Raw genomic sequence first — 72,089 nt, 5'->3', positions numbered from 1 at the left:
AACCCCGTTTCCATATGAGTTGGGAAATTGTGTTAGATGTAAATATAAACAGAATAAAATGATTTGCAAATCATTTTCAACCCATATTCAGTTGAATGCACTACAAAGACAAGATATTTGATGTTCAAACTCTTTTTTGCAAATAATAATTAACTTAGAAATTTCATGGCTGCAACACGTGCCAAAGTAGTTGGGAAAGGGCATGTTCACCACTGTGTTACATCACCTTTTCTTTTAACAACACTCAATAAACGTTTGGGAACTGAGGAAACTAATTGTTGAAGCTTTGAAAGTGGAATTCTTTCCCATTCTTGTTTTATGTAGAGCTTCAGTCGTTCAACAGTCCGGGGTCTCTGCTGTCGTATTTTACGCTTCATAATGCGCCACACATTTTCTAAGGTTAGACAGCTCTGGACTGCAGGCGGGTCAGGAAAGTACCCGCACTCTTTTTTTTACGAAGCCATGCTTTTTTAACACGTGCTGAATGTGGCTTGGCATATTCTTGCTGATATAAGCAGGGGCGTCCAAGAAAAAGACACCTTTGGATGGCAGCATATGTTGTTCCAAAACCTGTATGTACCTTTCAGCATTAATGGTGCTTTCACAGATGTGTAAGTTACCCATGCCTTGGGCAGTAATGCACCCCCATACCATCACAGATGCTGGCTTTTGAATGTTGCGTCGGTAACAGTCTGGATGGTTCACTTCCACTTTGGTCCGCATGACACCATGTCGAAGATTTCCAAAAACAATTTGAAATGTGGACTCGTCAGACCACAGAACACTTATCCACTTTGCATCAGTCCATCTTAGATGATCTCGGGCCCTGAGAAGCCGGCGGAGTTTCTGGATGTTGTTGATAAATGGCTTTCGCTTTGCATAGTAGAGTTTTAACTTGCACTTACAGATGTAGCGACCAACTGTATTTAGTGACAGTGGTTTTCTGAAGTGTTCCTGAGCCCATGTGGTGATATCCTTTAGACAATGATGTCAGTTTTTGATACGGTGCCGTCTAAGGGATGGAAGGTCACGGTCATTCAGTGTTGGTTTCCGGCCATGCCGCTTACGTGGAGTGATTTCTCCAGATTCTCTGAAGCTTTTGATGATATTATGGACCGTAGATGTTGAAATCACTCCACGTAAATCAACATTTCTCCTTCTGATGTATAAAAGGGGAGAAGGAGGAGAGATCGGGGCAGAAGGAGTCGGAGAACCTGCAGCAGTGGATGAGGAGCGAACGCGAGAGAGAGCAAGACGCAGACGACGGGGGCGGCTGAAGAGCGAGACGGAGGAGCGAGCAGTAGGAGCGACGACGGCGAAAAAGACTTCTTTTATTTGAAAAAATAAACGAGTGTCAAACCTGCTAAAGCAATGACCTTCCTTGATGGTCCATGGAACCCCGCATGACGGCAAGAGACCGACACAGACATATTTAATTTTTGACCCTACGTCATCTCCACAACTGAAAGGTGACGCTAATTCTTCTACCGTATTACTTCTGCACAAAAGCAATTTTCTCTGCCGCAGGGAATCGTTTCTTTAATGGTAAACTTGAAGACACTGCAACTTTTAACGTGGTCCAACACGCCACACAAGCAGAAAAGAAAAAAAGAGGGAATGTTTCCTATTTAAGTATTTATCAGAGGCGGACATTTATTAACCGATGAAAGGCTCCAAAGACCCTGAGAGGGACAAGCGGTGGGAAAATGGATGGATGCAATTTTCTGCATGTGTGTATTCCCACACTGATAAACACATTATGACAGAGGCATGCGTCGTAAGTCTGGTCAAAGGACACACACACACACACACTTGATCAGTACTTGTGGGGACCACCCTTTCTACAGGTTGTGGAAGCATGAAAAAACATGAGGTAAAATGTCCACTGCCCAGTTAGCTCATACACGTCTTTAAATCTCTGGATTAATGAAGTAATGTGCTGTTCAGACATACTGGGGACCCTGGGGAAAAAGAGTTAATATGGTCATGGGGACCAAATTTAAATAATTTTGCATTATTCACACAAATTTGTACGTGACTACTGAGGACCATTAAAAAAAAAAAAAGTTCAAATTAATTAAAGTAAAGGTTTCCCTTTAGGGGACCTGTTTTTTGGTCCCCATACCGTCAGAGGTCCCCTAAAGGTGACTGTGTAAACAGAACGATGTCCCCATTAAGTAAGCATTGCCAGAACACACACACACACACACACACACACACACACACACACACACACACACATACTGGTTATCATTTGGAATGGAGACCATGTTTTTCATCAACACTTGTGGGGACCACCCTTTCTACAGGTTGTGGCGGCACAAAAAACATGAGGTAAAATGTCCACTGCCCAGTTAGCTCATACACGTCTTTAAATCTCTGGATTAATGAAGTAATGTGCTGTTCAGACATACTGGGGACCCTGGGGAAAAAGAGTTAATATGGTCATGGGGACCGAATTTAAATAATTTTGCATTATTCACACAAATTTGTACGTGACTACTGAGGACCATTAAAAAAAAAAAAAGTTAAAATTCATTAAAGTAAAGGTTTCCCTTTAGGGGACCTGTTTTTTGGTCCCCATACCGTCAGAGGTCCCCTAAAGGTGACTATGTAAACAGAGCGATGTCCCCATTAAGTAGGCATTGCCAGAACACACACACACACATACTGGTTATCATTTGGAATGGGGACCACGTTTTTGATCAGTACTTGTGGGGACCAACCTTTCTGCAGGTTGTGGAAGCATAAAAAACATGAGGTAAAATGGCCACTGCCCAGTTAGCTCATACACATCTTTAAATCTCTGGATTGATGAAGTAATGTGCTGATCAGACATACTGGGGACCCTGGGGAAAAAGAGTTAATATGGTCATGGGGACCAAATTTAAATAATTTTGCATTATTCACACAAATTTGTATGTGACTACTGAGGACCATTAAAAAAAAAAGTTCAAATTAAATTAAAGTAAAGGTTTCCCTTTAGGGGACCTGTTTTTTGGTCCCCATATCGCCAGAGGTCCCCTAAAGGTGACTGTGTGAACAGAGCGATGTCCCCATTAAGTAAGCATTGCCAGCACACACACACACACACACACACACACACACACACACACACATACTGGTTATCATTTGGAATGGGGACCAAGTTTTTGATCAGGACTTGTGGGGACCACCCTTTCTACAGGTTGTGGAGGCATAAAAAAAAAATAGGTAAAATGTCCACTGCCCAGTTAGCTCATACACGTCTTTAAATCTCTGGATTAATGAAGTAATGTGCTGTTCAGACATACTGGGGACCCTGGGGAAAAAGAGTTAATATGGTTCATGGGGACCAAATTTAAATAATTTTGCATAATTCACACAAATTTGTATGTGACTACTGAGGACCATTAAAAAAAAAAAAGTTCAAATTCATTAAAGTAAAGGTTTCCCTTTAGGGGACCTGTTTTTTGGTCCCCATATCGCCAGAGGTCCCCTAAAGGTGACTGTGTGAACAGAGCGATGTCCCCATTAAGTAAGCATTGCCAGCACACACACACACACACACACACACACACACACACACACACACACACACACACACACACACACACACACATACTGGTTATCATTTGGAATGGGGACCAAGTTTTTGATCAGGACTTGTGGGGACCACCCTTTCTACAGGTTGTGGAGGCATAAAAAAAAAAATAGGTAAAATGTCCACTGCCCAGTTAGCTCATACAAGTCTTTAAATCTCTGGATTAATGAAGTAATGTGCTGTTCAGACATACTGGGGACCCTGGGGAAAAAGAGTTAATATGGTTCATGGGGACCAAATTTAAATAATTTTGCATAATTCACACAAATTTGTACGTGACTACTGAGGACCATTAAAAAAAAAAAAGTTCAAATTCATTAAAGTAAAGGTTTCCCTTTAGGGGACCTGTTTTTTGGTCCCCATATCGCCAGAGGTCCCCTAAAGGTGACTGTGTGAACCGAGCGATGTCCCCATTAAGTAAGCATTGCCAGCACACACACACACACACACACATACTGGTTATCATTTGGAATGGGGACCAAGTTTTTGATCAGGACTTGTGGGGACCACCCTTTCTACAGGTTGTGGAGGCATAAAAAAAAAAAAATAGGTAAAATGTCCACTGCCCAGTTAGCTCATACACGTCTTTAAATCTCTGGATTAATGAAGTAATGTGCTGTTCAGACATACTGGGGACCCTGGGGAAAAAGAGTTAATATGGTTCATGGGGACCAAATTTAAATAATTTTGCATAATTCACACAAATTTGTACGTGACTACTGAGGACCATTAAAAAAAAAAGTTCAAATTAAATTAAAGTAAAGGTTTCCCTTTAGGGGACCTGTTTTTTGGTCCCCATACCGTCAGAGGTCCCCTAAAGGTGACTGTGTAGACAGAGCGATGTCCCCATTAAGTAAGCATTGTCAGAAAACACACACACATACTGGTTATCATTTGGAATGGGGACCAAGTTTTTGATCAGTACTTGTGGGGACCAACCTTTCTACAGGTTGTGGAGGCATAAAAAAACATGAGGTAAAATGTCCACTGCCCAGTTAGCTCATACACGTCTTTAAATCTCTGGATTGATGAAGTAATGTGCTGTTCAGACATACTGGGGACCCTGGGGAAAAAGAGTTAATATGGTTCATGGGGACCAAATTTAAATAATTTTGCATAATTCACACAAATTTGTACGTGACTACTGAGGACCATTAAAAAAAAAAGTTCAAATTAAATTAAAGTAAAGGTTTCCCTTTAGGGGACCTGTTTTTTGGTCCCCATACCGTCAGAGGTCCCCTAAAGGTGACTGTGTAGACAGAGCGATGTCCCCATTAAGTAAGCATTGTCAGAAAACACACACACATACTGGTTATCATTTGGAATGGGGACCAAGTTTTTGATCAGTACTTGTGGGGACCAACCTTTCTACAGGTTGTGGAGGCATAAAAAAACATGAGGTAAAATGTCCACTGCCCAGTTAGCTCATACACGTCTTTAAATCTCTGGATTGATGAAGTAATGTGCTGTTCAGACTTACTGGGGACCCTGGGGAAGAAGAGTTAATATGGTTCATGGGGACCAATTGGTATCTTGTCTTTGCAGTCTATTAAATATTAAATATCTTGTCTTTGCGGTCTTTTCAATTGAATATAAGTTGAAAAGGAATTTCAAATCATTGTATTCTGTTTTTATTAACCATTGACACAATGTGCCAACTTCACTGGTTTTGGGTTTTGTACAACAATGAGGACATCTGTGAAAAGATTTGAACCTATGGTTCTACAGCCGTCTAGTAAAAGTTGTTTATGGCATGGTTTTTTTTCTTCTTTTGAATGGAAGTGTTTTCATTGCTAGAAGAAGAAGAAAAAAAAGCTGGAATGTGACATAGATGTTTACCGTCAGGTATGGACGTCAATACGAGCCGAGAGAAAGCAGCGGCGTGAGAATCAGATCACGAAGTAAATAGTGGGATTCTTAATAATGCAATGTTTTCAAAGAGAACGCCTATTAAAGCCTCACGTGTGATGTGTGGGCGGGAAGAGTTGCCATCCTTCTCTCTGTCAGCTCACGTTCGTTTCATCGCACAGGTGCGTTGGAAATGAAGACGTGTTCGCGCTCGGTTCATCTTTGTTTGTAGCGCTCGTTCTGACACAACGCGCTCCACGCCTGACGAGCTCTTCTCACAAGTTCCGAGGCACACTTCTGGAATAATGCGAGCTCTCAGAGGCAGCCTCCAAGTTGCTGAATGCGACAGAAAGGTGGCGTGTCCTCAACGTCTAATTGTATGCAGAGGATTGTTTACCCGGTGCCATGAAGTCAACCAGATGCAGCCGTGATCTGCTTAAATACCGAGCGTCCTAAAGGGTCACACACAGATCACCATGACTGGTGGCTGGCTTCAAAGAATACCACAGTGCCCTCTACTGGAGACCAACGGCACACTTAGAAAAGTGAATTTAGAAAAAAGTAGATGACATCAGTAAAAATCTGATTATCTGTGCTGACTCTTGATTGAATTATTGGTGATTAAGATGCACGTATGGCCCCTGAGTTTGAATTAGACCAATTCTCGTAGGAAAAAAAGCTCTAATTGGGACTTCAAAATTCAAAAGTGATAGCCCTATCCTTGAGAAGAGACTACTTGTCTAGCGCAAAGCCATTTGAGTTCTGATTTAAATCGGCTGTTTTTCCAGACACTTTCACATGAACATCTCCTTACATGGTCAGGTTGTGTTGTTCTGAATTAACACACAGATCACCAGGACTGGTGACTGGCTTCAAAGAATAACACAGTGCCCTCTACTAAAGACCAATGGCACACTTAGAAAAGTGAATTTAGAAAAAAGTAGATGACATCAGTAAAAATCTGATTACCTTAGCTTGCACATCCCTGTGCCGACTCTTGATTGAATTATTGGTGATTAAGATGCACATATGGCCCCTTAGTTTGATATTCGCAGGTGGATTGGATCACTTCTCGTAGGAAAAAAAGCTCTAATTGGGACTTCAAAATGCAAAAGTGATAGCCCTGTCCTTGAGAAGAGACTACTTCTCTAGCGCAAAGCCATTTGAGTGATGACTTAAATCGGTTGTTTTTCCAGACACTTTCACATGAACATCTCCTTACATGGTCAGGTTGTGTTGTTCTGAATTAACACACAGATCACCAGGACTGGTTACTGGCTTCAAAGAATACCACAGTGCCCTCTACTGGAGATAAACGGCACACTTAGAAAAGTGAATTTAGAAAAAAGTAGATGACATCAGTAAAAATCTGATTATTTTAGCTTTCACATCACTGTGCCGACTCTTGAAAATATGATTGAATTATTGGTGACTAAGATGCATTTCCTTTCCTTACATGAATAAATTCACTTCCCATTCTCCTGTGTGGACATTGGATAAGTCAGTTTTTAAGGCCCTACTGCAAAAAAAGCAAGTCAAAGATCATCTCTACGACAACACGAATAGAACAGACAAGTCATTGTAATGTCTGCTCACGGAAAAACAAAAATCCTAATCTACGATTTGACTCCCTCGAATGGCCTTGACGCTGCAACAACACGAGCAGGCTGTTCTGATAAGATCCACTGACACTCCTCACTGATGGACACTTTTGACCTCCCTCCCAACTAAACGACACCTGGAGTCGAACTTTTGCTTGCATGCAGAACGGCCCCAGGCCTATGGACACTACACCGACACCCAAAACAATGGCATACAGACACACTTGCTCATCACCCTTCGGGATGATGGGCGGCTGGCAGCGCTTCATAGCAGCAGTCGACCTCCAGGGCCCCAACTCCCGCCCCCTCTGTTGCGAGTTGTCATGATTAATTGTGACATGTTTATGTTTGCTTGGCATGGAGTTTTTTTTTTTTCCCACTCCAGACTAGGCCCCCTTAGGAGCCCAGTCTAGATCATCCCATCAGCATTCCTGTTCTGTAACCCTGTACACTGTCTGTCTAATCTTGAACGGGTTTGTGCTGAAAACATCATTTCGTTGTCCTTGTGCAATGACAATAAAGTCCTATCCTAGGAGCGTTCTGGTGTTTCTAGGAATTTGCTGCTGCTGTTGTTTGTCCCCCAAGTTTTGAACTGAACCCAGGGTTGTCATTCCCAAGCTGGATTCGTCCCCCGGACCGCCAATGATCGAGAAACCAGGAAAACATGCGGCGTTTGTAGCAATCCAAGTGCATGCCGTGCAATGCTTCATACTTAAATATACGTTGACAAAATGTCAATATACCGACGTCTATTCCAATGCTGGAGATGTTTCCAGCACGGCAGGAGCAAACAGTCTGAAACATGCACATAATCATAAACATCTTCATTATCACATGACAGGCCGGCAGGACTATCAGCGTGTGTTGACTGACCACTATTGATTGGAGAAGGCAGAGCGATGGTGTGCACATCAGTTTCTTTTGGACCAGCAAACGCCTCCAGAGGGAATCAAGGAGCTTTCCTGATGCACATTTTGTTGGCTTGGCTGCGTTCAAACTCTCTGCAGGAAACGTCAACAAACTGTTTGGAAACCTTCTCTCTTTATTTTTGGTAACAAAATGTTTTCACGTGAATGTAATAGAATGCACTTAAACGGCCCTCATAGCCTCATTTTGGACACCCCGATATATTACTAGGAATAGTATGAATGAGTCCAATTGGGGTGAACAAAGATAAGTATTTACATCCAGATTGTGATTGTTATTCATTCTGATTCAACCAACAATACCATAAACTAAACAATACTAACCAAATAAACTATAGAATGGTGTGTGTGTGTTTGTGAGACTATGTGTAAGGTTAACTGAAGTGTGTGTTACCAAGTGTTGTCGAGAGCGAATGAACAAGGCAGTCCGTGGGGCAGGCAGATGATCCAGGGCAGGAGAGAAGAGATAAGGTCCGTGTCCAGAGCGAGGGTCGAGGATTGAGGAAGGCAAAACACGGAGGAACTCTAAGGACTAAGACTCAGAAGTAAATGAGGGAGTACGAACAAGAGAGAGAGAGATTAAGGCTTCAGCTTACGGTACACAAAGGGTAAACTAAGTTCCCGTCAGGATCCTTGGGTCCATTGGTCCTTTATACAGCTCCCTCTCATCAGGTTCAGGTGTGCTGATTGCTGATCGCCCACAGCCTTGCGGGTGTGACGCGGCCATGGGCGCGTCTCGAGGCGCGGCAAGCAGAGCGCAAAGATGAGGGAATGCGCCCTCATCTAACATTAAAGTGAGAGTCCGGTCCATAGTGGATCTAACATGATAGTGAGAGTTCAGTCCATAGTGGATCTAACATAATAGTGAGAGTCCAGTCCATAGTGGATCTAACATAATAGTGAGAGTCCAGTCCATAGTGGATCTAACATAATAACGTGAGAGTCCAGTCCATAGTGGATCTGACATAATAGTGAGTTTCCAGTCCATAGTGGATTTAACATAATAGTCAGTTTCCAGTCCATAGTGGATCTAACATAATAGTGAGAGTCCAGTCCATAGTGGATCTAACATAATACTGAGAGTCCAGTCCATAGTGGATCTAACATAATAGTGAGAGTTCAGTCCATAGTGGATCTAACATAATAGTGAGAGTTCAGCCCATAGTGGATCTAACATGATAGTGAGAGTTCAGTCCATAGTGGATCTAACATAATAGTGAGAGTCCAGTCCATAGTGGATCTAACATAATAGTGAGAGTCCAGTCCATAGTGGATCTAACATAATAACGTGAGAGTCCAGTCCATAGTGGATCTGACATAATAGTGAGTTTCCAGTCCATAGTGGATTTAACATAATAGTCAGTTTCCAGTCCATAGTGGATCTAACATAATAGTGAGAGTCCAGTCCATAGTGGATCTAACATAATAGTGAGAGTCCAGTCCATAGTGGATCCAACATAATAGTGAGAGTTCAGCCCATAGTGGATCTAACATAATAGTGAGAGTCCAGTCCATAGTGGATCTAACAATAGTGAGAGTCCAGTCCATAGTGGATCTAACATAATAGTGAGAGTCCAGTCCATAGTGGATCTAACAATAGTGAAAGTCCAGTCCATAGTGGATCTAACATAATAGTGAGAGTCCAGTCTGTAGTGGATCTAACATAATAGTGAGAGTCCAGTCCATAGTGGATCTAACATAATAGTGAGAGTCCAGTCCATAGGGGATCTAACGTAATATTGAGAGTCCAGTCCATAGTGGATCTAACATAATAGTGAGAGTCCAGTCCATAGTGGATCTAACATAATAGTGAGAGTCCAGTCCATAGTGGATCAAACATAATATTGAGAGTACAGTCCATAGTGGATCTAACATAATAGTGAGAGTCCAGTCCATAGTGGATCCAACATAATAGTGAGAGAGTCCAGTCCATAGTGGATCTAACATAATAGTGAGAGAGTCCAGTCCATAGTGGATCTAACATAATAGTGAGAGTCCAGTCCATAGTGGATCTAACATAATAGTGAGAGTCCAGTCTGTAGTGGATCTAACATAATAGTGAGAGTCCAGTCCATAGTGGATCTAACATAATAGTGAGAGTCCAGTCCATAGTGGATCTAACATAATAGTGAGAGTCCAGTCCATAGTGGATCTAACATAATAGTGAGAGTCCCGTCCATAGTGGATTTAACATAATAGTGAGAGTCCAGTCCATAGTGGATCCAACATAATAGTGAGAGTCCAGTCCATAGTGGATCTAACATAATAGTGAGAGTCCAGTCCATAGTGGATCTAACATAATAGTGAGATGTCCCCAACAGATAAACAGGCGAGCAAACAAAAACAAAAGCTTTGGCCAACAAAAATGTTAACCTCAACCCCAATGTGTTCTTTTGAGCCCTATTATGTCTTAATAGGGTTTTAAATAAAATAGTACATTTCCTAACAGAGTCGTTTACTGGGATGTTGCTCAAACAACAAAATCATTCACGGGGTTGCATTGGTCCTCTTGGAATGAGTTCTCTTGTTCCTAACCAATGCCGGTGTTAAATCCCGTGTTCAAAAAGCGGACTGAAGAAAGACGGCGGGGGAAAGTCTGATGGAAATTCAGTCTGCTGAGAAGTGGAACTAAGATGGTTTTCACTGGGAGGATTCAGACTTGGCTTATTCTTTCCTTTAGTCCCCACCAGTGTGAGAGAGGCGGTGCCGGGCATGATAATACATGTTTCATCCAACTGCAGAGTGATAATCCTGCAATCAAATTCCCAATCACTGCTGCATATTTACATTGTGGTGTTGTGTACAAACCCCATTTCCATACGAGTTGGGAAGTTGTGTTAGATGTAAATATAAACAGAATATAATGATTTGCAAATCTTTTTCCACCCATATTCAGTTGAATGCACGACAAAGACAAGATATTTGATGTTCAAACTCATAAACTTTAGCAAATTTCATGGCTGCAACACGTGCCAAAGTAGTTGGGAAAGGGCATGTTCACCACTGTGTTACATCACCTTTTCTTTTAACAACACTCAATAAACGTTTGGGAACAGAGGAAACTAATTGTTGAAACTTTGAAAGTGGAATTCTTTCCCATTCTTGTTTTATGTAGAGCAGGGGTAGGGAACCTATGGCTCGCGAGCCAGATGTGGCTCTTTTGATGACTGCATCTGGCTCTCGGATAAATCTGAGCTGACGTTGCTTAACACGATAAATAATGAATAATTCCACTTGTAATCACAGCGTTAAATAGGTCTCTTATTCAAAATATAAAACATTCTCATGCATTTTTAATCCATCTATCCGTTTTCTACCGCACCTGTTCAATAAGTTGCATTAAAGGTAAGAAGTTTTTTTTAATTATTGGTTAGTGTGGGGCTTGCCCTCCTGGAGGTTCTTCAGACCACCAAGCACCGACACGAGAGCCTGTTTTCGGGTTACAATATTGTTTTATTTTTCAATTAGTCTCTCAGTTGCTTTCTAGCAATTGTCTTTTTCTCTTTCGTTCTCGCTTGCGCTCTGGCTCCAGCCCCAACCCCAGCCCCAACCCCATCTCTCCTCCTGGCTGCTGCTTATAACAGAGACACAGATGATTAGATAACAAGGCCCAGGTGGGCCTTCTACACACCTGTCGCTGATTTCAAGGCCGATCCTGGCAACGCCCCGCTTCGCTGCAGGCCACGCCCCGTCCACATTTAGCTTCAGAATAACAACGTTATTACAAAGAATAAGAGACCTATTATACTCTAGAAATGTTGGTCTTACTTAAAAATGCACGCGTTTAGTTGTGTTCAGTGTTAAAAAAATATTATATGGCTCTTAAGTAAATACATTCTAAAATATTTGGCTTCTTGGCTCTTTCAGTCAAGAAGGTTCCCGACCTTCAGTCGTTCAACAGTCCGGGGTCTCCGCTGTCGTATTTTACGCTTCATGATGCGTCACACATTTGGAAAGTGAGAAACAGGCGGCTAACAATGTAGTTAATAACATTATTCTGTTCTGCTTATAAAGCCCTCTCAAAAAAACATCCAAAAACCGCCAATAAAACTCTATTTATATGTCGTGACCTGAATTTTAACCATGTTTGAGCAATATTGTTATTAAAATCGGTAATTTTGCGATTCTCGATTCAAAATCAATACTTTTTTTAAATAACATTGGGTGCCAGTTGTATAATTAAGTACATTCCTAAATAAAGTAGATATACTGCTTTGTTGCATTTCTTACTTAAAATAAAACTGGCATTGTTTAATAAAACTCAGATATTTACTAAAGTAACTGGACAGGACAGACTTTTATGAAAAAAATAAATTAAATTAAATACACATTTTGAAAAAGTCTGGGTTTCTCTGCTTAGGCTGCTGCCCCCAGGACTCAACTTGAGATAAGCAGAAAAACATGAATGGCAAAATAAAAAAATTAAATACATTTTAGAATCTGTGAAGTGAAGTGAATTATATTTATATAGCACTTTTCTCTAGTGACTCAAAGCGCTTTACATAGTGAAATCCAATATCTAAGTTACATTTAAACCAGTGTGGGTGGCACTGGGAGCAGGTGGGTAAAGTGTCTTGCCCAAGGACACAACGGCAGTGACTAGGATGGCGGAAGCGGGAATCGAACCTGCAACCCTCAAGTTGCTGGCACGGCCGCTCCACCAACCGAGCTATACCGCCCCACTCTGTAAATCTGTAAAGAATTGTTACAAATAAGAATTGCTATTCATTCGGAAATCGATATATATATTTTTTTACATCCCAGGTGTTCATTTATTCATTGTATTTCACATTGCTTAAACCTGTAAAGGATTAGTGTCCACATGCGTGGACACCACCTTTTAGCTCTTAGTTCCAAAATTGTGTACACTACTGAATTGGGGTCTTATGGCCTCCTATGTGGACACTTATACTACCATCTGGTGGTGTCAAAAGAGTACAACATACAATGGAATTTGGAGGAAAAAAAAGGGTAAAAAAAAAAGAATTAGCATGCCACTAAACATGAAGTACACGTTTGTGTACTTATGGACTAAGTACCGTATTTTTGCAACTTAATGCCAAAAAAACGGAAATGCTGATTATCGGTCCTGCTAGACACCGAACTCTATTTAATAATACAACTTTAACATTTGACAACCAAATAATAAAACAAGGTGACTCTGTAAAAAATCTGGGTATTATCTTCGACCCAACTCTCTCCTTTGAGTCACACATTAAAAGCGTTACTAAAACGGCCTTCTTTCATCTCCGCAATATCGCTAAAATTCGCTCCATTTTGTCCAGTAAAGACGCCGAGATCATTATCCATGCGTTTGTTACGTCTCGTCTCGATTACTGTAACGTATTATTTTCGGGTCTCCCAATGTCTGGCGTTAAAAGATTACAGTTGGTACAAAATGCGGCTGCTAGACTTTTGACAAGAACAAGAAAGTTTGATCACATTACGCCTGTACTGGCTCACCTGCACTGGCTTCCTGTGCACTTAAGATGTGACTTTAAGGTTTCACTACTTACGTATAAAATACTACACGGTCTAGCTCCATCCTATCTTGCCGATTGTATTGTACCATATGTCCCGGCAAGAAATCTGCCTTCAAAAGACTCCGGCTTATTAGTGATTCCTAGAGCCCAAAAAAAGTCTGCGGGCTATAGAGCGTTTTCCGTTCGGGCTCCAGTACTCTGGAATGCCCTCCCGTTAACAGTTCGAGATGCTACCTCAGTAGAAGCATTTAAGTCTCACCTTAAAACTCATCTGTATACTCTAGCCTTTAAATAGACCTCCTTTTTAGACCAGTTGATCTGCCGCTTCTTTTCTTTCTCCTATGTCCCCCCCTCCCTTGTGGAGGGGGTCCGGTCCGATGACCATGGATGAAGTACTGGGACATCTCTACGCTGCTGATCCGCCTCCGCTTGGGATGGTTTCCTGTGGACGGGACTCTCGCTGCTGTCTTGGATCCGCTTTGAACTGAACTCTCGCGGCTGTGTTGGAGCCACTATGGATTGAACTTTCACAGTATCATGTTAGACCCGCTCGACATCCATTGCTTTCGGTCCCCTAGAGGGGGGGGTTGCCCACATCTGAGGTCCTCTCCAAGGTTTCTCATAGTCAGCATTGTCACTGGCGTCCCACTGGATGTGAATTCTCCCTGCCCACTGGGTGTGAGTTTTCCTTGCCCTTTTGTGGGTTCTTCCGAGGATGTCGTAGTCGTAATGATTTGTGCAGTCCTTTGAGACATTTGTGATTTGGGGCTATATAAATAAACATTGATTGATTGATTGATTTATATTTTTCGGATTATAAATCGCTCCGGAGTATAAATCGCACCGGCCGAAAATGCATAATAAAGAAGGAAAAAGACACATACGTCGCACTGGAGTATAAGTCACATTTTTGGGGGAAATGTATTTGATAAAATCCAACACCAAGAATAGACATTTGAAAGACAATTTAAAATAAATAAAGAATAGTGAACAACAGGCTGAATAAGTGTACGTTATATGAGGCATAAATAACCAACTGCTATGTTAACCTAACATATTATGATAAGAGTCATTCAAATAACTATAATAAAATAGAACATGCTATACCTTTACCAAACAATCTGTCACTCCTAATCCATAAATCCCATGAAATCTTCTTCCTCGATGTTGCTTCTAAACAACTCTGCCAACTCCAAAGGTATTCGCCGCTTCATCTTGTCCTTTTCTGCTGCATATTTCACTACATCCAGCTTGTAATCTGCAGTACATGATTTCTTTTTCGGTGCCATTTTTGTTCAGCCCTTCTCAGTTTTTATAAGTTACCGCCAACGATGAAATGATGCATTTTAATAACTACGGCAGTAGCATATAGCAGTTAGCAGTTAGCATCCCATGACCCACAATGCACTCCTGCCATGACCCTCCCCCGCCGAAGTCTTATTGGTTGACGTGTGTGTGACGATTGCTGACATTTTCTTCGTCTCTTCCGCGAATGAGATAAATAATATTATTTCATATTTTACGGTAATGTGTTAATAATTTCACACATAAGTCGCTCCTATGAAAAAAACTGCGATTTATAGTCGGAAAAATACGGTACATCATATAAAAAGATGATTCCTAGCTTTAATTCTAATTAGGGTCCAACAAGTCCAAATAGCAAATATAAATAAAAAAAAAAGCATGTAAACAAACAGCTTGGGCCATAAGAGGTTTTTAATGTGTAATTGAATACTTTTTAACGTTTAATTGGATTAACATGATTTTTTTGTGGGAAAACTGCATTGGATCCTCGCCCTGTTCTTGTTGTCCTACTTTATTTTGCTGTGTTTTTTGTTGGACTAATCTTACGCCAATGATATTTTTTAGCATATTCCTGACTGCTTTGTGCAGGGGTGTCCAAACTTTTTCCACAGAGGGCCGCACACGGAAAAATTTAAGCATGCGGGGGCCAGTTTGATATTTTTTATTTTCAAACCATAACAAAATATATGGATTTTTTTTTTTTTAATCCTTAGGGCTCCTGGGGAGCATAGAGGGTCTCAGTCACTAAAATTTAAAAAATAAGTCAAAATTTTATTATTTCTTATTTAATGCTTACAGTAAATCTCTATATCAACTTGAGGTTGATATAAAGTAAAACAAATAAGGTTTTATGCCTTTTCTGTCAAAGACAACTTTGTTTTTTTTATATTAAAACTGAAATGTGCAGTATTTAGATAGATAGATAGATAGATAGTATTTTATTGATTCCTTCAGGAGAGTTCCTTTATTTAGCAATTAAAGCCCTCAAAGATCAACAATGCAGGACACCATTGATTTTAATTATTCACTATTTTTGAGTAATCACAGTGAAAAATTAAATAAAATCCTACTAAATATATTTGAGATCCGAAAGGTTCCCCACTCATAAAGTGATGCATTTTTATTAGTTTTTTTTCTTCCCTTTAACACTTAAATTTCAAGATCAACTTCCAAAATATCTGTGGATTTTAAGTTTGAACTATTATTTTGTTTGTTTTATGCTCTTTTGTCAAAACTTTGATGTTTTTAAATGGCAACCACACAACATATGCAATATTTTTTCCACATCAAACATTTTAAAGTGATAATTTTTAAGTAATAATTCATTATAACATGGATTTTTTTGTCCTTTTTTTTGAGCAATGGAAAAAAAAAAGAAAATAAAGACAAAAGGAAAAAAAAACTGCCTTCATGGCAGCTTTGTGTCAACATTGCCACTTTTTCTCATTAGATTTCACCTCATTCCACTTTTTTGAAATGTTTTTTTTTTTGCAATACTATCAATTTTGCAATTTTTGCAGAATGTGTGGCAGGCCGATAAACGATTAGCTGCGGGCCGCAAATGGCCCTCGGGCCAAACTTTGGACACCCCTGGGCTTATGTGTGACGCTTGTAGATATGCTCATTAAGTTCTACTTTTCTTTCACAGAAAAAGAGTCTCGCATCTTGGCTTCCTCGGCTCACCATGAAAAGTGATAAGCTTTTCCATAAGTTTGCTGACAAGTGTTCTGCAATATTTGGCACACCGGATGCAAACTAGACTTAATTTATCTCGAGCGCTTTCATCTGCGGGAGCTTCACACGTTGGATCTCTGTAAATCGGAAAGTTTGGATGGCGTAACATTTGGGAAACACGGCGTGAGGAACAAACCCAGCTGCTTCACACCTGTTCGGGGAACGCGGGAACTGGCGCACTTGAAAGTTCCACAGTGCGGTTTAGCAAAACATTAGCATTCACTGGCGATGCCTGACAGCCAAATGCTATTTTTCTCTCACCATGTGTGAGTTTGAGACGTCAGTTTCTATTCGACAGCTCATTTGTCAGCCCTTTAGGCATCTTCCTCTCACTTTGCACGCCTGCGGACCATCCACCTGTCCTCTCAGGTGGAAACATCCCTGGACCGTCGCCCGTACACTGCAAAAACTGAAATCTAAGTAGGATTAAATATGTCAAATAAGGGTGATATTTGCGTATTTTCTGTCTGATAAGATAATTCTTCTCACTAAGCAGATTTTATGTTAGAGCGTTTTACTTGTTTTAAGGATTCTAAATGATCTCAGTACGATATTACAGTTTGTTGCTGAGATTTGATGACCTATATTGAGTAAAACATGCTTGAAATTAGAATATCAACTGATGCAAAGCTGTGTCATTGTCAGGTTCAAACACTGATGGCATCTATTAAAAAGACAAGAAGCAAGGAATCATGCAGAGACTTATTTCAATTTAGCTCATGAGGAGAACGCATGGAGCTGGACACTTAGTCACAGTCTCGTCCTACGCTCTGAGGTTCTCAACCTTTTTTCAGTGATGCACCCCCTGTGAACATTTTTTTTTAATTCAAGTACCCCCTAATCAGAGGAAAGCATTTTTGGTTAAAAAAAAGAGATAAAGAAGTAAAATACAGCACTGTGTCATCAGTTTCTGATTTATTGAACTGTATAACATTGCAAAATATTGCTAATTTGTAGTGGTCTTTCTTGAACTATTTGGAAAAAAAGATATACGAATAACTAAAAGATTTCTACACATAGAAATAATCATCAACTTAAAGTGCCCTCTTTGGGGATTGTAATAGAGATCCATCTGGATTCATCAACTTAATTCTAAACATTTCTTCACAAAAAAAGAAATCTTTAATATCAATATTTATGGATCCTGACCACAAAAAATCTAGCTGTCAACACTGAATATTGCATTGTTGCATTTCTTTTCACAGTTTATGAACTTACATTCATATTTTGTTGAAGTGTTATTCAATAAATATATTTATAAAGGATTTTTGAATTGTTGCTATTTTTAGAATATTTAAAAAAAAATCTCACGTACCCCTTGGCATACCTTCAAGTACCCCCAGGGGTACGCGTATCCCCATTTGAGAACCACTGCTCTAAGGTACAGCTCCCGCACCCCTCTATGACTGAGGACGCCTCTAAAAGGAGTGGTCACATATATCATGCAAAGCAGGTCCAGTACGCACAGTACGTGACGGAATGTGCTAGAGGCCTTGTGATTTCTCCTTGTCTCTGCTTCGTCTGCGTGCTGTCGTCTTATCTAAGTTGAAGTCCTTGGCTGTTAGTGGGCTAAGATAAAGATAACATCTGTCACCGAGGCAACCCCTCGGAAAAGAAGTTTTGTCCTTGCACAGATAGAAAAAGTATAGCTTGAGCACGATAACTAATAACTATAGCAACGGACTTTAAGCATATTCAAGTTGTGTGATAACTTACACAGTCTTTAACACTAAGTAGAAAACTACTTTTTTAAAGTAATAATTTCTTACTTCAAGCATGAAAAAAAAAAATCATGAAATGAAGCCGAGTTTTATCATTATGTCAAAATAATGGCACTAGCATTTACTTAATTTAAGAATATTGTTCAACATATTGAGCAAAAAGGTCTCTTTTTTTCTACCAAGAAAAGTGCAGCTGTTATTAGTGAGAATATATTTATTTTAAGCTATTTTTGGGTTCATTGAGGTTAGCTATTTTTACTTATTTTGGAAAGTCTTGACAAACCAAATTTTCTCGTTCTATTGGCAGATCATTTTGCTTAGTTCAAGTAAAATACCCCTTAATTTTTGTGGGTTTTTTTTCTAGTTTTTGACCACTAAACAACGTCCACCGATTGTTATTGTATTTTCTTTATTCCTCTAATTTGAGTTTTCCACCGGGGCTGCAGTCAATTATTCTTATCTCTTAACAAGATGTGCTTGCTGCAAACCACATGTGATTATGTTATAATCAAGCGATAAGAAGCAATAATTACTAATCCACTATTCATTTTCTGCCTTTGTTAATCCTAATGTTAGATGTTTCCCCAGTGGTGAGCCATTTTGCACATTTGCTTTATATTGGAATTAAATTAGGGAGAGGAAAGTACAGTAAAAAAAAAAATAAACATTATGCTGATCTCCTTCCCATGTGACTTGTTCTGGCAATGTTCAATCTCCTTTACAGAGTGCCTGAGGGGGAGCTGTGGAATCAAAAAGTGGACTTTTGAAGTGCATTTAGCAGGTACTTATTCTTATCAGGCATGTGGCCGCTTGATATGCAAACATGGGCGCGTGTCGCAGAGATGTGAGAGATATAGCAACTACTTTAAAAGTTTACTTCTGTGGTCGCCGCCTCAAAAAAATGTACGCATTTACCAATCTTGTCGCCAACACATTATAACGTATTTTTCAGACGATTAAGCGCACCGGTGTATAAGTTACACCCACTAAATTTTTGAATATTAGTTGCATCGGACAATAAACAATGCAAAATGAGTTATTCACACAGAAAGACTTAGTTGTTTCCAAACGGTATCTGTAACAAGGCAGTAAAACGTCTGATCAAACAAAACAGAAGTCGTCGTCATGGACCCATTAGCTGCGGAAGATAGCTGACGACCATTAGCTGCGGAAGATAGCTCTCCAATCAGCTAAACAGACTCAATAACTCCACGGTGACATTTCGGTGACCGGTGTATAAGTTGCACCCACTAAATTTTAGAATATCCTCCCACCCCTGCTGATCCTAGCTGCATCGGACTATAAGCCACAGATATAAACGATGAAAAATTAGTTGTTTACACAGAAAGATTTTGTAAATGGTTATTTGCATACCTTAGTTGTTTCCAAACGGTGTCTGTAACAAGGCAGCAAAACGTCTGAACAAACAAAACAGAAGTTGTCGTCATGGACACACCAGCTGCGGAAGATAGCTCTCCAATCAGCTATACAGACTCAATAACTCCACGGTGACGTTTTGGTGAATTTACGGAGGAAAAAAACTGAAACAGTACAAAAAGAAGGCCATTGTAAGTTAATAATACTAACACAGACGCCTGTTAGCATATTAGGTAATGCTAACAACGCTAGTTTCATTGCATGTGCAAATATGCATGAAAACAAGGCTACATACATCACAAACAGGACTGTTTAAATTGTAAAACTTACAAACGTTGATTGGAGTGATGCATGAAGAACCTTTCGAGCAGAAACACGAGACGAATACAATAGTGGACGAAATGGAATATACATCCGGTTCAAGGCGCGGAACAGGAAGTATATTTTTAACCAACTGCAGTGAGACATGTCGTCCAAAAGATGGCGCCGTAGCACAAACAACTACACACCTTTTCAGTGTCTCTGCTGTGGTTTATAATCTGGAAATTATAGTATTTAATAAATGCAAAGAAAAAAGTAGTGCAGCTAGGGTGTGCACAGAAAAGTCTACACTTGACGTAGTAGCAAAAACATGTCCTACATAAATAACAGATGATGGAAACTGTCATTTGTAAAAAGCGCTATTCAAATTTGTGTGAAGATATGAGGCCTTGACTGTTGTAATGTTGAGTGACCTCCGTGTTGTTCGCACCTGTTTTCACCCCGGGAGAGAGCCTCATATTCGGGCATGGCAGACGGCTTCATGCATGGAAGTAAAGCCTTACAGCCTTGAGTTTTGGAAGTAAAGCCTTACAGCCTTACACATTTTATTTCAATTTTTAGATCTAAATAGTACAGATGTCCGATAATATCAGACTGCCGATATTATCGACCGATAAATGCTTTAAAATGTAATATCGTAAATTATCGGTATCGGTTTCAAAAAGTTCAAATTATGACATATTAAAACGCCGCTTTACGGAGTGGTACATGGACGTAGGGAGAAGTACAGAGCGCCAATAAACCTTAAAGGCACTGCCTTTGCGTGAATGCAACACATACTTGGTCAACAGCCATACAGGGCACGCTGAGGGTGGCCGTATAAACAACTTTAACACTGTTACAAATATGCGCCACACTGTGAACCCACACCAAACAAGAATGACAAACACATTTCGGAAGGAACATCTGCACCGTAACACAACAGAACAAAATCCCAGAATCCCTTGCAACACTAACTCTTCCGGGACGCTACTATATACATTCCCCCGCTAACCCTTACGCCCCCCAACCCCGCCTACTTCAACCTCCTCATGCTCTCTCAGGGAGAGCATGTCCCAAATTACAAGCTGCGTTTTGAGGCATGTTAGAAAATAATAATGCACTTTGTGACTTCAATAATAAATATGGCAGTGCCATGTTGGCATTTTTTTTTCCATAACTTGAGTTGATTTATTTTGGAAAACCTTGTTAAATTGTTTAATGCATCCAGCGGTGCATCACAACAAAATTAGGCATCAAAACGTGTTAATTCCACGACTGTATATATCTGTATCGGTTGATATCGTAATCGTTAATTAAGAATTGGACAATACGGGAATATCGTCATTCGGCGAGAAACCCATTATCGGACATCTCTACTAAATAGCTTAACTCATGTCTTATTAATGAGTAAAAGTAATAATTTATCATTTTAATCTATTTGTATATTTTCAAAATGGCGGCGCTATTTAAATTTGTGTGAAGATACGAGACCTTGACTATTGTAATGTTGAGTGACCTCCGTGTTGTTCGCTCCTCTTTTTACCCAAGGAGAGAGGCTCATATTCGGACACGGCAGACAGATTCATGCATGGAGCTTTTTTCAACGTTTGGAAGTAAAGCCTTACATTCTTTTCTTTCAATTTTTATATGTAAATAGCTTAATTCATGTCTCATTATATGTCTTATCAATGTGTAGAAGTAATAATTTATATTTTTCACCCATTTGATCTTTTTAAATGATTGCATTTAGAAATTGATTGATATTAGTTGTCAGTAGACCAGGGGTAGAGAACCTATGGCTCTAGAGCCAGATGTGGCTCTTTTGATGACCGCATCCGGCTCTCAGATAAATCTTAGCTGACGTTGCTTAACACGAAAAGTAATTAATAATTCCGCTGGTATTCACAGCGTTAAAAATAACGTTCAAAATATAAAACATTCTCATGCATTTTAATCCATCAATCCGTTTCTATCCCACCTGTTCAAGAAGTCGCATTAATGGTCTTATCTTCAGAATAACAATGTTATTAAAAAGTATAAGAAATGCACGCATTTAGTTGTTGTAATTAGGGAAAGTCCAAATAAAAGAGGAGGCGTAGAATTCTCTTATCATAGCGTGGGACGACAATGTACAAGGATAGAGGTCTACGCGTTTCTCCTCATTGAGCTAAATTGAATCCAGTCTCTGTTTAATTCCTTGCTTCTTGTTCTGTTTAATAGATGCCATCAGTGTTTGAACCCGACAGTTGCATTCAGTGTTAAAAATATTATACGGCTCTCATTTTAAAATATTTGGCTTTCATGGCTCTCTCAGCCAAAAAGGTTCCCGACCCCTGCAGTAGACGCTATGCACATTTTTTTATCTCATTGGAACTCTAAACTTTTAAGTGTGTAAATAATTGTTGATGTGCATTTCTGTTAGGAGGAAACAAACTTGCAAGACAATTTAAAGGACAACAGAGCAAAAAGAAATGGATGTAATTGTTGCGCTCAGGTTGCATTATCACAACGGTTGTGTTCCCAGGATCCAAAAGGATAGAAAGCGGCAGGAGCAGCATGCAGGTAAGAGTCTTTTAATTCCAATAACCACGCAAAAATACAAAAACAGCGTGTCGCTGGAAGTTTTTGCCTTAGGCGAAAACTAAATTCTCAAAGCATAAACAAGCAGCATAAAGGTAAAGTTGCAACAGTGAGCATTTAGCAGTGGTGAACTCAGATAATTCCCTGCTTAGGCTGCTGCCCCCGCGACCCGACCTCGGATAAGCGGAAGAAGATGGACCGGAGACAGTTAGTGAAATGGTCAGTAGACACTAACCTAAAGCCAAGCGGGTGCGGAGAGCAAACAATGAACCCGTGACTTTGGACAGGGTCACACCAGTATATAAAGCTCTCTGGTTATCAATCAGAAGCAGGTGAGCCTCCTGACCACTAATCAGAGGCATGTGTGATTAATAAGCGCTTCTAATGACGAACAAGGTTAACTGGGAGGGAGGAAGCAACATAAACAGGGCCGCGATAAACAAGAAAAACACAACAAAGGCACAAGACATGACAATAATAACGCAAATGCTGGTTTGGATGGTCGTTTGAAAGCATTTTTTAACTGTATAAATAATAAACAAAGTGCTGAAAGCACTGCTGTTGTGATGCATTTCCTGCCTTAATTTATTCTGAAATAGGGGAATGTATTCAGTTATTCCAAATGATATTCCGTTTAATATTTACATGCACATTTGAAAGTATAAACATTTATAACAGGATGTAAAAAAACTAAATCAATCAATCGTAGAGCCATAAAAAATGAATAAAAAAATTGTCTGGGATTTTACAGAAGACATTTCTGTTCCCCATTACTTTAAAGGCCTACTGAAATGAGATTTTCTTATTCAAACGGGGATAGCAGGTCCATTCTATGTGTCATACTTGATCATTTTGCGATATTGCCATATTTTTGCTGAAAGGATTTAGTAGAGAACATCCACGATAAAGTTCGCAACTTTTGGTCGCTATTAAAAAAGCCTTGCCTGTACCGGAAGTAGCAGACGATGTGCGCGTGACGTCACGGGTTGTGGAGCTCCTCACATCCTCACATTGTTTATAATCATGGCCACCAGCAGCGAGAGCGATTCGGACCGAGAAGGCAACGATGAAAGATTCGTGGATGATGAAAGTTAGAGTGAAGGACTAGAAAAAAGAAAAAAAAAATCAGGGCAGTGGGAGTGATTCAGATGTTATTAGACACATTTACTAGGATAATTCTGGAAAATCCCTTATCTGCTTATTGTGTTACTAGTGTAGTTGTAGTGAGATTATACTGTCGTACCTGAAAGTCGGAGGGGTGGGGCCACGGGTGTGGTGACCGCCAGTGTCTCTGAGGTAAGCCACGCAGCTGCCTCTTTGACAGGTGCATGAGGAACGACGCAAGCTCCGCTCATGTCTACGGTAAGAGCCGACTTATTACCACAATTTTCACACTGAAACCTGCCGGTTGACATGTTCGCTTCATCGCTCTGTTCCATAGTAAAGCTTCACCTTCGGGAATGTAAACAAGGAAACACCGGCTGTGTTTGTGTTGCTAAAGGCAGCTGCAATACACCACTTCCCACCTACATCTTTCTTCTTTGACGTCTCCATTATTAATTGAACAAATTGCAAGAAATTCAGTAACACAGATGTCCAGAATACTGTGTAATTATGCGATTAAAGCAGACTACTTATAGTTGGGAACAGGGCTGGAAAAAAATGTCCGCTACAATCCGAGACGTCACGCGCACGCATCATCATACTGAAGTTTTCAACAGGATACTTTGCGCGAAATTTAAAATTGCAATTTAGTAAACTAAAAAGGCCGTATTGGCATGTGTTGCAATGTTAAGATTTCATCATTGATATATAAATTATCAGACTGCGTGGTCGGTAGTAGTGGCTTTCAGTAGGCCTTTAAACCAGTGGTTCTTAACCTGGGTTCGATCGAACCCCAGGGGTTCGGTGAGTCGGCCTTAGGATTTCGGCGGAGCCTCCGCCGCGGAGGTCAAGACACACCCGACTCACCGTGTGAATAAAAACTTCTTCCAATCGGCGTATTATGGATACCTCCAAACAATGTTCCCTCTAACTTTCCATATACGTGAGCAAAGGCAAAAACTCCTTGAGCATTCAGTTTGGTGACCGCAGGATTAGGTCTCTGCTTTTTGCAGATGATGTGGTCCTGATGGTTTCATCTGACCAGGATCTTCAGCTCTCACTGGATCGGTTCGCAGCCGAGTGTGAAGCGACCGCAATGAGAATCAGCACCTCCAAGTCCGAGTCCATGGTTCTCGCCCGGAAAAGGGTGGAATGCCATCTCCGGGTTGGGGAGGAGACCCCGCCCCAAGTGGAGGAGTTCAAGTACCTAGGAGTCTTGTTCACGAGTGGGGGAAGAGTGGATCGTGAGATCGACAGGCGGATCAGTGTGGCGTCTTCAGTAATGCGGACGTTGTACCGATCCGTTGTGGTGAAGAAGGAGCTCAGCCGGAAGGCAAAGCTCTCAATTTACCGGTCGATCTACGTTCCCATCCTCACCTATGGTCATGAGCTTTGGGTCATGACCGAAAGGATAAGATCACGGGTACAAGCGGCCGAAATGAGTTTGGGTCTCTCCCTTAGAGATAGGGTTAGAAGCTCTGCCATCTGGGAAGAACTCAAATTAACCCGCTGCTCCTCCACATGGAGAGGAGCCAGATGAGGTGGTTCGGGCATCTGGTCAGGATGCCACCCGAACACCTCCCTAGGGAGGTGTTTAGGGCACGTCCAACCGGTAGGAGGCCACGGGGAAGACCCAGGACACGTTGGGAAGATTATGTCTCCCGGCTGGCCTGGGAACGCCTTGGGATCCCCCGGGAAGAGCTAGACGAAGTGGCTGGGGAGAGGGAAGTCTGGGTTTTCCTGCTTGGGCTGTTGCCCCCGCGACCCGACCTCGGATAGAAGATGGATGGATGGATGGCATTCAGTGGAGCACATGTGAGCGATGTAAGACATGCACATGCACTGTGGCCACACCAGCAGCACACCTGTCCCAAACCTGACTAAATAACAAGTTCCATGTTTTACTATAATAATCAAATGACAGCAGTCATTTCCATGAGATTATTTTCTAATATAAATGTTTTGGCCCACTTACATTGACAATAACAACAAATATATTTTTTTTCTGGAGCCGTGTACTAGTATTGTATGTCTTTGGAAATAATTTGTACCCCATTCAGATATCGCATTGAGTTCCCACTAAAACATTCACATGTTGCACAATAAGATGTAGACATGGGATCATGTGTACATTCCTGTAACTTTCTGTTTGTAAAATATATATTTATTAGTATTTCTTTAGTATAATAACATCATTTCATGATTACGGTTCGAGTTTGGTGAATGTGCATATGAAACTGGTGGAGTTCGGTACCTCCAACAAGGTTAAGAACCAATACGGCCTGCAAGCGTCCAAAATCCGGCCCAAGTTAAAAAAAATTAAAATAAAAACAAATATTTTTTGAATTATTTTATTTAAATCTGCTTGTAACTCTCGGTGTCTCCAAGCCACTCAGGCAAATCATATTGTCTAAAAATTAATTTTTCCATCAATAACGTGACAAATTGTTTTAACCCAATGCGGCCAGTCTGAGTCAAAAAGTTTGGGGACCCCAGCTTTAAACCGTGTTTAAAAAAAATATCCGAGTCGTACTGTGTATTGATTCCTACTAAAAAGACCATGAAGACTTCTGCCTTTCTGGACCATTACCTAAATTGTCTTTTGCGTTTTCATTTAAGAATATTTTTCAACATATTGAGCAAAAACGTCTCTTAATTTTTTTTTCCTACCAAGAAAAGTTCACTTGTTATTAGTGACAATGTACTTATTTTAAGGTATTTTTGGGTTCATTGAGGTTAGCTAATTTTACTTGTTTTGGAAAGTCCTGACAAGCCGAATTTTCTTGTTCTATTGGCAGATTATTTTGCTTACTTCAAATAAAATACCCCTCATTTTTGTATATTTTTTCCTTGTTTTTGAACACTGACTACTTGCAGTGTAGAGTCTTACAAAAGTCCCCCAGCCAAATATCATTAACACAAAGTGAAGAAACAACAGTATACGCGGAAATTGAACAAAACAACTAAAATAAACCCGAGTTGGATATTCTGTTCTACTTTGTAATTTGGTCCTTTTTCCCCCTTAAGTGAATCCCCTTTGATGCAATAAGGCAAGTGAAATTGCTGGTAGAAACGACAACAACTCCCGAAACCCAATTTACATTTCTCTCTAATGTAGCAATAATTGAAAGTAAAGTATTTTTGGGTTCATTGAGGTCAGCTAATTTTACTTGTTTTGGAAAGTCCTGACAAGCCGAATTTCCTTGTTCTATTGGCAGATCATTTTGCTTAGTCTAAATAAAATACCCCTTATTTGTGTATATTTTTTCCTTGTTTTTGAACATTGACTATTTGCAGTGTAGAGTCTTACAAAAGTCCCAGCCAAATATCATTAACACAAAGTGAAGAAACAACAGTATACGCGGAAATTGAACAAAACAACTAAAATAAACCCGAGTTGGATATTCTGTTCTACTTTGTAATTTGGTCCTTTTTCCCCCTTAAGTGAATCCCCTTTGATGCAATAAGGCAAGTGAAATTGCTGGTAGAAACGACAACAACTCCCGAAACCCAATTTACATTTCTCCCTAATGTAGCAATAATTGAAAGTAAAGTATTTTTGGGTTCATTGAGGTTAGCTAATTTTACTTGTTTTGGAAAGTCCTGACAAGCCGAATTTTCTTGTTCTATCGGCAGATTATTTTGCTTACTTCAAATAAAATACCCCTCATTTTTGTATATTTTTTCCTTGTTTTTGAACACCGATTATTTGCAGTGTAGAGTCTTACAAAAGTCCCCCAGCCAAATATCATTAACACAAAGTGAAGAAACAACAGTATACGCGGAAATTGAACACAACAACTAAAATAAACCCGAGTTGGATATTCTGTTCTACTTTGTAATTTGGTCCTTTTTCCCCCCTAAGTGAATCCCCTTTGATGCAATAAGGCAAGTGAAATTGCTGGTAGAAACGACAACAACTCCCGAAACCCAATTTACATTTCTCCCTAATGTAGCAATAATTGAAAGTAAAGTGCAGAAGTGATCATTAGAGCGGGGGGGGGTCTTGTTAAGTAAATGCTAATGTGGCGTATCCATCAATGGGTAGACTTTCTCCAGTGATTGCAAATGCTCAATTTAACCTGTGCTGTTGATTCTATCAGCAGTCCCACAAAGGCCCCCTGCTCGGCGCAAGTACAGAGAAAACACAATGCTACTTGATTGCTACGTCAATATCGAGTCACTGATTTATTTCGATGCCAGTCAGTTTTTAGTGACGATGCTAAAAAAAAACAACACAAATCATGTTAGCCACGTATAATTACTGTACTTGCATTTCACTTTTGTAACACGTCCTTGGGAAATATAAAGTGGTTATCTATAAAAAGTTTTTTTTTTACATCCTATTAACATCCATCAAATATATTACTCATGTACTGGCTGTAATTTAACAGTTTGGTAAAGTCAGTAACTCTGTTGCCTGTCTACACTTTTCAAGGTGAATCAACATGTATGATTGGTCTTTCTTGAATAATGCTGACACCCGATGATGCATAAAGCCTCGAGGACAAGCACATAAAAATCTATCTTTCAAAAGGGTTTAATGAAAGTCCCGTATCTTCACAACTGACATGGTCTATATACAGTAACTCAAGGGGCGTGCGCTGTCTGCGTGAGGCCGGCCGTATCTCCCACTGCTGACAGCCAAGAAAAATACAGCGTGGGGAAGATTAACTAGAGAATAATTTGGTTTTTGAAGCTGCGGTTGAGGTCTTTGTGTGGAAGGACAATAGAGTTGAGTATTATTACCTCCCTGGGAATGGTCACGTTACAACCTGAGGGGGAGAGATACGACAAATTGTCACACAAAGTGTACAACTTTAAAGCAACAAATGAACGGACTTTGCCAAGAACAAACATTACCAAGAATAGTAATAGACGGGGTGAGTTTTCCTTCCCGGAAGAGGGTTTCGCTGTCAATCTTTGCGTACGGATCATTGGGATTTGGGTCACTGGGGGTTCCTTCCACTCGCGCCCATTTGCCGATCGTGCTGTCCCAACCGACGATGCTGTTCAGGACACAGCAATGATCCTGAAGGGAAAACACATTTCAAATACTAGACCAGCTTGAGAGCTTTGGTAACAAGTTACACTGGACCTAAAATATTAAAAGAAACATCGTTAGACTTCATTAATTATAATAACATTTTCAACTTAATGAACTTTTAGATCGAGCCCAGTATGTCTCTGTGTACCCACGCTTTATTCCAGGGGTCCCCAAACTTTTTGCTTTGACTCAGGGGCCGCATTGGGTTAAAAAAAAAATATATATATATATATATATATATATATATATATATATTAGGGGTGTGGGGAAAAAATCGATTCGAATTTGAATCGCGATTCTAACATAGTGCGATTCAGAATCGATTCTCATTTTTTTTTAAATCGATTTTTGGGGGGGATTTTTAAATTTGTTTTATCAATCCAACAAAACAATACACAGCAATACCATTACAATGCAATCCAATTCCAAAATGAAACCTGCAACACTCGGAACTGCAATAAACAGAGCAATTGAGAGGAGACACAAACACGACACAGAACAAACCAAAAGTAGTGAAACAAAAATAAATATTATCAACAACAGTATCAATATTAGTTATAATTTCAACATAGCAGTGATTAAAAATCCCTCATTGACATTATCATTAGACATTTATAAAAATATAAAAAAAGAACAATAGTGTCACAGTGGCTTACACTTGCATCGCATCTCATAAGCTTGACAACACACTGTCTAATGTTTTCACAAAGATATAATAAAATCATATTTTTGGTTCGTTTAATAGTTAAAACAAATGTACAACATTGCAATCAGTTGATAAAACATTGTCCTTGACAATTATAAAAGCTTTCTACAAAAATCTACTACTCTGCTAGCATGTCCTGCTGAAATCCTATGTATTGAATGAATACAGAATCCTTTTGAATCGGAAAAATATTGTTTTTGAATCGAGAATCGTGTTGAATTGAAAATAAAAATCGATTTTGAATCGAATCGTGACCCCAAGAATCGATATTGAATCGAACCATGGGACACCCAAAGATTCGCAGCCTGAATATACATATATATATATATATATATATATATATTATGTTTAGACAATATGATTTCCCTAAGCAGCAAGGAGACACCGAGAGTAACAAGGTGTAAAAAATGGATTTTAAATGACAGATTTAAAAAAAAATAATGATGAGTTAGCAACTTGTCCAGGGCGTACGCCGCCTTCCGCACGATTGTAGCTGAGATAGGCACCAGCGGCCCCCGTGACCCCAAAGGGAATAAGCGATAGAAAATGGATGGATGATTAAAAAAAATAAAATATTGTTTTTGTGTTTTGTTCACTTGGGACGTAGTTTGGGGACATCTGCTTTATTCAGTCATTTTGTGTCACGCTTGAAGGGAAAAAGCAGGGGACAACTTTCTCGTCACTTGCTGCCCAGGACACTACCAATCACTCCACAGTGCTTTAGGGTCTGTGGCTTTTCTACTTTTTGTCCTCTTTTGACGAGTTTTGTCCAGTTAGCTAACGTACTAAGAGGCCCAAAAAGACGACAGACCTGCATAGAACGAAGTTGGGAATCGCTACACAGTTAAAAAAAGACTCTTTTCGAGAAGTACAGTAATGGCGCCCACTGGTTTTAAGAATCATTGAAGCAGGTTTGGTACCACAGCAAGTTTTAATTGCGATGAGACCGGACTTTACTTTAAATGCTAAATCCGCAGATGAGAAGAGATTACTTTTATTCAGCAGCATGTCTTTCAAAGCACACGGTCCCTCCCCTCCCACCCCGTTCTTCTTCTGTCAGCTGCTTCCTTTCTTGTCATCTCCTCCTTGGCGATGATAATTTAAGTGAATTTGACTTTTTAAAAATATTTTATCGTTGTAGCAATATGATTGTTTAAGTGAAGGATTTTTGTGATTTCTGATTGTTTGTGAGGGCACTGTAGTGACTTTCTGTGTGTTTGCGCAGGTTGGCAGAGCAGGGTATACAGAAGATAGCTGCTTAGCTGACTTTTGCTAGCGTTTGAATACGATAGAATGCATAAAAAAAAGAAAACATACGTGTTCTCGTCTTACATAATGATTGTGAATAATAGAGAAAATTCCTAAAAAGTGCAGTTACCCTTCAAGTCAGAATGTGTGTCAAACCTGCACATAATGCAAAAATACAAAGGCTGTATTCCCATTTCATAATGCACAATATAACTCCATCCATCCATCCATTTTCTACCGCTTATTCCCTTGTGGGGTCGCGGGGGGCGCTGGCGCCTATCTCAGCTACAATCGGGCGGAAGGCAGGGTACACCCTGGACAAGTCGCCACCTCATCGCAGGGCCAACACAGATAGACAACATTCACACACTAGGGCCAATTTAGTGTTGCCAATCAACCTATCCCCAGGTGCATGTCTTTGGAAGTGGGAGGAAGCCGTAGTACCCGGAGGGAACCCACGCAGTCACGGGGAGAACATGCAAACTCCACACAGAAAGATCCCGAGCCTGGATTTGAACCCAGGACTGCAGGAACTTCGTATTGTGAGGCAGACGCACTAACCCCTCTGCCACCGTGAAGCCCACAATATAACTCAACTCTTTTAAATGTATTCTTTTTAAGTACCGTATTTTTCAGAATGTAAGGCACACTTAAAATCCTTTAATTTCCTCAAAAACAGACATTGCGCCTCAAAGCAATTTTATTTGGTACATGGTGCAATGATAAGTGTGACCAGTAGATGGCCCTCACACATAGGAGATAGGTGTGGACTGCAGGTTGACGCCCCCTGTTCGATAAATCTAATCAGATTAGCAAGCAAGCCCAAAACTTTGATGTTTCATTGAGAATATAGAACATTACACTTGGCGCTCAAAAATCTGTCAGAATGTTTTTGTTTGACTTCGGTAAGCTGCAAAGCCACACCGCTTAATGGATTGTGGGAGCAGCTTAATTTCCCCCAGGGATCAATAAAGTACTTTCTATTCTATTCTATTACGTTTACCATAGTCAGACGTACCGTGCTTCAGCATACGGGTATTATTATGGTTACTTATTACGCTTTATAATCCGGTGAGCTCTCAAGTCCGATAATTATGGTGTTAGAGAAACCGTAGCTATCTGGCTTTAGGAACTTACTTGCAGGGTTGCACCATGGAGGATGATGGACTCACGCACCCTTACCCCAGCACCAATAGTAACCCCGGTGCCAATGGAGACGTTAGGACCCAACTGCATTAAAAAAATACATGACATGTAATTGCAATCAGTGCTACCATTGATACAAAGAAATAAGTACAAATTAAGTTGCAACAACAAGGCTTTTTAATTATTATCAGTGTTTTGTCAAGGGGAGCTGAAAGATGCTTACCACAGCTGTGGGGTCAATGTTGGCAGTGGGATGTATGTAAACATTACCTGGAGAAGGATATAACAGTTGTTGGGTAGGTGCAATGTTTGTTTGCAGCTTAGCTAAGTGAATGAGTTGTACCGCTTATTTTAGGGCTTCCCTCTTTATTCGTGGCGAGCCTTTCAGGGTGAGTTTTGTGATACTGGTTCAGGTAGAGTCGACTCGCATAAATTGCAGACCTAAGAAATGAGGGAGTTGGGAAAAGACATGACTTGATGCAAAACCTTCATACTATGTAGGATCTCTGAGACTTACCCAGCAGATTTGATCTGGCTCCAGAAATGTAGGGTTTTAAAAACGTAGAGTTTGCCCTGTCCGGCCAGGGCAGTGAAAATGTCTTGCTCCAGCCTGATAGCCTCGGCTCTGTGCCAACCGTTGGTCGTCTCCTCTCTGCCAAGGACGGAACTTTACTTCAACCAGAGGCCACACATTTTAAGATCAGGTGACATAAGAGAAATAATTATTTTAAAATTGGATGGTTTCATTATTACTATGTTATGTATCAATTTCACGTGCAGAAATAACATGTTCCAACTCAACTAGTGTATGCTATTTAAAAAAAAAATACTTGTTAGGAAAATGACCATTTTATTTTAAAATGAATTTCAATTAAGCACATTAAGCTTTCCAAAATGGCAATGCTGTAGTGGCTGCTGTTGGCAGGAGCTCTGTGCTCTTGTGTCATCCATTTGTGTTTCCCTCTTGTTTTCTTGTATTATTATATTTTTTTGCCTTCTGGTCCGGGACCCTTTGGGATTGTGTGACAAGGGGGTGGCACTTTCGTGACCTCTGCAGTGCTTTTTTGTGGACTTCTGGATCTGCCTCCCGGGAGTCTTTTGGCCATGGAGACCAGCTGCTGGGTCTCTGCCACACCGGAGTCGGTTTGGAGGGACTGGGGAAGATGCGGATGAGGGGACAGGGCTGTGGAGCTAGCACTGAGCGCCGGGACGGAGAGGCTTCGCGGTGTCTTGGCTGGGTGAGCAGGTGTCAGACACCTCAGTCACCTTGGACGTATCCTCGCTCAACCATGCGGACTGGACACTGTTCGAGAGTTCGTTGGCGGCCGAGAGTGGAGTCGGCTCTCTTGGTTGCTTTGTTGGGTCTGCTCCTGTCTCTGGCCATGCTCCCTCCACCCCAGCGGACGATGGCGTGGAACACCGCAGAGCCCACCACGGTGGATATGTTTCTTTTACTTTTTATTCATAGCTGTATGTAGAAGTTGCTGTTTGCGTCAGCTCCGTCTTTAATGTTCTTTGTGGTCCTTGATGTTTCCCTCTTACACACATGTAAGAGGGATGTGTACTAGGGCTATGAGTTATTTTTTTTCCCCCTTGGCCTCACTCTGGACCCCCTCTCCAGGGCCCAAGCTTAGACCGATTTTTTAAATTTTATTTTAATCTTCTACTTTTTTCTCCCATTCCCCCCCACTTGTTTACCTGTATCTCACTTTTTTTGTAAGGGGCGCTGGAAGCCGGCAGACCCGTCAGCCATCCTGTTCTGTCTCCCTGTAATGTTTGTCTGATCTTGAATGGGATTGTGCTGCAAATTTTAATTTTCCTGAAGGAACTCTCCTGACGGAATAAATAAAGTACTATCTAATCTAATCTAAGGTTGTACGCCTGTATGGTATTCCGGTACCAATAAAGTACAACGGTTGTAATGAATTAAAAGACATTATGGCGCGCCGTGGTGACATTGCTGATAAGGCGAATGTGAGGCAATATATGCACAGAGCACTTACAAGTGGAAACAGCGTGGAGACAAAAGAGGGGAAAATGGACACATTTTGGATTCAAAACTAACGATGAAGGTGGAACTATAAACACAAACGGGTTGTTAAAACTGTTTGACCTCGGGGCCCAAAGTATCCACTACAAAAGGGCCGGAGCCCACTCAAATATTAACACTGTATATCTAACCTGGTTTCAGTTTCCAACTTTATTAAATGATATAATTGATGAACTATAAATGTACATAAAAGGAATAAATTAGATAACAAATGTTTCTAAACTATTAGTGTTTTACTCCGAATAGTGTCATGCAGTTTCATACTACTAATCGTTTTTCTGGTTATAAAAACAAAAAGGATGTTTTCGTCGTATTCCTGAAATGTATCTTATAAATTTAAGCAGACCCATTTTGATATGTGGATGTCTTTTTTAATTACAGAATGGTCATATTCTGTAGCTGGACCTGTTAATTTTTCAATTAACTTCTTGAGAAATGCATTTTGTCAAAGAGAATACTTAGCAAACGCATCAAAACACACTTAATATAAGCCAAACAATGATTAATCTATTAGTTTTCATGCCGGCAATCACAATTGAATTCAAGCGCGAGGAAAGTTAAAATGCATCGCCTGTGTCAGTGAAAGGTTCAGACCAAAGCCGATCTGTTCAAGTGATCAAAATCTGAAGTGGATGGCTCTCCATACTAATCACCGTCTCTGTTCAAGTGTATTGTGAGAGCCGGGAGATGAAACAGTGTGTTAAATATTGATTAAAGCAATATTTTCAAGGATTCCACCCATAATGGAAGACTTACCGGAAAGGAGGAGGTGTGGTTAGAGGCAAAGTAGTCCCAGGGAGAATTAGCCGTGCAACTGCTATTGCTTTTAACTTCTAGGATGAGTTCAGAAATTGTGCTGATTCAGTGCCAATCTTCATTTAGGTTGATTGTTGGCGGATTCTTTATGCAGAGCGTGGCTTAACCTTCGCTGACATACTTGGAGACGTTGACGTGGTATGTGCAATAACTAACAACTAATTCACAAACTATGAGAAACGCCAAACACAAACCAAAACTAAAAGAAGAATTTTTTTTCATATATCCAGGCACAATAATCATCTCTCATATACTGTAGGCTGGTGTGATACTGATGATTTATGATATAAATAATATCAATGTGTTCGGCGATGGAGCTTTTATTACTTTCGTTATATGGTGATAATGCATTTGGATGACACATTCTAACTGTTCACAATGACAAGCCCATTAACCCGTCCTCAACCCGATGTAGCTTTTTTTGCTAGCGGCTAATGTCCCTCCACAGTGCGAAGACACTTTTAAGTCGGTAATCGTCACCTCCATGGCGGCGAATAAACCTTTTCTTCCACGTTCCATTATCACTGGAGGACGAATAATAGCTAAACATGCTACACTACACACCGTAGGAGGATATGCTAACCCAGGGGTCGGGAACCTTTTTGGCTGAGAGAGCCAAAAAGCTAAATATTTTAAAATGTATTTCCTTAAGAGCCATATAATATTTTTTTTGACACTGAACACAACTAAACGCGTGCATTTTTAAGTAAGACCAACATTTCTAGAGTATAATAGGTGTCTTATTCTTTGTAATAACATTGTTATTCTGAAGCTAACTGTGGAGGGGGGGGTGGCCCGCAGGCCTGCAGAAAAAACTGGGGTGTGCCAGGACCGGCCTCGAAATCAGCGGGAGCTGTGTAGATGGCCCACCTGAGCCTTGTTATCTAATTACCTGTCGCTCTGTTATAAGCAGCAGCCAGGAAGAGAGACGGGGTTGGGGCTGGAGCTAGAGAGCCGAGCGAGAACGAAAGAGAAAAAGACAATTTCTGGAAAGCAACTGAGGGACTTATTGAAAAATAAAACAATATTGTAACCCTGAAACGGGCTCTCAAGTTGGTGCTTGGTGGTCTGAAGAACCCCAAGGAGGACAAGCCCCACACTAACCAATAATAAATAAATAACTTCTTAACGCAACTTCTTGAACAGGTGCGGTAGTAAACGGATGGATAGACTAAAAATGCATGAGAATGTTTTATGTTTTGAACATTATTTTTAACACTTATTACAAGTGGAATTATTCATTACTTATCATGTTAAGCAATGTCAGCTCAGATTTATCCGAGAGCCAGATGCAGTCATCAAAAGAGCCACATCTGGCTCGCGAGCCATAGGTTCCCTACCCCTGTGCTAACCACTAAGCTAGAGCTTTTGGTATAAACACGGATGAGCAGATCAATACAAATATCGACAGTAACAATACCAGGTAAAGTATTACTGTATTTTTTGGAGTATAAGTCGCTCTGGAGTATAAGTCGCACCCGCCGAAAATGCATAATAAAAAAGGAAAAAAACATAAATAAGTCACACTAGAGTATAAATCGCTATTTTGGGGGAAATGTATTTGATAAAACCCAACTCCAAGAATAGACATTTGAAAGGCAATTTAAAATAAATAAAGAATAGTGAACAACAGGCTGAATAAGTGTACGTTATATGAGGCATAAATAACCAACTGAGAAGGTGCCTGCTATGTTAACCTAACATATTATGGTAAGAGTCATTCAAATAACTATAACATTAAGAACATGCTATACCTTTACCAAACAATCTGTCACTCTTAATCGATAAATCCGATGAAATCTTATACATCTAGTCTCTTACGTGAATGAGCTAAATAATATTTGATATTTTACGGTAATGTGTTAATATTTTCACACATTTCACACGTTAAACCCAGATTCTGATCCAACAAAGGTCTTAATTCATTCTCTTTCTATGCCACATCAATGTGGAATGCACTCCCAACAGGTGTAAAAGTAAGTGCATCCCTATTCTCCTTCAAAACCGCTCTAAAACAACACCTCCAGGCAACTTCAACCCTTTACTAATACCCTCCTCCATCCACATCCCATCTCCCCGGATTGTAAATAACCAAATGTTAATAATCAAATGTATTTCTAATGTATATACTTATTCTTATGCTATCTGAACTCACTATGTTCTCTGCTGGCTGTACATATCCTACTAAGTAAGACCTACACTGTTTCAATGTCCACATTTCTCTGTTGATGACTGAAGTACTGATATCAACCAAAGCTCCTCATCCCACCCCCCGGATTGTAAATAATGTAAATAATTCAATGTATATACTATGATGATTAACTTGTGTGATGACTGTATTATGCTGATAGTATATATTTGTACCATGAATTGATTAACCTGGACTTAAACAAGTTGAAAAACTTATTTGGGTGTTACCATTTAGTGATCAATTGTACGGAATATGTACTGTACTGTGCAATCTACTAATAAAAGTCTCAATAATCAATCAACATAAGTCGCTCCTGAGTGTAAGTTGCAAAAAAACTGCGACTTATAGTCCGAAAAATACGGTAGTTATTGCAGATTTACGGTGATATCGCCCATCCCTGATCTATGGTATCCTTAACTTCACTCAGCTGGTGTGTAATGCAACAGCAGAGCAGCAGTTCAAAGTGCAGAAAGAAAAAGACAAAATAAAGGTCAATCACCTTCTGGGTCAAAAAGATATCTAAAAGCCACTGAAGAAGTCAGAATACTGTGATAACAAATGCGAAAACACAAGTTGTGGAAAGCGTCTTGTTACTTCTAGCGTGTGAAAACCCAAAAAGCTTTAAAAGACTGTCATACATTATATACAGTAGGCCAGTCATTGTGTAAATGTTGCCTTATTTTTTGTGCAAGTCTAGCAAAAAAAAAAAAAAGGACACGGGCAACATTCACACAGCGTGCTATGCATTTTTAGCCCTAAGTTGGGTTGTTGCTACGGAGCTCACACCAAACTATAAGTGCTCTATCACCACACCATGCAGCCAACATGTACCGACTTACCCATCGTATGGATAACTGATGATTGTGTGAGCAAACAGAAATCATAGTGGGGAAGGAAGGGCAAAACAAACAAATGAAGAGACCCAAAAACATGGACTAGCCCCCCCGCCCGACATAGAGTTCCACAACTTACAGCAGCATTTCCTGCTGATTCTTCTGGAAAACGGCGCCGATATGCTGGAAGATGTCCGGGTTGAAGAGGTAGATGCCGCAGTTGATGATGTCGCTCACAAATGTGCTCGGCTTTTCCACATAATGCAACACCTGCACGCCCGGCAAAAGACAATGTTTCACTTTCGAGTGGAAACTGTCAGGAGTACAGTATGTACGTGCATAACTCAGCAAAAGTTCTATACCTCGTTTGTTTTCTCTTTTTCAACAATACAGCCATAGTTCAGAGATTGCTTTCTGTTTGCCTGGGGACACAAAGTGGCAGCGTGAATATACAATCCCCGTATCCGTGAAAGAATTCCACTTTCAAAGCTTCAACAATTAGTTTCCTCAGTTCCCAAACGTTTATTGAGTGTTGTTAAAAGAAAAGGTGATGTAACACAGTGGTGAACATGCCCTTTCCCAACTACTTTGGCACGTGTTGCAGCCATGAAATTCTAAGTTAATTATTATTTGCAAGAAAAAAAATAAAGTTTATGAGTTTGAACATCAAATATCTTGTCTTTGTAGTGCATTCAACTGAATATGGGCTGAAAAGGATTTGCAAATCATTGTATTCCGTTTAAATTGACATCTAACACAATTTCCCGACTCATATGCAAACAGGGTTTGTATAAGATGCTCTTTTAAAAATCTGTTTTCAATACATGAGATATAAATAATAATAGAAGTACAATTGTTTGTATATATTGTATATATAATTAGTGCAAAGGTCTTATATGTACACAGGGATATTTCACATGCCTGTACTGTGTATAAAACTGAACTACGTTCATGTTGTTTATAATGTTGTTTATAATGTGTATTTATAATAAGTTGTGCAAAGGACATTTTATAATTTTCGGAAGTTTATTTTGTACTTGAAATTGTTTATAGGGTTAGGCGCAATAAGTGTTTAACTTCAGCCCAAACCCTTTCGGTCTGCAACATTTTTAATTTTCAATCTATGAATGTACAACTTTTTATTTTCAATCTATGAATGTACAACTGTTTGTTTGCTTTGTTGATCATCGACCGAAGAACAATAAACTTGAATACAACCAAATATCGAAGCAATACAAAGTTTGCAGTGGAGCCTCGATTTAGGAACCCCTCTATTTGCCAACTTTTAGATCGAGCCTATCGTGCTTCTGTGTGCGAACCATGTCTCTTTTCACGAACACTTCATTTACTCATTTTGTGTTCCGCCTGCAGGCAAAAAGCAGGGCGCAACATTTATTGAGGCAGCAGATCCTCCACATTACTTTCTTCACAATGAGCCACTCACTACTTTAATGACTGGGCCTTTTTGCCTTCTGACAAGTTTTGTCCATTTCAATATAAGTCCCAAGAACTCAACAGACAAGCGTGGAGTTTAGAAAAGAAAAAAAAAAGCCTGCGAGGAGTACATTAATGGCGCACACATTACATACATGTTACATTTTATATTGCAACTCTAGTACATTTTAGTCTACTTTATACCTGCATTATCATTTCCATCCTTACCATTTCCATTCTTTGTACCTGAACTACTGTGTGGAACAAATGATTTCCCTTGTGGATCAATAAAGCTTGTCTAAGTCCAAGACTAAGTCTAAGTCTAAGTATGTAAGAATTGACAAAGCAAGCTCACTACCCTCAGCAAGTTTCAATTGTGATTAGACCGTCCTTGTCTGGAAAATGATGCCAGAGCAGACTTATTTCACGAGGAGGAAAAGACATTAAGGGAGCACGGTGTGACAGGGGTTAGTGCATGTGCCTCACAATACGAAGGTCCTGAGTCGTCCCGGGTTCAATCCCGGGCTCGGGATCTGTCTGTGTGGAGTTTGCATGTTCTCCCCGTGACTGCATGGGTTCCCTCCGGGTACTCCGGCTTCCTCCCACCTCCAAAGACATGCACCTACGGGGACGGCGTGGCGAAGTTGGTAGAATGGCTGTGCCAGCAATCTGAGGGTTACTGGTTCAATCCCCACCTTCTACCATCCTAGTCACGTCTGTTGCGTCCTTGGGCAAGACACTTCACCCTTGCTCCTGATGGGTCCTGGTATGGCCTTGCATTGCAGCTCCCGCCATCAGTGTGTGAATGTGTGTGTGAATGGGCGAATGCGGAAATACTGTCAAAGCGCTTTGGGCTCCTTAAAAATGGGTAGAAAAGCGCTATACAAGTACAATCCATTTACCATTTACCTGGGGATAGGTTGATTGGTAACACTAAATTGGCCCTCGTGTGTGAATATGAGTGTGAATGTAGTCTGTCTATCTGTGTTGGCCCTGCGATGAGATGGGGACTTGTCCCGGGTGTACACCGCCTTCCAGCGACCCCCAGTAACCCCAAACGGGGCAAGCGGGATAAAATGGATGGATGGACACTACCTCTCGTTCAGCAAAACAAGAGCACAAACACACGCCCCTTCCTTCTCTCTGTCAACTGCTTTCTCCACAGCTCTTCCGTCAATGTTATGGATTTTTGTGATTTCTGATTGTTTGTGAGGGCAACATAGCGGCCTCGGTATGTGTGCTAGTAATGGCAGAGTTGCGCATACAGCATTGTTCAGTATGTTAACAAAGAGGAAGTCGATCCATCACCTCTTTTGTATGTTTATATTGTGTTCCAAGTGTACAAACCATATGGACTTTTGTCGAAGCTGGGACCCATTATACATATTAACATTGTTTCTGATGGAGAAATTTGCCTTACTATACAAATTACACTTTACGAACCCCGTTCGAGAACCAATTAGGTATCTTAAATCGAGGCTCTACTGCATATTATTACATCAAAGCGGAGTAAAAACAGTTAAATAAAAGATAATAAGAAATATCAATTTGAAAAAACTCACTGTTGTTCCAAGAATAACAAAGCTGTTTGGTTCTCCGTGTTCTTTCTGGAAGCTGAGCATCTCTGCAAGAGGAAATGCTGAGCACACATCAGCATTAAGAACAAAGAAAGCCTCAGGACCAGCAGAGATGATCTGGTCTCTGAAGTGATAGATGCCCCCTCCGGTGCCCAGGGCTGCGTACTCTTGCAAGTACCTGTGGTGCACAGTCAAGAAGGCAGGTCAAGCTGCAGTAATTCTGACTATTTTAAAAAGAGGAAATTATACCTGGTGTTTTTTGTGCACTGTCACGGTTATTGTTTGGCCAAAAATTGTGTTTAACAAACTACTCCGGTTTTCCACGTATACCGTAATTCTGCACCCTCGCCGACGTTACACACGGTATTCAATTTAAGGAAAAACAAAGTACGAAAGTGTCGTCCGTGTAGCTCAGCCCTACCCTCCTTACTCATTGCCATCATAAGTTATGTTAAATCATCATTTTACTCTCTTCATTTATCATTTAGGTGTATTTCATTCTGTTCTCTGGAAAATTAAAACAGTAAGTACTCCCTATAAAATTGTGTTTTCTCTCAACATTTTTTCTGGAACAGATTCATTGGAATTACCGCTACATATTTTTTGATAGGAAAATTAGCTCGGGGACTAAAAGATTGATGAGTCAAATGAGAAGTATCTTACTTTGTTTAACAGGGCAACACATTACAAAGCATTTGAACAGATACAATACCAATTCCCGATACCGGTACTCAAAATAAACAATTTTCGTTACTTTTGTGTGTGATATTGCCGTATTTCCCAGAATATAGAGCGCACCGGTATATAAATTGCACACACTAATTTTTTTTTTTATTTTTTTAAATGCTTTCCATATATAAGCCGCACCGGACTATAAGCCACAGATATATACGTTGTGAAATGAGTTATTTATTCCAAAATATTTTTCTAATATATATTTACATACCTTAATTGTTTCCAAACGGTGTCCGTAACACGGCAGTAAAACGGATGATAAAACAAAACAGAAGTTATCGTCACGGACCCACTAGCTAACTCTCCAATCAGCTAAACAGACTCAATAACTCCACTCTGACATTTTGGTGAATTTGCGAAACTGAATCAATACAAAAAATGCCATTGTACATTAATAATACTAACACAGAGACTCATATTAGCTAATGCTAATAACACTAGCTTGATTACATTACGATAGCATATACAAATATGCATGAAAACCCTTTTACAGACATCACACATGGGACGGCCTTGTAACTATGACTTGTTTTAGTTATATTGTAAAACTTACAAATGTTGCCTGGAATGAATGCTAGGAGACGGAACGGCATTTCCGGTAGGCCACATGTGGACCCCGGGCCTTAATGTACTAGACCGGTGGTCCCCAACCACCGGGCACCGGGCCGTGGCCCGATTAGTACCGGGCCGCAGAATAATTTTTTATTCATTTTTATTTAAAAAAAAAAATATATATATATATATTTTTTTTTTAATTAAATCAACATAAAAAAAAACAATATACACGTACAATTAGTGCACCAACCACAAAAACCTCCCTTTTTAATGACAAAGAAAAAAAAAAAAAAAAAAGGATTCCTCGTCCACTCCCCCCCACCCGGGCCGCGTGACAAATTATTAAATTATTAAGCGTTGACCGGTCCGCGGATACAAAAAGGTTGGGGGACCACTGTACAAAAAGCTTACCATGAATAAAACTTGTATTTCAATACTTATTGTCTTTCCATCAAGTAACTTTTTTAGCGTATTAATTTATCCCAAATCTATCACTAGGCAAGGTTTTGGCCAATTTATTTTGAGTTATTAAAAAGAGGTTAAAAACTTTAGCTTTACAATATCTGCCTTCTTATTTACCTGATAGAAATTTTGAATTCTTGTTGGGCATTAAAAAGGAATCTGGTGAGTTCTTCATTTGGCTGGTAAAACCCGATGAGCAAGATCTCCTTCATATTTGGCACCTGTTGAGAAATCCCCCCCAAAAAAATTATATATTTAATAGAAATGAAATGTAAGGTAAAGCAAGTACTACAAAGGGACTTAAGTTGTACACTGACGAGGCATTTAAGCTCACCTTGGCACATGATTCTATGTGATGCTGCAGCATAGGAACACCGGCGACTGGAAACAAGGGTTTGGGAACTTCAAATGACAGCGGCCGAAACCTTGTGCCTGCGGGAAAAATTATCACAAAGTTGTTGTTTTTTTCATGAACCCACTTCACAAACAATGGTAAATAAAGTGGAACCGTGGTATCGTACGGCCAAAGATTGTGTGCAACACACTAGTTTCTTTGCCCAAACAAAGAAGACGTTATTGACTCAGTCTATGTATTTTGATATGGTATTTATATATCTAATTGAGTGTTTTCCATCATTGTGTTGACATTTGCTTTCCTTTCTGCCGTGATAGCTTGGACTAGACGTGTCAAACTCCTTTTAGCTCAGGGGCCACATGGAGGACAATCTGTGCATAGGCGGGCCGGACTATGAAGTCTTAGACCTCGACTAAGCCCTATGTCAAACTCAAAGCCCGCTGGCCGGATCCGGCCTATGAATGAATGATCTATGGCCCCCGGGATGATATTTGATTAGTATTAGAACCGGCCCGCAGGCCACAGCCGCCTGCTGCTGTTTTGCACGCACCAAAACCCCATCAGTGTTGGCGCCAGGGATTTTCAAAATGGGGTCCCACATTACATCATTGGGGTCCCACTTTTTTTTTAACCGTTTTGCAAACAAATGATAAATGTATGCATTATTCCGTTATATCTCACATTCTATATTGTGTTTTGGAAAAAGGTTGTCATAAATGTTACTTAATTCATTTAAAAAAATAATACAAAAGAAAACATATTTGTATGCAAATGTAAATGTCTTTAGTTATAAACATTCATTCACTTTCTTCTTCTCTTCGATGAGGGTGGCGACTTGTCCAGTGTGTACCCAACCTTCCGCCCGAATGCAGCTGAGATAGGCTTCAGTGCGACCACAAAAGGGGTAAGTGGTAAAAAATGGATGGATGGATAATATATCAGTATAGCTCGGTTGGTAGAGCGGCCGTGCCAGCAACTTGAGGGTTGCAGGTTCGATTCCCGCTTCTGCCATCCTAGTCACTGCTGTTGTGTCCTTGGGCAAGACACTTTACCCACGTGCTCCCGGTGCCACCCACACTGGTTTAAATGTAACTTAGATATTGGGTTTCACTATGTAAAGCGCTTTGAGTCACTAGAGAAAAGCGCTATATAAACATAATTCACTTCATCAGTATATATCATATACTGTATATAAAATATGCAAATATTACATACAGGTTATATTGCTATTATGGTACATTTTTTAGTCTGCTTTATATCTGCATTATCCTTTCCATCCTTACCCTTTTGATCCTTTATGACTGAGCTACTGTGTGGAACAATTCCCCTTAAGTCTAAGTCTAAATGTTTCCGTTAAAAATGTAATACCAAGGAGCTCAACACAGTAAATATTAAATCCGAGAAAAGATTGCCTGGGTTCTCCATCAGCTGGGAATAAATTCCAAAACAAAAAGACACCTTCTAAATAGGGCTGGGCGATATATTACAGGCTTGTCTCTGTCCGATATAGAAAATGACAATATCGTGATAGTCGAGTATACGTTCTCACACAGTTGCTTTTAGCTGCGGGCATTACACTGCAGGCTCTTCTCGGTCTTTCTTGTCTCTGCTTCTCACAGAGAGTTAAAACAAGCGCACCTTTTTACAGACGTCACATACGTATACGCCCTCGCGGAACAGAGATGTAGCGGCAAGGGTAACGTTAGCTGTGGTACGAGTGGTAATATGAGAAAATAAAGTGCGAATCTGGTAACAAAGTAAAGAAGAATTAATTCCCAAGAAAAACAGCACGGGGTCTATCGTCTGGCGGTGGTTTGGCTTCAAGCGGGAAGATGTCGAACTGACAACAGTAATATGTCAAGTGTGGGGCAAAAGCGTTGCTACAAAAAGTAGCAGCACTGCTAATGTGTAGCATCATTTGAAATGTCACCCGCTAGAGAATGAAGAGTGTTTGAAACTCTGCATGTCAACATCTCCGTTCGGTGCCACACCCGCAAAATGCAGAAGCAACCATTTCCACATCAACACCGTATGAAAAAAATTGTCAACAACAGAAGATTTCCTATTATGCAGCTGATTTTTATTTGACAGTTATTGAAATATCTTTTGTGACATCATGCACAAAAGTGCACTTTATTTGTTTTAAACTATTTTAGTGGTGTTCTGTACAAAAAGTGCACTTTAATTTAGTGTTGTTTTGATAAGTCATCTTAGTGACATAATGTACAAAAGTGCACTAATAGCTTGTTTTAAAATGTCTCTGACAATCTTGCACTTTCTGTTTTGAAATGACATGAATTTTTGTGCCACTGCTTAATAACTGTTTAATAAATACACTTTTGCTAAATTGACTTAGTTGTGATTTCCCTCTCTGCATGAAAGTTTAAAATGAGCATATATTAATGCAGTATGAACAAGATTTTTTTAATGTAGACACATAGAATCATCACACTGCTGTAATTATATGCATCAAGTGTTCATTCAAGGCTAAGGCAAAATATGGAGATATATATCGTGTATCGTGACCAGAGGTGGGCAGTAACGCGCTACATTTACTCCATTACATCTACTTGAGTAACTTTTGGGATAAATTTAACTTCTAAGAGTAGTTTTAATGCAACATACTTTTACTTGAGTATATTTATAGAGAAGAAACGCTACTTTTACTCCGCTCCATTTATCTACATTCATCTCGCTACTGATTTTTATCGATCTGTTAATGCACGCTTTGTTTGTTTTGGTTTGTCAGACAGACCTTCAATGTAGGATCTATCACATGTCTGCGTTTCACCAATCAAATGCAGTCACTGGTGACGTTTAACTCCGTTTTACCAATCAAATGCAGTCACTGGTGACGTTTGACTCGGTTTCACCAATCAAACATGATTACTTTTATTTATAAAGTTCAACATTTACAAACAGTTGAACATAATAATCAAAGTAAGTACAACAGTACAAAACAGTATAAAACTGTACAAAACAGTGCCAGGGGGTTGTAAATTCAAAGTAACTAAAACAGAATGCAAAAAATATATATACAGATATAAAATAAACAAAGTGCAAAGCCATATAGGCTCACTCAATCTCAGTAAATAACTTAAATTTGGAACACAGCATCATTATTTTCACAGCGTTTTGGTTGTCAGAGGTAGAGTGTTTTAATGTAGAGTTCTAAATCTTTTTTAAAGGCACAAAAAACATTTCGGGTATAGAGAAAGTAACATTCATGAATATAAAACTTAGCCAATAGTATAATGAGGTCGCAAAGGTAAAATTAATTTAAAAAAATGTTTTCAATACAGTGTAAAACCAAATATATATTATTTAATATATATTATTGTTTCAGTTGCTTAAGAGATATTCCTGGTTCTGACTTTGTTCATTGCTATTTTTATGTTTTTGTGCATTGCTTGTTGCCGTCATCATTAAACAAACAGGTTACTCATCAGTTACTCAGTACTTGAGTATTTTTTTTCACAACATACATTTTACTTTTACTCAAGTAAATATTTGGGTGACTACTCCTTACTTTTACTTGAGTAATACATCTCTAAAGTAACAGTACTCTTACTTGAGTACAATTTCTGGCTACTCTTCCCACCTCTGATCGTGACATGGCCCAAAAATATCGAGATATTTAAAAAAAACGCCATATCGCCCAGCCCTACTTCTAAAACACACAAAAAAAACAATGTTAACTAAAGTCCTAATCCTTATTGACATAGTTTAAAAAATCACCACAATATAAATATTAATGAACGTATCTTTGCGCATGCGTCAGAATTAAACAGCAATATATCCAAGCTAACAGGTGTCACTGTTGCATTATGGTCTTTCTCTCCCATATCACAAGCGTTATGTACATGCAATAACGTTCACATGACAACATTAAATAAATTATTATGAAATTGTTAACACGCGTGTAGTTCTGTCACTGCGCCACGTCATCCAAATATTACAAACTAATTAGCATCATGTGTTAGCATTAGCATCGAAAACAAAAAAGGCTTCGCTGCACACGAAGCTTTATACTTACCTTTCTGAGGGCCTCCTATTAAAATAACCGCCTTCAACATTTTTATAAAATAAGCTGCGTGTTTTGTCTGCTCAAAACGAAGGTTCTGGTGTATTATTGTACACTACTGCTAGTCGACGTCACATACTTCCGCGTACAACGGTGACGTCACGACGTAGCCACGCAATCAAACAAGGACCGGAAGTTTTGAACCCGGATTTTAAAGTTTAAAACACAATTGTAATACACAATTCAATGAATTTCGTATCGAATTATTTATTGAGTAATTACTTGATAAAAGTAAATATTTTAATGTAATATCAAGTTAGTTTGTCTGGTGGTCATCTTTAATCCATTTATCGTGTTTCTACTTATGAACAAAATTCAAATATTCAAGAATTTTCAAGTCTATGGATGTTTTCACTAAACCATCCATGGATTTTGATGTATTTGAGAAAAAAATAAATATAGCGTTGAACAAAAATCCATCTACATTATTCATGGTCGATACAAGCTGGATTTTATGCATCCCACAATGGGATATTAAAGGCCTACTGAAATGAGATTTTCTTATTCAAACGGGGATAGCAGGTCCATTCTATGTGTCGTACTTGATCATTTCGCGATATTTTTGCTGAAAGGATTTAGTAGAGAACATCGACGATAAAGTTCGCAACTTTTGGTCGCTAATAAAAAAGCCTTGCCTGTACCGGAAGTAGCAGACGATGTGCGTGTGACGTCACGGGTTGTGGAGCTCCTCACATTGTTTACAATCATGGCCACCAGCAGCGAGAGCGATTCGGACCGAGAAAGCGACGATTTCCCCATTAATTTGATTTGTGGATGAGGAAAGTGAGAGTGAAGGACTAGAGAAAAAAATATATATGGCAGTGGGAGCGATTCAGATGTTATTAGACACATTTACTCGGATATTTCTGGAAAATCCCTTATCTGCTTATTGTGTTACTAATGTTGTAGTGAGATTATACTGTCGTACCTGAAAGTCGAAGGGGTGTGGCCACAGGTGTGGTGACCGCCAGTGTTTCTAAGGGAAGCCACGTTTCTCGACGAGGCGAAGCAAAGGCAGCCAGTCGGGCCAGGCTGAGCTTTTATTCCCCCTCCTTCACGGTGGAAGCATCCCACGTTCGGGGGCTGCCGGTCGGAGAAAGCTTGACAGCCCGCAGCTGCCTCTTTGACAGGTGCACGTAGAACGACGCAAGTTCCGCTCATGTCTACGATAAGAGCCGACTTAATACCACAATTTTCTCACCGAAACCTGACGGTTGACATGTGGTCGGGAACCATGTTCGCTTGACCGCTCTGTTCCATAGTAAAGCTTCACCTTCGGGAATGTAAACAATGAAACACCGGCAGTGTTTGTGTTGATAGAGGCAGCTGCAATACACCGATTCCCACCTACAGCTTTCTTCTTTGACGTCTCCATTATTAATTGAACAAATTGCAAAAGATTCAGCAACACAGATGTCCAGAACACTGTGTAATTATGCGATTAAAGCAGACTACTTATAGCTGGGATCGGGCTGGAAAAAAATGTCTGCTAGAATCCGACACGTCACACGCACGCGGTCATCATACCGACGTTTTTAACAGGATACTTCGCGCGAAATGTAAAATTGCAATTTAGTAAACTAAAAAGGCTGTATTGGCATGTGTTGCAATGTTAATATTTCATCATTGATATACAGTATAAACTATCAGACTGCGTGGTCGGTAGTAGTGGCTTTCAGTAGGCTTTTAATGTGGTTGCAGTGCAGATTCAAATAGTCCACAAAAAATGGGGTAAAGAACGCAAAGGACATAAGACGATAAAAGAGGACAGAGCTGACGCAACCAGCTACCACTTCAGTGCTGCCATTTGTACATACAGCTACAAAAAAAAAACATTTGCAATGAATTATACATATCGCGCACAGACAATTGCACCATTTGAAGTCAAGTTTTTCCTTGCCCTGATGTGGGATCTGAGCCGAGGATGTCGTTGTGGCTTGTGCAGCCCTTTGAGACAATCGTGATAAAGGGCTATATAAGTAAACATTGATTGATTGATTCAAAACCCACGAAAAAAAAAAAATTTAGACCAATAATCTTCAACTATAACTTGACCACTCTCTTAATTTGAAGATTGATATGATTAATCAAAAATATATTTGTTTTTAATATGATTTCAAACCCACAGGGAATAAATTCAACTGATTAATTTCAACGTCCCTGCAACAATGTTTGAGACACCATAACATCACATTAAGACCACATGTTGTGGTAGCTCAGTTGGTAGAGCGGCCGTGCCAGCAACTTGAGGGTTGCGGGTTCGATTCCCGCTTCCGCCATCCTAGTCACTGCCGTTGTGTCCTTGGGCAAGACACTTTACCCACCTGCTCCCAGTGCCACCCACACTGGTTTAAATGTAACTTAGATATTGGGTTTCACTATGTAAAGCGCTTTGAGTCACTAGAGAAAAGCGCTATATAAATATAATTCACTTCACTTTTAGTGTCATTTCTTGAATAGGTATTTTTATATTGCAGTTTTCGTCATCTGATAAAAGCTATCACTGCTCCTTTGTGACTTTCGCAGTGTTGTTTTTTATCAGACACGTTTAGATGTGAAAGCAGAAAAAAAAAACCTAAGTGTTCTGGTTTTATTTAAGTTGAGAGAAGTTGGAGGATTAAAAAAAAAAAAAGGACCCAGCTGACAGGCTAAAATGCTAAAAACGAATAAACAAAAAAAATAAAAAAGACGACAAACAGCTTGTACACAGTAGGAGAAGTTTACTGGAATATTTCCTCATTAAAACATGACCTAAAGTCAAACTGCTTCCCATGTGGTGGTATTCTGAACTGAAACACATGCAAATCAGATGCACAACATCATCAAACAGACAAGAGTAACATTTGAGTCAACAGTCACCCGGGGAGACTTTGCTTTGCTTGAACTTCCACAGCAGAAAGATTGGAATCTAAATAGTTTTCATGTATCAAGGCTTCCTCTTTTCTATAAACTTTACAAACCCATCAACTGAAATGTGGAATGCAGTGAATGATTGTTCCGGAATGTGTTGTAAGGTATACCGCTACTAATAAAGTACTGTGGCATTAAAAAAATGGTACTATACTGCCATTGAAAAAATGCCAGTACTTTTTTTTTTAATGGGAATTACGCGTTGTAGAATACTTGCCAACCCTCCCGGATTTTCCGGGAGACTCCAAAAATTTAGCGCCTCTCCTGAAAACCTCCCCGTACAAATTTTCTCCCGAAATTCAGGCGTAACTGGAGGCCACGCCCCCTCCAGCTCCATGCGGACCTGAGTGAGGACAGCCTGTTTTCACGTCCGCTTTTCCACGATATAAACAGCGTGTCTGCCCAATGACGTTAAAAGGGGCGGCATGGCGTAGTGGGTAGAGCGGCCGTGCCAGAAACCTGAGGGTTGCAGGTTCGCTTCCCACCTATGGACATCAAAGTCGCTGCCGTTGTGTCCTTGGGCAGGACACTTCACCCTTTGCCCCCGGTGCCGCTCACACTGGTGAATGAATGATGAATGAATGATTGGTGGTGGTCGGAGGGGCCGTCAGTCTACCCCAGGGCAGCTGTGGCTACTGATATAGCTTACCACCACCAGGTGTGAATGAATGATGGGTTCCCACTTCTCTGTGAGCGCTTTGAGTATATAACAATAGAAAAGCGCGATATAAATCTAATCCATTATTATTATTATTATTATTATAACTGTAGAATGATCGAGGGCGAGTTCTTGCTTTCTTATGTGGGTTTATTGTTAGGCAGTTTCATTAACGTCCTCCCAGCGCGGTAACAACACACAACAACAGCAGTCACGTTTTCGTCTACCCTAAAGCAGTTCGTCTGCCGTAAACAGCAATGTTGTGACACTCTTAAACAGGACAATACTGCCATCTACTGTACATGCACCACAACACCTCCAGGAAACCCTCCTCCATTCACATCCCATCTCCCCGGATTGTAAATAACCTAATGTAAATAATCGAATGTATTTCTAATGTACATACTTGTTATTATGCTATGTGAACTCACTATGTTCTCTGCTGGCTGTACATATCTTACTAAGTAAGACCTACACTGTTTCAATGTCCATTTCTCTGTTGATGACTGAAGTACTGATATCAACCAAAGCTCCTCATCCCACCCCCCGGATTGTTAGTAATGTAAATAACTCAATGTATATACTATGATGATTAACTTGTGTGATGACTGTATCATGCAATATTTGTACCATAAATTGATTAATGTGGACCCCGACTTAAGCAAGTTCTGTGGCAGCGTTGGAGAAAGTTATACATGTAAACAAACTGTCGTGTCACAGTCCACACGACGACGGTGAGTTTAAGGAACACTGAAAATAGAAGGACGAAACGGCACTGACCAAATACTCTCATCAGTGAAGCATCAACAAAAACATTTTCAACTTTCTAAAAATTAAGGAGGGTTTGTGTCAAGTTTGTCTTCCTACAGAAACCATATTAAAACATTTCCCCCCCCCCATCTTCTTCCATTTTCATACGTTTCTGAAATAGCTCCAGGAAGCCATTAAGACGGCGCTAAAGAGCCTTTAGACCCGCAGGTTGCTGACCCAAGGTTTAGCTAATTGTAGAGTTAGCTTCTGCAGCTCGTGGGTCCATGGCAGTGACTTCTGTTTTGTCTGACCAGCCGTTTTACTGCCGTGTTGCAGACACTGTTTGGAAACAATTACAGTATGTAAATAAACATGTACAAAATATTTCTTACAGTGTCTTACGGTCCAGTGCGGTTCATATGGTCGGTGCGACTGAAATAAAAATAATAATAATAATAATCAAATATATTATTCGCTCTATAGCCCCAACAGTACAGTATTTTATTCTTCTGTTGTAAAACTAAATATTTGTAAAATGTTGTGTGACAGTACCGTTTACCATGAATTGATTAACGTGGACCCCGACTTAAACAAGTTGAAAAACTTATTCGGGTGTTACCATTTAGTGGTCAATTGTACGGAATATGTACTGTACTGTGCAATCTACTAATAAAAGTTTCAATCAATCAATCAACTATCGTGGGATCGCACTCCTCAGCCTTCCCGGTAAGGTTTATTCAGGTGTACTGGAGAGGAGGCTACGCCGGATAGTCGAACCTCGGATCCAGGAGGAACAGTGTGGTTTTCGTCCTGGTCGTGGAACTGTGGACCAGCTCTATACTCTCGGCAGGGTTCTTGAGGGTGCATGGGAGTTTGCCCAACCAGTCTACATGTGCTTTGTGGACTTGGAGAAGGCATTCGACCGTGTCCCTCGGGAAGTCCTGTGGGGAGTGATCAGAGAGTATGGGGTATCGGACTGTCTGATTGTGGCGGTCCACTCCCTGTATGATCAGTGTCAGAGCTTGGTCCGCATTGCCGGCAGTAAGTCGGACACATTTCCAGTGAGGGTTGGACTCCGCCAAGGCTGCCCTTTGTCACCGATTCTGTTCATAACTTTTATGGACAGAATTTCTAGGCGCAGTCAAGGCGTTGAGGGGTTCCGGTTTGGTGGCCGCGGGATTGGGTCTCTGCTTTTTGCAGATGATGTGGTCCTGATGGCTTCATCTGGCCGGGATCTTCAGCTCTCGCTGGATCGGTTCGCAGCCAAGTGTGAAGCGACCGGAATGAGAATCAGCACCTCCAAGTCTGAGTCCATGGTTCTCGCTCGAAAAAGGGTGGAATGCCATCTCCGGGTTGGGGAGGAGACCCTGCCCCAAGTGGAGGAGTTCAAGTACCTAGGAGTCTTGTTCACGAGTGAGGGAAGAGTGGATCGTGAGATGGACAGGCGGATCGGTGCGGCGTCTTCAGTAATGCGGACGTTGTATCGATCCGTTGTGGGGAAGAAGGAGCTGAGCCGGAAGCCAAAGCTCTCAATTTACCGGTCGATCTACGTTCGCATCCTCACCTATGGTCATGAGCTCTGGGTCATGACCAAAAGGATAAGATCACGGGTACAAGCGGCCGAAATGAGTTTCCTCCGCCGGGTGGCGGGGCTCTCCCTTAGAGATAGGGTGAGAAGCTCTGCCATCCGGAAGGAACTCAAAGTAAAGCCGCTGCTCCTCCACATGGAGAGGAGCCAGATGAGGTGGTTCGGGCATCTGGTCAGGATGCCACCCGAACGCCTCCCTAGGGAGGTGTTTAGGGCACGTCCAGCCGCTAGGAGGCCACGGGGAAGACCCAGGACACGTTGGGAAGACTATGTCTCCCGGCTGGCCTGGGAACGCCTCGGGATGCCCCGGGAAGAGCTAGACGAAGTGGCTGGGGAGAGGGAAGTCTGGGCTTCCCTGCTTAGGCTGCTGCCCCCGCGACCCGACCTCGGATAAGCGGAAGATGATGGATGGATGGATGGATGGATGGATCAATCAATCAATCATGCATATGTGACAATAACATCTAAGGCTTTTAGAGAGTGCAGTGCACAACTGCGCACACAACAGCTGTAAATATACTCCTCCCCTCTTAACCACGCCCGCTACCCGACCTCGGATAAGTGGAAGAAGATGGATGGATTGGATGCTTCACTACACACAGTAGGAGGATACAACAGCTAACCGCTAACAGAAAGGTAGTACTCCTAAATGTAAACAAATGGGAGGATTTATACAGATAGACTGTGACGATACCAAGTACAAGAGCCAGTACTACAAGGATTAAATGGATATTTATTATCATTATAAAAATATTTGGTCATTTTTTTCCATTGGTAATAAACTCAAGAAATATACAACACAAATTTAAATATGACCAATATATGATCCTGTAACTACTTGGTATTGGATCCATACCCAAAAGTGTAGTATCATCTAAAACATATGTAAAGTACTCAAACAACAGAAGAATAAGTGACTTATACATTTGAACAGAAGTGTAGATAGCAAGCAGATATTAACAGTAAGTAAATAAGTCGATGAATAATCAATTTTCTACCACTTGTCCCTCATAATTTTGACAATAGAATGAGAAATGACACAATATGTTACTGCATATGTCAGCAGACTAAATTAGGAGCTTTAGTTCTCTTACGACTAATATATAGACAAGTTGTCTAGCATGTTCACTATCTTATCTAACATAATTGTTTTTAAGCGCAATAAAAACAAATTTTATATGTATTGAAACACATTTTCGGTACCAAAATGTTAGACAACTTTAGTTCTTAGTAAACACTGGCAACCCGACACAATTGTCTCACATTCCATAAAACTAACAGATACTTAGGATATTGAACTAAATTTACACAAAATGTGTTAAGCTTTTTATAAAAGTACCCTTTCGCGAAAATAAGTTGAGTCAGTCGCATGCTTGTCATTCAAGAGAGAAAGCAAACACACTCCCTCTTAATTAGTGCAAATAATTCCCAGCTCATTTTGAAACAAACTTAATAGCTTGCAATCAAGTATCTACAGGCTGAAAAGAATTACCGTATTCATAGTACTCTCGTCTTTTTACGCCCCTACTTGAATGGTGCTAATTTATGATTGATTCATAAGTAAACTATCACATTTGCTGGCTATAAAACAGGAAGCCATAGTTCTGATTAAATTAATGCAGCCGCATTAATCTAAAATGAAAAAAAAAAAAAAAAAAGGCTTTACTATCGTGTAAAAGTTGAGTAAAATTAACATAAACATACAACATGCATTTGATTCAATCTAAGATCTGAATATTCAGTAGCTTATACTGAAGTCAATGTGAAAATAGTGACATGTCAGCAGAACTGTCACAGAGGCATTTAAACCTATTTCACAGTTTTATTACGAACAATGGCAGAGACGTAAATAACCCGTATTTACATTTTCCATTGGACACAAGGAAAAGTGGCTGTACTTATTATGTGCAAATCAGCAATAATAAATGTGCAATTAAGGAGCAGAAACAAAATGCTGTGTTTGGAGTCAAAGTGATCACAATGTAAATGTGACAATGAATTGCTGTTTTAATAAAATGACAAAATTGTGACTTACAAGGGGTGCTTAATTATCCCGATTCTAAATCAATTCGTTATTTTCAAAAATCAACCACAAAAACTACATATATATATATATATATATATATATACACACACACACATGTATATATGTATACATGCTGTTTATATATACATACACACATATATATATATATATATCTATAAATACATATATATATATACACACATATATATATATAAATACATATATATATACACACATATATATATGTATAGATATATATATACACACATATATGTGTATATATATATACACACACATATATATATATATACACATATATATGTGTATCTGTAATTATGTATGTATATATATATATATATACATACACACATATATATACATATATATATACATATATATACACATATATATGTATATATATATACACATATATATGTATATATATATATATATATATACACACATATATATGTATATATATATATATATATATATATACACACACACACACAAATATATATGTATAGATATATATATATACACACATATATGTATATATATATATATATACACACATATATATACACATACATATATGTGTGTGTGTATGTATGTATATTTATATATATATATATATATATATATATATACATATATATGTATATACAGTATATATATACATATATACACACACACACAAATACATATATACAGATAAATACATATTTAGACATATATATATACAGTATATACGTGTACATATACACATACATATAAAAAACATTAATGCATATATGTACATATATACACATACATATACTTACATGTATACATACATGTATGCATATATACATTCATATACAAACATGTATGCATACACACATATATATATACATATACACATATACAAGCATTAAAAAAATATATATATTTGAAATGACATTATAAGGCCATCTCTAACCACCAGAATGTGCTTTTCTAACCTGTTTTGAAAAATGTTCATTATAATTATCATAGCAAACAATAAATTGCGAGAATCGGTTTGAATAGATCATCGATTCTGAATTGAATCGTCACCCCGAGAATCAAATTGAATCGAACTGTTAGGTGCCCAAAGATTCACACCCCGAATAGTCACTGATGGAGGAAAAAAAACATGTCATGTAAACGTAAACAACAAATGTACAGTGGATTCCCGCTCATTTGCAATTCTGCATAACAAAATTCTGCTCATTTTTTGAAAATGTGTTTTTTTTTTCCCATATGTGATGATGAACCATAAAAAAATGTACAGCAATATAATAATACAGCATACATGTACCTAACAATGTGACGTAAAGTACATTTTCTTACAATTCGGCCGCAAAAAAAACGAACATACGACTGAAAATCCTTACTGGAAGTAGACACAGCTTGGAGACACGCCTCTTCACACAACTGGGACAACCAGGTGAATGCCAGGCAACAGGAGATGGAATCATGGTTGCCGTGGCAACCTCACTCAGATTGCCTCTTACCTTTCAGTATTTATTAGTAGTGCGTACCTAATGAACCACACATTTTACAAAAAAGGGTAAAATTAGTGATGAGTGCTGCAATTATTTGTGTTTCTTCCGTTCTTACGGTGTGGTACCAGAACATAAACCCCCCAAAAAACCCTACAAACAATCTACTGTTACAGTAGAAACCAAGATAGCTGAGCTCACATGGCGGTTCCATGGTCTGGCATCAGCTCTTCTTTATCGCCTGTTGTACCGATCTTTGTTTTTGCGCAGCTCCTCCAGCACCCGAGCCCGGAACTGATTCCAGTCCTCCTCCTCCAGTTGCCGGAGGCCTAGCGCCAGATGGAGCTCGGCAACGTGGCTGCGCAAGAACGGATTGTACGCCTTCTCTTCTCCGATAGTGGAGGGACTCTGCAAATGGAATGGATCATTTTACTGAGCAGATTCAGGACAACACAAAAAAAAAAAAAGTAAAAAAGGGTCATTTTGTGCCTGTTGGTACCTCTTAATGGTCAAACCACGGAGGTGTCAAGGAGATATTAAACACTTGACATTTTGACATATGCCAACTTGTTACATTAGGATCTCTCCATAAATAGTAGAACTTTTCGGGGTGAGGCTTATGGAGTTTTTATTGTTAACAGTTAAGAGATGCACTGCGATGAGGTGGCGACTTGTCCAGGGTGTATGCCGCCTTCCGCCCGATTGTAGCTGAGATAGGCACCAGCGCCCCCCGCGACCCCAAGGGGAATAAGCGGTAGAAAATGGATGGAGTTAGAGATGCAACCTCAGTAGAAGTGTTTAAGTCCCATCTTAAAACTCATTTGTAAACTCTAGCCTTTTAATAGACCCTCTTTTGAGGGTAGGTAGGTCTTTATTGTCATTGCAACAAGTACAACGAAACTTTGTTTTCAGCACAAACCTGTTCAAGATTAGACAAACAAACAGTGTACAGGGTTACAGAACAAGAACGCTTTTTAGACCAGTTGATCTGCCGTTTATTTTATTTTCTCCTCTGCCCCCCTCTCCCAGTCCGGTGGCCGTAGATGAAGTGCTGGCTGTCCGGAGTCGGGACCACGGGTGGACCACTCGCCTGAGCATCGGTTGGGGACATCTCTGCGCTGCTGACCTGTCTCTGCTCAGGAGGGTCTCCTGCTGGCCCCACCATGGACTGGACTCTTACTATTATGTTAGATTTACAATGGACTGGACTCTTACTATTATGTTAGATTTACAATGGACTGGACTCTATTATGTTAGATCCACTATGGACTGGACTTTCACAATATTATGTTGGACCCACTATGAACTGGACTCTATTATGATAGATCCACTATGGACTGGACTTTCACAATATTATGTTAGATCCACTATGAACTGGACTCTATTATGATAGATCCACTATGGACTGGACTTTCACAATATTATGTTAGATCCACTATGGACTGGACTCTATTATGATAGATCCACTATGGACTGGACTTTCACAATATTATGTTAGATCCACTATGGACTGGACTCTCACACTATTATGTTAGATCCACTATGGACTGGACTCTATTATGTTAGATCCACTATGGACTGGACTCTCACACTATTATGTTAGATCCACTATGGACTGGACTCTATTATGTTAGATCCACTATGGACTGGACTTTCACAATATTATGTTGGACCCACTATGAACTGGACTCTATTATGACAGATCCACTATGAACTGGACTTTCACAATATTATGTTAGATCCACTATGGACTGGACTCTATTATGTTAGATCCACTATGGACTGGACTTTCACAATATTATATTAGATCCAATATGGACTGGACTCCATTATGTTACATCCACTATGAAATGAACCTTCACAATATTATGTTAGATCCACTATGGACTGGACTCTCACTATTATGTTAGATCCACTATGGACTGGACAATCACAATATTTTCCGAGATCCACTATGGACTAGACTCTCACTATTATGTTAGATCCACTATGGACTGGACTTTCACACTATTAAGTTAGACCCACTATGGACTTGACTCTCACACTATTATGTTAGATCCACTATGGACTGGACTCTCACACTATTATGTTAGATCCACTATGGACTGGACTTTCACACTATTATGTTGGACCCACTATGGACTGGACTCTCACACTATTATGTTAGATCCACTATGGACTGGACTTTCACAATATTAGGTCAGACCCACTCGACGTCCATTGCATCTGGTCTCCCCTAGAGGACGGGGGTCACCCACACCTGCGGTCCTCTCCAAGCTTTCTCACATTGACGTCCCACTCTGTTGTGAGTTTTTCCTTGCCCTTTTGTGGGCTCTCAACCGAGGATTTCGTTGTGGCTTGTGCAGCCCTTTTAGACACTTGTGATTTAGGGCTATATAAATAAACATTGATTGATTTATTGTTCATAGCATGTTCATAGTCCAAACTTAACTATGTCCACACTGAGATGCACAATCTAAAACGCGGTTATTGGTCGGATTAACCAATAACAGCCGAGGGGGAACCGCCTTGGTCCGAGGGCAATATACGGGAGGATTTACCCAAAACTAACGCCGGACATTTAATCAAATTTTGATCTCGATTTCGGATTCTCACGATCATAAAACTATCATAATACAAAAAATACACAAAAAAACTTGGACATTTTTGAGTTAAGTTAAAGTTAAAGTACCAATGATTGTCACACACACACTAGGTGAGGCAAAATTATTCTCTGCATTTGACCCATCACCCTTGATCACCCCCTGGGAGGTGAGGGGAGCAGTGAGCAGCAGCGGTGCCCCGCCCTGGGAATCTTTTTTGGTGATTTAACCCCCAACTCCAACCCTTGATGCTGAGTGCCAAGCAGGGAGGTAATGGGTCCCATTTTTATAGTCTTTGGTATGACTTGGCCGGGGTTTGAACTCACAACCTACCGATCTCAGGGCGGACACTCTAACCACTACGCCACTGAGTAGGTTAAGTGAAAACAAAACTTGGAGTTTGGGATCTCACCATGGTTGCTACTTATTTGTCAAAGCGCTAGTACAGGGGTCGGGAACCTTTTTGGCTGAGGGAGCCAAAAAGCCAAATATTTTAAAATGCATTTCCGTAAGAACCATATAATATTTTTTTTTTAACACTGAACACAACTAATAGGTCTCTTATTCTTTGTAATAACGTTGTTATTCTGAAGCTAACTGTGGAGGGGGCGTGGCCTGCCGGCCTGCAGTGAACTGGGGTGTGCCAGGACCGGCCTCTGAATAAGCGACAGGTGCGTAGACGGCCCACCTGGGCCTTGTTATCTAATCACCTGTCGCTCTGTTATAAGCAGCAGCCAGGAGGAGAGACGGGGTTGGGGCTGGAGCCAGAGCGAAAACGAAAGAGAAAAAGACAATTGCTGGAAAGCAACTGAGAGACTTATTGAAAAATAAAACAATATTGTAACCCTGAAACAGGCTCTCATGCGGTGCTTGGTAGTCTGCAGAACCCCCAGGAGGGCAAGCCCCACACTAACCAATGATAAATAACTTCTTACCATTAACGCAACTTCTAGAAATGGTGCGGTAGAAAACTGATGGATGGATTAAAAATGCATGAGAGTATTTTATATTTTGAACCCGCCTTCCGCCCGATTGTAGCTGAGATAGACGCCAGCGCCCCCCGCGACCCCAAAAGGTCATAAGCGGTAGAAAATGGATGGATGGATTATTATTAACACAGTGATTACAAGTGGATTTATTCATTACTTATCGTGTTAAGCAATGCCAGCTCAGATTTATCCGAGAGCCAGATGCAGTCATCAAAAGAGCCACATCTGGCTCCCGAGCCATAGGTTCCCTACCCCTGCGCTAGTACGTATACTTAAATAATATACACTGAACTCAACACACAAGATGGGTCTGCGAAAGCAAATTTTACCCTAAATTTTGACCAAAACATCGCCCCTGCAGGTTACGTTGACCATAAAAACGTTTCAAATTTAGATTTAATATCATAACGTGATCCCTTTAAAGTCTACTCTCGAGCAACCGAAACTCATGTTTTGATATTATTTACGTACAGCGCTAGAAGAATATTAAACCAAGTTGTTTTGAAAGGAAATAAGTGATGGAAATGTTAACACATTGCATTACATATAATTTTATTCAGTTTCTGCAGGAGCATCTGTCAAGTTAATGAAATATGTAAAGAAAGAGTACGATGTAGATTGTGTTATCGGGGGTGGACCAATAATGACTGATTAGCTGCAATGCATTTAACCTCAGCAAGCTCTGACGTATGTGCTTTTTTTCCCATGGAATATGAAGAAACACTGTTTGGTATGCATACTAAACACCTTGAAGGGTGTTGTAGTTGGATAATGGTATTCCATTATGCAGTATAAATCATAAATAGAGTAATTACTCATATATGCCCCTTATTAAAAGTAGTAATGAAGCTCAAATAAAACATAAGAGTAAAAAAGCTATGTTCACGGGTAATAAGTCTTTTTTGATTTGTTGAAGCCTAAGTAAGGACAAATACTGTATATGGAACAATGAAATATTCATTTAACATTATTTCCCTCATCTTGCTGATAAAGTACATGCATTGATGTATTATGCAAATATGATTAATCCAGTTGTCCATGTTGCACAATTTTTTTTTTTTTTAATTTCTTAGACCTACTTTAGAAAAGAGAAATGCGGGATACTTTACTCGTTGCCTTATTTGTATTTGGCTTTATTAAATGTTTGGGTGGAATTTTATTAAACAATAACAGTTTTCTTTTACTTATTAGAGATGTTATCTATCTTATGGAGGAATGTAGTTAATTATAGAACGGGCACCCTTCCATCCATCCATCCATTTTCTACCGCTTATTCCCTTTTGGGGTCGCGGGGGGGCGCTGGCGCCTATCTCAGCTACAATCGGGCGGAAGGCGGGGTACACCCTGGACAAGTCGCCACCTCATCACAGGGCCAACACAGATAGACAGACAACATTCACACTCACATTCACACACTAGGGCCAATTTAGTGTTGCCAATCAACCTATCCCCAGGTGCATGTTTTTGGAGGTGGGAGAAAGCCGGAGTCCCCGGAGGGAACCCACGCATTCACGGGGAGAACATGCAAACTCCACACAGAAAGATCCCGAGCCTGGATTTGAACCCAGGACTGCAGGACCTTCGTATTGTGAGGCACACGCACTAACCCCTCTGCCACCGTGAAGCCCAGAACGGGCACCCAACATTATTCAAAAAAGTATTAATTTTGAATCGAAAATTGTTCTGAAGCATATGGTTCCCCTTAAAAATCGATTCCAATTGTGTGGTGTCCAAAGATTCACAGCCCTAGTTTTTATACTGAATTCATCAAATAGTGTAATCCACAGTGATTTTTGCTATGTTCTGAACAACCACAAAGGCTGTTGAGCATTTTTAATCCTCTGCTAAATCATATCAGACAGATGTTATTTTATCAAGCCTGCACAAAGTATTCAGAAACATAAAAAGGTACAGACAAGGGCAAACACTCCCATCTAAATCAGAGAGCGGCCGATATGTTTTTTTCAGGGTTTTTCACTGATCATTAGTAGTCAAGGAGGCCGATGACCGTTAATTGGAGCCAATATTCGTTTGCAGTAAAAGTTATTTAAACAGGAATAGTGAATGTCAGGTAACAGCTGGACAAGGCTGTAGGTTGTTTTTTTTCTGGAAACGTTGGACCAGTTTCATTCTCATCAACCTAACTCTTTTGTCTGTCTTTGTTGACACTTACATGTCCCATGTAATGTACCACATATTTGTTTTGTACATAATTCACTCATATTATCATTGAACATCCATCCATCCATCTTCTCCCGCTTATCCGAGGTCGGGTCACGGGGGTAGTAGCCTAAGCAGGGAAGCCCAGACTTTCCTCTCCCCAGCCACTTGGTCTAGCTCTTCCCGGGGGATCCCGAGGCGTTCCCAGGCCAGCCGGGAGACATAGTCTTCCCAACGTGTCCTGGGTCTTCCCCGTGGCCTCCTACCGGTTGGACGTGCCCTAAACACCTCCCTAGGGAGGCGTTCGGGTGGCATCCTGACCAGATGCCCGGACCACCTTATCTGGCTCCTCTCCATGTGGAGGAGCAGCGGCTTTACTTTGGGCTCCTCCTGGATGGCAGAGCTTCTCACCCTATCTCTAAGGGAGGAAGCTCATTTCGGCTGCTTGTACCCGTGTTCTTGTCCTTTTGGTCATAACCCAAAGCTCATGACCATAGGTGAGGATGGGAACGTAGATCGACCGGTAAATTGAGAGCTTTGCTTTCCGGCTGAGCTCCTTCTTCACCACAAGGGATCGATACAGCGTCAACATTACTGAAGACGCCGCACTGACACGCTTCCCTCACTTGTAAAGAAGACTCTGAGGTACTTGAACTCCTCTACTTTGGGCAGGGTCTTGATGGAGATAGATATCTAAATATATCCATATTCAAGAGTTATTTCTTTTCTTTTATAGTCATATTTGAGAACAGCTAAGTGCATATGTAGACCTTGAGCCTGGAATGTGACTAAGTAGCCATAACACCCTTCTTATCTCAAATGTCCCAGGTTTAGGAGGAAAATAGATATGTGGATTCGCTCTGGAGGGGAAGGGAAGGGGGGCGAGTGGGGTAGTGAAAAAGGCAAGACTTCCGTAGTATTGGCAGATCAACTTGGGCGATGCGATTTGAATGTGTTGTTCATTGATTGGTCTCCCAAAGCTTTGGAATAAAATGTCGAAATGACTACTCTGTCTGGGATTCATCAAAAGAACTTGGGGGTGACCAGTAGCTTAAATTCCCAAAAAGAGGAAGATCTGGTCAAAACGAAACAGTCTCCTCCCCAACCCCAATTTTACATTACATGTCGCCTTTTTTGGGCGACATGTAATGTAAAATTCTATAACTCAGGAAAAGTTTTCAATTCGGCAACTCTAGCCTGCAGCCACGCACCTCGGGTAATATATTTCCGGTGTTGCGACCTCTGTTTACATCAAAAATATACTTTCTTACTGGCTACTAATAAATACTCTAAAACTAAAATTGGTTCGCATTCGTAACTAACAGTGTTCGGATTGTACATGATTCGCAAACAAAACATTTATTGTTCGAGAGTTCCACGGGACACATTTGCGGTGTTGTTGCGCTGAGAAGCCACGGGTGTAAAGATACTGCTCGTTTGTTGATAAAAAAAAAACAAAGTCTAAATGTCATTAAAACAATTAGTGCCATCTGCGGTCCCCTCCAAGGTTTCTCCTTGTCATCCCATTGAGTTGACTTTTTTCTTACCCTGATGTGGGATCTGAGCCGAGGATGTCGTTGTGGCTTGTGCATCCCTTTGAGACACTCGTGATTTTGGGCTATACAAGTAAACAATGATTGATGATTGATTGATTTCCATTGGTTGTAGGATGCTTGTTTAGAGCCGGGTTATTTGAGAAATCTGACTAATTTAGTGCATGTCAGCTGAGAGGACGTGGAAGGAAAACCAGCAATCTGACAGCCCTGACAGACTGTAGGCAAGCGATAAGGCCTCCTTTCTAGGGTGTGGAAAATATGAATCCTCTCTGGTGAGACGTCCTTGGGAGGCACGGCTCGGGCAGCGATATATCATTCTTACCGTGCACATTTTCTGGCCTCGCCGCTGCAGAACCCACTGATATTTGTTTTCCCTGACAGCGTTGTGTGGCTCCACCTCAGCAGCAAACAGCAGATTGTCCTCTGCATACTCATGACCTTAGGGGCAACCAACCAGTGGACACAAGAAAAGAACCACGGTCACCAGCATAATAACACTTGGGTGTGCACTTTATAATTGAAGGATTACAGCTCCGCCATCAATGCAAATTGAATTGGGGCATTATGACACGTCTTAAATGCATTAACATCGACGCGTGTGAAAGCTTCCTACCGGGCCAAAGAAGAGTGTCGTCATTTAAGGAGCCGACCGTATCCAGAGATGACAGCATTGTGGTGGCACTGCCTTCAAACATCCTCCCTGGAAACAACAACATGCTTGACTGAAGTAGCACAGTACTGACCTTTAAATACAAATACATGGGTATAGAAGGGGAGCACAAAACATCAATTTTAATCCAAATCGCAAATGTTATTCATCCCGATTCTAAATCGATTCATAATCTTAAAATAACATTCATAAAAAAAGATGAATATCTATGTATATATTTTTATAATAATAATGTGGAGGGGCGTGGCCTGCAGGCCTGCCGCGGAACAGGGTGGGCCAGGACCGGCCTCAAAGACAGCGACAGGTGAGTGGATGGCCCAGGTGGGCCTTGTTATCTAATCTGGACTGGACTCTCACTATTATGTTACATCCACTAGGGACTGGACTTTCACAATATTATGTTAGACCCGCGATGGCCTCATATTGGTCACACTCAAAATGACAATTTTGAAAACTAACTCCAAAAGTAGAAATGCAAAATGTCTAAAAGGGGCTTCACGGTGGCAGAGGGGTTAGTGCGTCTGCCTCACAATACGAAGGTACTGCAGGCTCGGGATCTTTCTGTGTGGAGTTTGCATGTTCTCCCCGTGAATGCGTGGGTTCCCTGCGGGTACTCCGGCTTCCTCCCACTTCCAAAGACATGCACCTGGGGATAGGTTGATTGACAACACTAAATTGGCCCTAGTGTGTGAATGTGAGTGTGAATGTTGTCTGTCTATCTGTGTTGGCCCTGCGATGAGGTGGCAACTTGTCCAGGGTGTACCCCGCCTTCCGCCCGATTGTAGCTGAGATAGGCGCCAGTGCCCCCCGCGACCCCGAAAGGGAATAAGCGGAAGAAAATGGATGGATGGATGGATGTTAGACCCGCTCGACGTCCATTGCCTCTGGTCTCATCTCGAGGGGGGTTGGAGGGGGGGGGGGGGGGGGGGGGGGTGGTCCTCTCCAAGGTTTCTTATAGTCATTCACATTGACATCCCACTGGATTTTTCCTTGCCCTTATGGGGGTTCTGAACCGAGGCTGTCGTTGTGGCTTGTGCAGCCCTTTTAGACTCTTGTGATTTAGGACTATATAAATAAACATTGATTGATTAGTCACCTGTCGCCTTTATTAGCAGCAGCCTGGGATGAGACACGTCTTTGGAGCTGGAGTGGGAGGAGTTATATCCCAGGCTCTCCTGGTAGTATGTAGTGGTCTGCAGAAACCCCTAGAGGGCAACCTCCACAAATATATATTTTTTAAATACATTTTAAGCCATCTCCATGCAACCATAAGGAGTTTTTCCAACCTGTGAACTATTTTGTAAAATTTTCATATATATTTTTTTTTTTAAACCTTTATTTACCAAGGAAAGTCCCATTGAGATTAATAATCTCTTCTTCAAGCAAGTACTGCAAATTCATACACAATGTAGGTGACACTGGGAGCAAGGTGGGTGAAGTGCCTTGCCCAAGACACAACGGCCGAGATCGAACCTGCAACCGTCAAGTTGCTGACACGGCCGCTCTACCGTCGGAGCCACACTGATCTGCCAAATCAAACTAAATAATATATTGCGAGAACCGCTTTGAATCAAGAATCGTGTTTAATCGAGAATTGGTTCTGAATCGATTCGTCACCCCAGGAATCAGATTTGGATTGAATCGTTCGGTGTCCAAAGATTCCCACCCCTTGTGTGTTGTGTTTATTTGTTGAATGAAATGCTTGTCAATACCATTTGACTTAAAACACAACTTGGGGGAGTGACTTAAAGAAATCTAGAAGTAATGTGTCAGTATACCTTTAAAAATACAGCGTGTCTTAATTTGTTTTTAAATCACACTCTCATTATATTCTGAAGGAGCTGGAGAATACCATTTACTTTCAAATCAAGTATAAATAGCTACCCTATTCTAGCTGACATGTATTTGATGAAAAAAAGCTACTAAAGTACTATTTTATTTATTTTTACAAAAAAATTAATTCACAACCGAATCATAAATAAATAAATAAATGGGTTGTACTTGTATAGCGCTTTTCTACCTTCAAGGTACTCAAAGCGCTTTGACACTACTTCCACATTTACCCATTCACACACACATTCACACACTGATGGAGGGAGCTGCCATGCAAGGCGCCAACCAGCAACCATCAGGAGCAAGGGTGAAGTGTCTTGCTCAGGACACAACGGACGTGACGAGGTTGGTTCTAGGTGGGATTTGAACCAGTGACCCTCGGGTTGCGCACGGCCACTCTCCCACTGCGCCACGCCGTCATGATTCTTATTTATACAGATTCTTGAAAAAAAATACAAAAAAAATTGTAGTTTTTTTTTTTTTTATATCGGAATTGGAGGATGTCGTTGTGGCTTGTGCAGCCCTTTGAGACACTTGTGATTAAAGGCTGTATAAATCAACTTTGATTGATTGATTATATGAGAATCAACTTTTTAACATATGTTTTAAGGCCATCTCCATGCAACCAGAAGGAATTTTTCCAACCTGTAACCGGTTTTGAAAAAGTTTCCTTATAATTGATATACCAAATACTACAATGTGAGAATCTGTTTACTTAAGTTAAGGTTTAAGTACCAATGATTGTCACACACACACTAGGTGTGCTGAAATGTGTCCTCTTCATTTGACCCATCCCCTTATTCACCCCCTGGGAGGTGAAGTGAAGTGTGAAGTGAATTATATTTATATAGCGCTTTTCTCGAGTGACTCAAAGCGCTTTACATAGTGAAACCCAATATCTAAGTTACATTTAAACCAGTTTGGGTGGCACTGGGAGCAGGTGGGTCAAGTGTCTTACCCAAGGACACAACGGCAGTGACTAGGATGGCGGAAGCGGGAATCGAACCTGCAACCCTCAAGTTGCTGGCACGGCCACTCTACCAACCGAGTGAGGGGAGCAGTGGGCAGCAGTGGTGCCGCGCCCGGGAATCATTTTTGTTGATTTAACCCCCAATTCGAACCCTTAATTCTGAGTGCCAAGCAGAGAGGTAATGGGACCCATTTTTATAGTCTTTGGCATGACTCGGCCGGGGTTTTAACTCACAACCTACCGATCTCAGGACCGACACTCTAACCACTAGGCCACTGAGTAGATAGTATTTAAAGTAAGGAATCATGTTTAATCGGGAATTGGTTTGAATCATAAATCGTGTTGTATCGAGAATTGATTCTGAATCGAATTGTCCCCCCACCAATTGGAATTGGTTGGAATGGTTAAGTGCCTAAAGATTCACACATGCTTGTATACTTTAAGCAGTAAACACAACCATGAGAAGTTACAATTTCAGACTCCCTGTTGAAGAACTCGGCCTGTCAAAGATGTCACCTTAAAAACACGACTTGAGGGAGTGTGCGGTTAAATGTTTACAATAAACCAAAGGAGTAGAATTACAAGGCTCGCAACAAACCACCACAGGACCGAGCTGAGGCTGAGCTGCATGGAGCTCTTTGGGCTCCGGGTTGTGGCTCTCTTGGGATTTGTTTTTAAACACTGTAGGGGGAATGTGCATTTTTATAGAGTTCTATAAATTCCGACTTTAAATGAGGCCGTGACTTCTTGAGTGTGCGACCCCTGCGGTAAGCTAACTATTAAAACATCACAAAAAAGAAAAAGGCTGCATAGACAGATATTAATTTTGCCTGACAAAATGGAAAAAGATTACAACTTTTAAAAGTTTATAAGTTGTGTTTTAAGTCCCAGGATTTTTGATATGGAATAAAGGGCAAAATGCTTAAGTTCCCATTTGTGTATTTTTAAGTCATTTAGAATAAAACTATGGCATCTTTTATGGCTCCACTCATCAGTTATAGAGGGGATTTATGGCTCTTTGATGGAAGTTAGATATTATGGACGCGCTCAAAAGACTGGCTCGTTATAATTAGTTTTTGTTAAATGTTGTGGAGGGGTGTGTGGCCTGCCGCGGAATAGGGTGTGCAAGGACCGGCCTCAAAGACAGCGACAGATGAGTGGATGGCCCAGATGGGCCTTGTTATCTAATCAACCTATCATCTTTATTAGCAGCAGCCGGAACGAGACAGAGGGTTGGAGCAGTAGTGGGAGCGAGAAAGAGAAAGAGAGAGAGAGACGGGCGCAGGCAAATATTTGGCTGAAACGCAAACCACTAGCACTGTGAAATGGAAATAAAACAATGTTGTAACCCTGAACCGGGCTCTCGTGACAGTGTTTGGTGGTCTGTGGAACCCGCTGGAGGTCAAGCTCCACAAATGTTTTTTTTTAAATCAGAGAAACAATCACCAATATCAATTGAAAAAATATGATGCGGCTCAGAATAATAAAATTCACACAATTATTACCATTTTGGTGGGAATTACTCTGAAATATTGGCTATAATCTAATTTTTGGGTGTGTTTTTGTTAAAAATTCCATGAGGCGGAGCTATATTTCCATTTGACAATGATATTATTAGTTTTCCCTTACCCAAAAAAATACTGTACCACAAGAACATTTTAACAATACATAAAAAACAAAAATAAGTGAGAATAAAATGGAATAATGGATACAAAAACCATAAATAAAACTATAATATAAATTAGGAGATAAAAATTGGAGTACAAAATTGTACTATCCCACCTGGTGTGTGTACACTTGAACAATGAAAAGACAATCCAAATAAAAATCAATAAAATACAAACAAAAAAAAGATTTTAAAAATGTGTGTGTATATGTAGTGGTTCTTAAACCTTTTTTGACCTTAGGACTCAACTTTTTTGCAATATATAAATACATAAATATTACCACTGAAATATTAATCTTTCTGAATGGTATGCAATAATTAAATCTAAACTACTTAAGGTTTCACAGGATAAACTTTGTTAAAAGATATGAAACCACACAACTTAGGTCAGGGCTGATTACAAAAACAAATGATCAAATCTTCTACAAAAAAAAGAAACTCATCCAAAATGATGAAAAATACATTTACGTACAGTTACGCGGTGCTAAAATAAATAACACTTGTCTCAAGTAATGTTAAACAATAATAATAATGATATACGTTTCTTAAATCAACTGAAAATTAAATTCAAGTGCAAATGAAAAGACAGCTTCACTATTTAGTCATATTGTTTGTGCTTACAAACTTCTTTATGTCTTAAGGTCCAGACTTCTTCAGTTTGTTTGATATTGTGGGGCGGCATAGCTCGGTTGGTAGAGCGGCCGTGCCAGCAACTTGAAGGTTGCAGGTTCGATCCCCGCTTACACCATCCTAGTCACTGCCGTTGTGTCCTTGGGCAAGACACTTTACCCACCTGCTCCCAGTGCCACCCACACTGGTTTGAATGGAACTTAGATATTGGGTTTCACTATGTAAAGCGCTTTGAGTCACTAGAGAAAAAGCGCTATATAAATATAATTCACTATTGTCATTACTGCAACCAATGCATTGCAACTGAGTTCCTACCACAGCAGAGAAACAAATATTTTTTGACGACTCTCGAAGAACGCTCGCCGCCCCACAATGGGCCCTAGTGTTAAGAAACACTGCTTTAAGTATGACTAATTTTCTAGGATGGCCTCTCCCGGCCAAAGGCAAAACCCAGTAACTCAATGTTGGTCAAAACTGAGCTGATAATAATTTTGGAGTTCCTAGGTGATATGCTTTATATTAGTGCAGTGGTTGTCAAACTTTTTTTGTCATCCCCCACTTTGGACATGGGGAGTTTTCAAGCCCCACCTGCCTCCATCGCCACAACAGAACGCTAATGCCAAGCTTAACATTTGCAAATTTATTGAACATCAAGTAACATTCAAGTCAGGGTTTCCCACACATTCATTTATTTGTGGCGGCTCGCCACGAAAGAATTACGGCCGCCACAAACAACAAATATTTAAAAAAAATTCGGCTTTTGACTCGCTTGACCGCTCATAAAAAGCAGTGGGACTCTGTCTGTGAATGGAGCTTGTAGTTACATATTATATAAATATGATATAAATATGTATATAAATATGTACATAAAGTGTTGTAATTATATTCCAACTCCGCGTTCTTCTTGGTCATTGCCGCCGCAAGAATATAATAAAAAATTTTTTTTAAGTGAAATTCCCTCCCGTTCCTCGCGCCCCACCTGTCATGTCTCTATTCCCCACACTTCGAGAAACGCTGTATTAGTGTATGCGATATTGTAATTTGTTCCGTAAGTAAGCTGTTACGCTCATGGCAGGACCTAGCAACTACCACATAACCGCGTAGATACAACAGAAAAACCTAGTATCTCAAGGGACCAATCGGAGCTTCTTTGTCAGTCGCCTTATTGTCTTTAATGAGACATTTGCACGAATGGGGGCCGACGGTCAACCTGTTTATGTGATATTATGGCACGAGGGGATATTTGGAAGATTGGCCCAGGACGTTGCAACCACCTTCATCAACCCTTGTATTATGTTGGAAAAATGACATTGATTATGTTGCGGGTCGTTTTGACCCGCACTGTGTAAATGCACTCAAAACAGTCAAGAAAACAGGTTAAACCAATAACAATTTATTTTAGGTTATATAAACATTTAGAAAAGTGACATACAATATTTTTTTTATTCCAATTGTATTATGTTAAGGGTCAATTTGACCCATTTCAGTTTTTGTGTTGATCAAAGTACTGAACCGCCGTGTACAGCGTCCAGTTTTTATTTTTATCTGCCCACAAGAGTATGCAAGGGGAAGAATCAAGAACAATACATTTAACCCTTCTATTATGTTGAGGGTCAATTTAACCCATTTCAGTTTTTGTGTTTATCAAAGTACTGGTTATCCTTTCTTTTTCTTGCTGAAATCTGGTGACTTTTCCTCATCTAGGGTCATGAACTGGTGTGTAAATCTGGACACTTTGTTGTGTAGTGGAATGTTTGTGCAGTTTGTATAAAAAGATGATGTTGCGAGTCATTTTGACCCAGGCGCTTTAATGTGGGTAAATAGCTGTTCAGATCCAAAAATAAACATGTATCCTTGATGTACTTTTTACTTTGATGTACAATTGTTTGTATTTTGATTGTCTCTGAGACCCAGAGCCAGGTGTGTGAAGAGAGGGAACTTTCTCACACTTGTCCTTGTCTCCTCAGATGTCATCCTTCTTGAGCTCATTTTTGGTGAGTTTGTCAAAGAGATGACATGAGAACAGTGACAAGGACAAGTTTGAGAAAGTTCCCTCTCTTCACACACCTGGCTCCGGGTCTCAGAGGCAATCAAAATACAAACAATTGTACATAAAAGTAAAAAGTACATCAAAGAAACTTGTTTATTTTGGCTATTTACCCACATTAAAGTGTCTGGGTCAAAATTACCCGCAACATCATCTTTGTATACACACTCTGCAAGAAATTCCACTACTCAACAAAGTGTCCAGATTTTACACACCAGTTCATGACCCTAAATGAGGAAAAGTCACCAAATTTCAGCAAGAAAAAAGAAAGGATAACCAGTACTTTGATAAACACAAAAACTGAACATAATAGAAGGGTTAAATGTATTGTTCTTGATTCTTCCCCTTGCATACTCTTTTGGGCAGATAACTGTGGAGGTCAAAATAAAAACCGGACGCTGTACACGGCTCTTGCCCGATGTGCAAACGCAGAACGGGGCCCGCCTGAGATTGTGATAAAATATCTGGAGAAAGGGCACACGTTCATGAGAGCAGATTCAATCCATGGCTCAATCGGCGAGAAAATGAAAGCTCAAGAAAACATCTATACGTCTGATGACTTTGTAAATCTTTGTAAAACAGCATCAATATTGGTTTTCCTTTGTTTTCTCAAAATCAGCTGGAAGTGAGTTACTAGGTTTTGCCTTTGGACGGGAGTAATTGCCGACACTATATCTGCATGTGCACACAAAAATGGCTCCTAAACGAACGGCTCACAAGTGGG

General features: G+C 40.2%; 2 protein-coding genes across 3 annotated transcripts in view; both read right to left on the bottom strand.

The window, feature by feature from the left end:
• Positions 1-27,807: 27,807 nt before the first annotated feature.
• Positions 27,808-46,920, bottom strand: gmppaa (GDP-mannose pyrophosphorylase Aa). Of its 2 annotated transcripts, XM_061918324.1 has the most exons (13): positions 46,757-46,920; positions 42,700-42,797; positions 42,483-42,586; positions 40,599-40,791; positions 37,965-38,024; positions 37,742-37,872; positions 37,609-37,623; positions 32,230-32,364; positions 32,056-32,153; positions 31,936-31,982; positions 31,704-31,796; positions 28,429-28,597; positions 27,808-28,340 (listed from the first exon to the last, which is right to left on the bottom strand). In XM_061918324.1, the coding sequence occupies exons 1-13, from the start codon at positions 46,794-46,796 to the stop codon at positions 28,240-28,242; spliced, it is 1,284 nt and encodes a 427-aa protein (XP_061774308.1). In that variant the 5' UTR covers positions 46,797-46,920; the 3' UTR covers positions 27,808-28,239. The 2 variants fall into 2 exon arrangements, with proteins under 2 accessions (XP_061774308.1, XP_061774309.1); XM_061918325.1 differs by lacking the exon at positions 37,609-37,623.
• An 8,729-nt stretch (positions 46,921-55,649) lies between these two features.
• pnkd (PNKD metallo-beta-lactamase domain containing) overlaps positions 55,650-72,089 on the bottom strand; it is a 30,250-nt gene continuing 13,810 nt past the window's right edge. Inside the window, exons 7-9 of the mRNA XM_061918323.1 lie at positions 64,163-64,249; positions 63,872-63,987; positions 55,650-56,649 (exon numbers count right to left, since the gene is read on the bottom strand). Of these exons, the coding sequence (XP_061774307.1) occupies positions 56,476-56,649; positions 63,872-63,987; positions 64,163-64,249 (377 nt within the window). The 3' untranslated portion in view covers positions 55,650-56,475. The remainder of the gene's footprint in view (positions 56,650-63,871; positions 63,988-64,162; positions 64,250-72,089) is intronic.

This window comes from Nerophis ophidion, linkage group LG13 (assembly GCF_033978795.1).
Source record: "Nerophis ophidion isolate RoL-2023_Sa linkage group LG13, RoL_Noph_v1.0, whole genome shotgun sequence".
Taxonomy (NCBI): Eukaryota; Metazoa; Chordata; class Actinopteri; order Syngnathiformes; family Syngnathidae; genus Nerophis; species Nerophis ophidion.
The sequence above is the reverse complement of the archived record's forward strand: the minus strand, read 5'-3'. Positions and strand labels throughout refer to the sequence as shown.

Bases quoted from the DNA above. Each gene is read 5' to 3' on its own strand.
- gmppaa (XM_061918324.1), bottom strand. From the start codon at position 46,796: ATGTTGAAGGCGGTTATTTTAATAGGAGGCCCTCAGAAAG. The intron at 37,873-37,964 runs GTATAGAACTTT...CCGGGCGTGCAG, and splicing joins AAAAAGAGAAAACAAACGAG to GTGTTGCATTATGTGGAAAA. The intron at 28,598-31,703 runs GTAAGTTCCTAA...TTTTCCCTTCAG, and splicing joins TCCATGGTGCAACCCTGCAA to GATCATTGCTGTGTCCTGAA.